A 72,089-nucleotide genomic window follows, 5' to 3' on the forward strand; every position below is an offset into this window, starting at 1 on the left:
GTTTTTCTTACTGTTTATAAAGTCATTGCTCAGTTAATATTTCATGGTAGAGTAACCCCCCTCCCGTGTATTATATATTCATTCACTCTGTATGTGTTTCTGTGAGTGCACGTATGTGTTTCTGTGAGTGCACGCCAAGGGTTCATGCCAGTTACCTCCCTCACCTCATTCACCCTCCATGTTGTTTTGTTTAGGTGGAATCTCTCACCCAGAGACCAGAGTTCACTGAAGTAACTAAGCCGTATGGTAAGTATGCTCCAATCACCTTCTGGTCTCTGCCTATACAGTTCTTGTGCTGCCTCATCCGCCTTTTACCGGAGCTCTAGGTATCCACACTCAAGTCCTTGTGTTTACATTGCAAATGCATTATTGACTGAGCTGTTGCCTTGGTGATCATTTTTAGACCAAAAACATTGATAAGAGCCAACTATTTCTTGGGCTTATTCTCAGAATAGTGGAAGATTATATATTACAAATACAACATTGCTCATTTCTTCCCTGTCCTCAGTGTTTTCTATATAATTTGTCTAGTTATAATGAAATTTCTATTAATAACTCCCCTGATACATAAAGAAAGAATGTTTAATCTTAGGAAACACACACACACACACACACACACACACACACACACACACACACAGAGAGAATTTCCTAATTGTAGAGTTTGTCTATATACCACACACTAGGATTTCCTATTCACTTTGATTAAACATTATTCTGTAAAATTGCCATTTAAAGTGGACCATGGTGCTTTCATCAACTTTTTCTTCACAGGGTAGCTAATGACAGCGGAGGAAGCTTTCATCTCTTTAGGCTGGAATTGAAACCTTGCCTCAGCCATTAATTCCTCTCATGAAAGGGTGAAGGCTTTTCCTGTAACAATGCTCCTCTTTCAACAGCTCTTCCCAATAAACCTGGAAGATCTCTACCCCAAACACCCAGGAGCTCATCTGCAGGTCTCAATAGGGAGCGGTTACCCCTGAATGTGCTTCCAAACTTCTTTAATTTGAAAAAAGTTTTGTATTTTCTGCTCATTGTGCTTTTCAAAGGTGAAAATACACTGCTCAAAATGGATGGTTGTATGTCAATGAATGCACCTTTCTACGGACGTGCTAGAGATTAAAAATCTGCTGATGATATAATTATGCATATAGGCTATAAAATGATAAAATGATAAGTGGAAACATAACCTGCCAGTTGAGATAATATATAGCAACCCTCTGAAATATAATGTGACTTTTCTAATAGGAAGGGTTATATGAACCATAATAAATGGTTTAGATATGCATTGCAGGTTTTCATTTAAAGAGGAGTTTATATTAATACATTTTAATTTAAATGAATGGCTTTGGGCAGTACTCCTTAACTGGAAAGCACTGTAGATCTGTTAACGTTAGTTGGCCTGGAGAAACTTCCCAGAGTTGTTACGGTGGCCTGTCCACTTCTAACATAAAAATCATAGGCACTTCCCTCCTCTTCTCTCCCACATACTTCAACCATAGACTTTTTCCCCAAGGAAATATCTTAGGTGACAGTCATCTCAAACACGATGATCCTGTTTACTTTGCAGATTCCAGTTTGTCTGCCATGCACATCCCGGAGCACATGTGCTGTTAGGCTCGACTGTGTTCGCACACTGGGTCCTTGGGTACCGTATTAGAGGCCGCGCAGTGTTTGGGATAAGGGACCTAGCTGACTCATGGAGGCCGCTGGAGTCAGACCTTGGAGTCATTGCCCGACTTCCCTTCTGGCCAGAGCTCTCTGCTTCCTCTCACCTCACTTCTATGACCAGTCACCCCGTGCTTAAACTGCTCTTCAGCAATACCAAAGACTGTATATACCCTGTACTGTAAACTCAAATAAATTCTTTCTCCCATGATTTGTGTCTGTCTGGTATTTTGTCAAAGCAACTGGAAAAGCAACTAACTAACATACTTTCCCAAGATCATGTTTTATATTTCACAAACTCCAGTTCATCTGTGTGTGTAATTGTAAGTGATAAGACACACGAATATACAACTTACTCTGCCAAGAACTTTCTTTTTTTTTTTTTTTTTTTTTTTTTTTGCATAGTTGGAAATTAGGGCAAGTATCTAAACAGCTATCAACTGAAAAAAAAAAGATAGTGAAGTGGCAGAAAGGATGGCTAAAATGTGGCATGGGGTGGTTTGGGTGTAGATCATCAGACTAAATGCTACAGATTTCATGCACAGACAAGGGTATTGAGAAGTGCAGAGAAGCGCATAGAAGTTACAGTGTTTCAAACATGCATAGGCTGGCACCACTGTGAGACATTTAAATGTGAACCACTGAAGGAAGCGAGTGAATAGCAGCCAGACTGCGAAGCAGTGACAACAATGTGTCTCCCTGGAGGCTCCTTTATTTCCTGGACATTGGTGCATGCTTCAAGGTGTTTCCAACTTGTGACAGGAATATGGGTCCCGAACAGTTACAGTCTTTACTAATCCAACTAAAGCATCATCTTATGCTTGGCCTTAGCCATGGCATCTGTTTCTGTATCTTAGTTTTGAAATTTGAACCTTATGCTGAGTGATCCATGACAGTTTCCCAGTGATGAGGACAGTACATGTTTCTCTTTCTAAAACTGCTTCCGTTGCAAACTGTCCCTTCTTCACACTATACCTCAAAAGCCGTTCCATGTGACGACTCTCTTAGAATAAGCACCCATCTGGGTCAATCACCTGTTATGAGTAAGGTATTTCCGCCAGCTGGTCTGGTCCCACCGCTGTGCCAGCCCCAAATAACACACAGAGAGGCTAGGCTGTATTAGATAGAAAGCTGTTGGCCAGTTACTTGTTTCTTTACGGCTAGCTCTGTCTTAAGTATTAACCCATTTCTATTACTCTAAGTACTTCCACGTGGTCTTATCTTACCGGACAGAGGGGCTGGCGTTCTTCTCTCTCCGTCCTCCATCTTCAATCTCCTCCCTACTACTTCTGGAATCCTCTTTGTCTCCTAGTCCCGCCTACCTTCCTTTCCTATTGGCCAACTGTGCTTTATTCACTAACCGATAAGAGAACATCTCTCATCAGTCACCTCCTGAGGTTGCTGTAAAACCAGAGACTGTGGACTTGGCAGGAATAAAGAGATGGGAGACCCAGTGCCGGCCAGGTACCACCAAGGTCCGCCACAGGAAAGTGGAAGTGCTATGAACCACCGTGGCTGTAAAACCCAAGTTCCACTTTGGCATGAGTTTTATGTAGACAAGATGCTTTCCTCTGTTTACAAACAGACTTTGCAACAATAAATAAAAACATGAACAGTATGCTTGCTGAGTATGCAGAAAAGCTTACATACTGAATTAGGAGTGAAAATTTTATTGAAAGGTTAATGTTTGATGTGGATAATATTTAAGCCATTCTTTTATGAAAATATGATAATTTCCTTACCATTTTTTTCCTTTTTAAAATTTATCTGAGAAACAAGCTTGTTTCACATGTCAATCCCAGTCCCCACACCCTCCCATCCTCCCATGCCCCCCCACCAATCCCCTATTCCACCCCCTTTCTGTTCTCCAGTGAGGGTGAGGCCTTCCATGGGGAGTCTTCAAAGTCTGTCACATCATTTGGAGCAGGGCCCAGGCCCTCCCCCATGTATCTAGGCTGAGAGAGTATCCCTCTATATGGAATGGGCTCCCAAAGTCCATTTGTATGCTAGGGATAAATACTGATCCGCTACCAGAGTCCCCATAGACTGCCCAGCCCTCCTAACTGAGACCCACGTTCAGAGAGTCTGGGTTGGTCCTATGCTGGTTTCCCAGCTATCAGACTGGGTGCATGAGCTCCCCCTTGTTCAGGTCAGCAGTTGCCTCAAAGTATAGAAGTCAGTTAGTGGTGATACACATCTTTAATCCCAGCAGCCAGAAGCTGGGTGGTGATGGCACACACTTTTAGTCCTAAAACTCAGGATTAAGAGATAGAGGGATCTCTCTGAGTTCATGGCTACCCAGGATACAGAAATCGGTAAAACAGTAACAAATCACATGCCTTTAATCCCAGCACTAGAGGAGTATGAAAGATAGGAGCAGGATCTTTAGTAGTGAGGAGAGGCACACTGAGGAGAGGTTAATCTGAGGCTTGGTGAGAGCTCTTGGAGACAGGATCAACTCATTCAGCCTGAGGTTGAGATAAGAAGCTAGCTGCTTTGCTTTTTTGACATTCCGCTTGAAGTCTGGACCCCAATATCACTGGGTCATTTATTGAATCCTAGAATTAAAGGTATATACTACTACCTCCTAGCTTTTGGGTGCTGGGATTAAAGGTATGTATCACCACTACCTAATCTCTATAGTTTGAGGCTGACTTTGCTTTTCTGAATCCTCAGGCAAGCTTTAATAAATCAAAAACAATATATCACTACAGCTTATATACTGAATTGGGAATGAAAAGTTTATTGAAAGGTTAATGTTTGATGTGGTGAATGTTTAAGCCATTCTTTCATTAAAACATGATAATTTCCTTACCAAGTTTCTTACCATTTTAATTTCCTTGATCCTGATTAAAGCAATTTTCAAATATATGCAACTACTTTTAATAGATTTAACTCAATTCTCTGTATGGTTTTCAATGATACATAAAGCATGTGGCTAGACGCCTTGTCCACCTTCAGTAATACCACCAAATGACGAACACACACCGTGAACTCGCCTATCATTTGCACATGCCAAAGTCAGTTTTCTGAATGCCAGGTGTGAGAGTCATGTATTATTTTAAATCTACAAATTTATACCCATTTGGTGTTTAAGAGGCTCAAGATGAAAACTGTGAGTCTCTTTGTAAGAAAGTTCTCCGTGGCCCACAACTTAGTCCTGATAGGTCTATTTCCTCTTCTTCTCTCTGCCAGGCAGAGGGACTCAAGGATTACAGAATAAGGGTTGGGGCGGTATGAAAATCCACTCCACAAGGCTTTTGCTTGGTCTTGTGCCTTACTCCAGATACAAAGGCAAAGAACATCGAGATGAGGACCCACCAAGGAGCAGATGCGAGGAACAATTACATAAACCACTTCAAAACGAAAATGTGCATGGACAACGGTGCACTCAGTAGGGCGACACGACGCATTATGAGTTTACAATCAGTAAATTCCTACTTTGGGTTGCAACATGAGCAAGCGGGGAACTCAACTTTTCTGTCTTTCCTGCTACTGAGACTTCAACTCCTGTTGATCAGTCAAAGATAAATTAGTTTAAGGACCCTTCTTGTTTTCACAAACGCCAAGTGCTGTGATCTCTTTTTGAGGAGTCAATGTCCGCCTCAGGTCTCCTGAAACCCCTTCTCCATCTGGTTCTCATTAAGCATTAGAAGCCAAAGAATGACTTCTCCCTTCTAGAAACTAGTGCCTAGAGACCTACCTCCTGTCCCTAGCAGAGAAAATGAAAAAGACATCTCTCCCTTTATCCTGGCCCCACCCACCATCCCCTTTTGTCTGGACAAGACTGGAGGCTGTGAGCACACCTCCATGCCCACCCACCTTAGGTTCTGGCGCCAGCTCCATTGTAGCCAAGGAATCCTAGCGCCTCATCACAGAGGATGTAGGGGGAGGGTGCCAGAAAGCAGAAGAGCAGAGACAGGCAGGAGAAGTTAGGGGCTCTCCTCCCCCAGGGTCCAGACCATCTCCGCCCCTGTCTCAGAGGCCCGGAGCACGCCCACGAAAGCTCCTGCGTCGCTGCTAGTCGACTCTCATGGGCCTCAGGCCAGGACTGGGTGGGGGTGAGGGTGGGGGTGGGCAAGGAGGGCTCCAGCGTCACGTGCCTGCACAGGGACCTCAATAAATGCCCGCGAGCGCTGGGGAGCGGCGGAAGCGCCTGGCGCCTGGGCTCTGCACCCTGAGACTGCACCGGGCTGGAGCTCGAGGTCGCCACGGAGCCTTCCCCTTGCCCCACCCCTCCTCCAGCACCGCGGGCTCAGGGACACAGCGGGGCCCTCTGTGCGAGCTGCTTTCCGCGGCCACTCTGCTGTCTAACTTTGGAGACTGCGCCCGCTGCTCCTCCCAGGTTTGCGAGGAGTCACCGAGGTAGGGACCCCAGCCGGCTCCTTGCTGGACTCGGAGTCCTCGGGTGGCGCTGTCCTTCCCCATCGCCGCATCTGTGTGGAGTCCGGGGACAGCTGCGGGGACCCGCTGTCCTGCTGGGCTCAGTTCGCCCGGGAACATCACACTGGAGAGGTAAGGGCAAGTCACAAGCTGCATCCCGTGTGGTTCAGCCGCCAGGTTTTCCCAGCTCCCCTTTTGGAAACGCGATCTAGGAAAAACACCGACTTGTAGAGAAAGGTCTGGCCCAAACCGGGTAGGTGGGTTGCAGGGCAGGAATGGCTCCCTGGCTACAAAGGGTGAGCCTGGATTAGTTCCTGCAAGTGACTGCCCTCCCGGTTCAGTGGACCGCGGGCTCCTGCTGTGTGGGAGGGGTGTGCTCTGCTGTTCTCCCTGGGCACTCTTGGTAGGGCATGGTTCGCAAGTTGGGCACAGACTTTGCAGGGAACATAACTGATGTCTTCATCTGCACGGGGGCAAAGAAAAGTTGCTCAAGGGACCGGAGCCATTCATTCCCGGTGATTCACAGGCCCTCTCCAAGTACCCATGGGCACAGGAATGGATTAGTGCAAAACCTCACTCGCAATTTCAGAACATTATAGACATTATGAATAGCTATGAACCACAAATGAGATGCTAGGATATTGTACCTTAAATTAAAAACAAAACAAAAACGTCTTGAAAGTTTCTACAGAAAATATGGGCCCCTAGACAAAAATAAAACACTGTACTGATGGTAGGTACTCTTTGAAGGCTAAATGTAATCTATGTCATTTAAAACCTTGTAATTCAGCAATTATTCCCAAGCTTTGAGCTTCCTGGCTGCTTTCGCCCTTGACTTTTGGCTTCACGGGAAGCTTGGAAAAAACATATTTTGTGCAAACAGTGGGTTGTAAAAATTCTCTGTGGGGAAGTAGGGACCATGGAGAAAAGGTGCTTTGAAAACCTGAGTGCTTCCTTGTTGAAGTAAATTCATGTTAATCACGTGGCATGTCTTGTAGCCAAAAGGAGTGGAAGTGCCTATCTTGGAGATTTTCCCGGGGGAACCCCGAGGCCGTTCATTATGATGTGTTCTGCACGGGAGTGGTTCAGAGTGACCGCGCTGCTCTTCATGGCTAGAGCCATTCCAGCCATGCTGGTTCCTAACGCCACTTTGTTGGAGAAGCTTTTGGAAAAGTACATGGACGAGGACGGCGAATGGTGGACAGCCAAACAAAGAGGGAAAAGAGCCATCACGGACAACGACATGCAGAGCATCCTGGATCTCCATAACAAACTGAGAAGTCAGGTGTACCCAACAGCTTCTAATATGGAGTATATGGTAAGACATTTTTCACGTGGTGTATACCAAAGAAATGTTTATTGGTGACATCAGCACCTCAGGTAAATTACTTCGTTCCGTCCTTTAAATCGTTTCACAACTCGTCCTGCTTTAGTTTTTTTAAAGTTTTCTTCTAGTATATCCTTTTCGAACACTTTATTTTATTATTATTTCTTTTTTTTTTTTTTCATGGTCCTGTTGTTAAAGGCTCTTTCAATTTCAGCATAAAATTAAGTACCTCAGATCCAGTGTTCTTACTAAGTATTCTAAAACCTCTGCTCTGACCTGCAGGAAGGCCGCTGCCCTCCGGAATGGCCTCCGTATTGGCTTTACATTTCTTTTATTACATGTATTTGTTTTTGTGTAGGGGGGCCCACATGCCATGATGAAGGGGTGGCTGTCAGAGGCCATCTTTCAGAAGTCAGGTTCTTTTTATTCTGAGTGTGAACCCAGGTCTATCAAGCTCAAACCATCAGGCTTGGTGTTCATTGGCTGAGCCATCTGGCCAGCCCCCATATTGGCTTTCAGTTTACTTAGTAGAAAGATTATGTCCTAATGCCTGATGGAACCTTTCTGTAAATGGCAGAGCTAAACAGCTAAGACTCAGACTTTGTCAAGAGTTCTGTGTTGCTGAGCATAGGCATGTCCCATTTTTTTCTCTTGCAAATATGAAAATCTCTTTATAGTTTTGTGTCAGACCGCTTTAGCCATGGCTTACCTCCATGTATTTATTGTCTGTAAACTTCAAAGTACGAATAGAACTCTAGGCAGAGAATTGATTTTTTAAAGAGTCATTTTGTCCTTAATCACCTCATATAAATTAATTGGTCTGGGAAACAAAATCAGCTCTTTAAAATTATTAGCGTACCTTACATATTTACACAGGCATTCAAACATATAGAACTCCCATGAACACAGAATGCACTGTGCTAGCGGTCTGATAGCACATCCTTTGAATGACAGCCAGGCATATTTAGGGACCATTCAAAAGCACAATTCTCCTTTACACACATTGTAGGGTACAATAGTTTCAATGCATTCCAGCTGTTCCTCCCCCCCCCCCCAGCCTGTATTTACATTAGTCCTGATGGATACTCATTAGATACATTTCTGGAAACACGTCAGTTCTAACTTTCTGTGACCCATCCCGAAATAGTGCACTGCATTATTTTAACTTTCACTTGGAAACTGTTTTACTCTAAAGAAACCAGGCAGAATTCAAGACACCTCATCAGAAACTGGGAATTAGGACCCATGTAGAAAACAGAAATTCTGGCGTCATCACTGACTGGCTTTGCGAATGGTCACTCACTATTATGGCTCTGCTCACGTTCCTTAAGGCCATGCCAGGAGGGGACTGATGATTCCTTGAGATTGCCTGCAGTTTAGTTCTACAAAGTAACAGTGTGTCACTGAAGAAATAAGTAATGGAGTTTTAGACCCCCTCACTGTCTATTATACTTGGCATCTAAAGAGATTGCTCATTCTCAAACTTCTATGCAGGATGTGACAGATCATGTTCCTTTTAGAATGTTCTAGACGAAAAAATTCTCTAACTTCCTTCATTAGTGAGCAATGTTCTAGACGAAAAAATTCTCTAACTTCCTTCATTAGTGAGCCTTCAACGAGAGCAAATTACAGAGCCTCTCTGCATTGACCATTGTACATTTATTCCATGATGGCTGGCCTTGGGTGACTTTATGTGCATGTGTTTGTGTGTATGTGTGGCATATGTGTGAAAACATATTCATGTGTGTGTGTACATGTGTGTTTGTGGGTGCACAAGTACTTGTGTGTGCATGCATGAGGGGGGTCCCCCTCCCCACATTACTTTTTAAGATAGGGTCTCTCACTGAACCTGGAACTCACCGAGTCAGCAAGGGTAGGTGGCCGATGAGATCCATGGGTCTGCCTGTCTGTGTTTCTCCAATGTTCCCATCACAGATTTAGACCACCTTACCTGGCTGAGGACAGTACCTCACTCAGGAGCGCCGACGACCTAACTCTGGGTGCTTGCGTCTGAGTGGTAAGCACTTTGTGGACCGTACCATCTCTCTGGTTCCCTCCCCTGACCTTATTTAAAATAAGGAAAAACTTAGGAGTTCAGTCTCACAAAAAGGAATGTGATGGTGTCTCTGTGTAAGATTTAATATGCAAATTGTGAAAAATATTCAGTGGTATTTTTTTTCTCATGTCTACTTATAAATTAAAACAAACCCCAATAATAACTACGCAGAGAACTTATGGTGTCTAGTCTGGGATGTTTATATGGGTTCAATTTTGTTTCATTAGTTTCTTTCTATCCTTGAAATGTAAATTGAGAAAGCAGCCAGGGTTTATGTTGTGTTGCCCTTTGATTCTATTAACATTGGAACTGTGCTCTGGCTTAACGAGTCTGCAGAGCTCTGTGCTCCACTGTAAAGTAATCCTGGGAGTTATTCATTTTAGGATATACATTGAAGGGGTATTAAAATGTGATCATTGGGAATATTGACTTTATAAATTTCAAAGAAATGAATGTACAGATACTGACCAATCTTTTAGAAGGCAGTTAACTCAATGATTTAAAATTATTTTAATAAAGCTGAAATCTAAAAGTTGACCATTTTCTATGTTAAATTTAAATGTCCACTTACACTTTACATGTCTTTTCAGATTAACTGTTGAAACATTCAATCTCCTTATTTCTAATTGGTTCCTATTTTAGTCCTATAATATCCAAGGCATGCACTGACTTATTAATGTCATGTAGAGTTAAAAACTTAGCGTTGGAAACTATGCCTGCCTTTTCTTGAAGAGCTTACAGTTTGATAGAAAAGAGTAGAGAGGGCTTGAAATCCTCACATACATGGGGATACAAAATTCTTTGATCATGCCTATGAACAATGTCAAGGGAACTGTGAGCTTTTCCAGAGTAACTGTGAGGGGTGTGCTGTAGGGTGTACTGTTTTTCCGCCCGCTGCTGCTGGTCTTGTCCCGCCGCCGCCGCCACGCCACCAGCCCCAAATAATACACAGAGACTCTGTATTTGATACAATACTGTTGGCCTGGTTACTTGTTTCTTATCGGCTAGCTCTGCCTTAATTATTAACCCATTTCTGCTGATCTATGTATTTCTCTTACCGGGGAGCCGGCGGCATACTGCTTTCTCCAGACTCTCCATCTTGGCTCCTCCCTCCTACTTTCTATTTCCTCCTTGTCTCCTAGTCCCTCCTATCTTCCTTTCCTATTGGCCAACAGTGCTTTATTATTAACCAGTATGAGAAACATATACAGAATGACATCTCCCATCATCTCCTCTTTTCTGTCTAAAATAACATGAAGGGTTTTAACCTTAACATAGCAAAATATATCACATAACAGTTATCAAATAATCACAGTTAACACTATTTAGTCCATTAACATTTAGCAAGATTTGAAGAAAATATTCCATCATCTATCCTATCTTTGTGTGTCTAAAGTAACTTATCTTTAATACTAAGGAAAACTATAACTATAACTATCTGTCTTCAACTCCTTCAAAGACCACAGAAGGATAATATATAAGCTCTAGAAATGACAGAGACATCTTGCCTTTTCAGTCACCCGAAGTTCTTCTGTAATCTTCCATCTTCAGCCCATAGGCCATAGTATGTCTGACAGACTCTCCAGTAAAGCAGAAAACTTTAAACTGTCTTCTTTATTGGCAGTTTGTCAGTCACTTTTCTCTGTGTCCTGCATACTGTCTCGAAGACTCTTCCATGAAGCAGGATCTCTGTAGCAATGTCCATCTTGAATCAGGAGTCACTTTCCTGTGGGTCCTGCATGTCCAGTTTATACATCACAAAGTCAAACAGTCCAGACAAGAGCAGTATCTTGTCCAAATGGCTAGTCTTGCCATATTGGAAGCAAACGTCATAATGCATTTCTTCGATGTCCATCTTCCTTTCTGGTGCAGGTGGTATTGCCAGGAGCAATTATGTCTCATTGTCAAGTAAAACCCTAAATCATTTTAAATGCCATATTCTGTAGGTCTTTGAAAGGTTTGAAGAATGCCTGTCCATCTCAAATATATGTCTGTATATCTAGAAATACTAACTAACTTAACTATAAGTTCTAACTATCATAGGTAACTATCTATAATCTGTACTACATTATACATTACATTTCTAACTGAGCTCAATAAACACAATACCTAAACAAGAGGAGAAATATACATATCACCTTATTGACCTTAAATTGTATCAATAAATGAAAATCCATTCCAAAACAAAGTATTCATATCTATACCATAATTCCCTTTTTACCTTTAAAAAGAATTGGCTGTGATCATTAACCATTTATAAGCAAATCCATTTAAATGAAAACAAACATTTATAAACGATATTTGGGAATTTGGGCGTCGTTCTTTCCAAACTACTTCCTGCTGATAGGGGGCGCTGTCATGGGGATCCTAAGAAGATGCAGAAATCCTGGCTGTAAGTCTGCGAGGCTGCTTTGTCCAGCTGTTTTGAATGTAGGATCACCAGCAACTGTTTCAGGGGGCCTGGCTTGATCAAACCACATTAGTCTGGAAGGAATCCACAGCTTTTTATTTCCTGTTGAAACAAAAATAGAAATCCTTTTCCCCAGTAACTTGTCCTTGAACTTAAATGTTTGAGTCAAAGCATTTTTAAAATATATAAATTGAATTAATTCAGCAGCATTTCCTTTATCAGTTGTTCTTATTTTCTCAGCAGTCAAACAATGCAGAGACAACACTATAGCATACAGTAACCAGATTCTCTCTGAGCTTTTCATCTTTACCTGGCTTTATTATTACTCTGTTTATTTTACTTTTATTTTATTTCTTGACATAGGGTTTCACTGTGTAACTCTTATCTGTCCTGGAATTTGCTCTGCATACCAGGTTTACTTTGCAAATCACAGAGATCTGCTTGCCTCTGTCTCCTGAGTGCTGGGATTAAAGGCGTGTGCTACAACACCCAGTTCCTCTTTGTCTATTTAAAACCATTTTATTTTTCTCTCCCAAGCCTATGTTATTTTTTTTTTTAAAACACACTGTAAACTTTTAGCACCTTTTCTTAATGTGAATCTGTCTCTACTGTAAATCTTTATCTTTTTCTGGCCATGAGTCTTTATCTGTTAAACAACAACATTGTTAAGATGAAAGTCTTTGTTTCTGCCGCGGTTTACCAAAGATGGTGGCGGGTACTTTTATAGCCAGCAATGAAAGCTGCGCTCACTGCCTTGGTCTGCGCTGCCACCCAGAAAGCATGCTGCCGGCTTGGAGATGTGGTCACTGCCATTGCCATCTCTCATACACACCAATAAATTGTTAGCAGAGTTATTTAAAAGTTGTGCGGTTTTTTGCCGATTATGCTGAGTCAGGAATCTTCCCTTAAAGGAGCCGTGCAAATATCTGCTTGTCTCTCGCAAAACAGAGTCCAACCGAGAAAAATGCTGTTACCAAGAAACCTTGCTTATTTCTGTTCTTTTATTTCTAAAACCCTTTTTTAAGCTTTTGTTAAATTTTAAGTGGAAGTTCTTACTAGCCACGTGGGCGCCATCTGTAAGGAGTATGGTTTTTCTGCCTGCTGCTGCTGGTCTTGTCCCGCCGCCGCCGCCACGCCACCAGCCCCAAATAATACACAGAGACTCTGTATTTGATACAATACTGTTGGCCTGGTTACTTGTTTCTTATCGGCTAGCTCTGCCTTAATTATTAACCCATTTCTGCTGATCTATGTATTTCTCTTACCGGGGAGCCGGCGGCATACTGCTTTCTCCAGACTCTCCATCTTGGCTCCTCCCTCCTACTTTCTATTTCCTCCTTGTCTCCTAGTCCCTCCTATCTTCCTTTCCTATTGGCCAACAGTGCTTTATTATTAACCAGTATGAGAAACATATACAGAATGACATCTCCCATCAGTGTGCTGCTTCTTAATGGTGACCAACACCACTAATTGGAGGCAGGGGCAGACAGCCAGTGTCAATTTCTATCAGCCTGCCTGGGGAGAATCAGACTAGGTATGTGCAAGCACAGAGCTAAGGCCAAATCTAGAACCACAGACATGATGCTAGAAACCAGAAACAATAGGGAGAGCGATTTCCTACGTTTGGTTTATAGTGAGTTGAGAATTGAGCCTTAGGGCATCAAATGGATGGACAGAGGATTACCAAGTACAAACACTGGCTTTGGATGTATACAGCGGCAGGCTCACGTCTTGTCCCTGTTGCTTACTGGAATGTGAACTCTGCCACCCTTCTGGGCCCTGGCTGCTTTAGTGGGTAAGCTGGTGGAAAAACACAAAGCCCAGAGGTTGCATTGAAGTGAGATGTTTGACTCTGTGGAATGCACATGTTTTCTTCTAGCCGGTCATCACATGGGTCCACGACTTGTGGTGTAGTTTGGCCATCTGCGATCTTTTTGTCAACATTTAAAATGCCTCATGGTTTGGTCATTCTCTTTTTTCAACAGTGAAAGTGTCTTCTCTGGGGTTTCCTTTATCAGTTAAATTTAAACACCACCAGGCTTGCATGGATCTGTGCTCCATACTTCCATCTGGCAACCCTATCTGCACTTCCTTCATGTGTTTTCTGCTATGCATGGGGTAGTCTCCATGTGGAGTCATTCCATAGTAACATCAAAAGGAAGCCAAGGGCCTTAAGACATCTGTTCAATTCTCTCCTAGAATTGTATTCATCTTCAAGTCCACAAATCTGGTTTCCATACCCACACCCCTAAATACAAACCTCTAATCCACTCATAACATTTGTCTCATGGGGCTCTGTCTGCCCATCTCCTCTACTTCATCCTCACCTTTGCTCCTCAACTCAAAGGTCCTTGGCACAGTGCCTTCCCCTTCAGCAGGCTGCACAGAGTCATTCCTGTATTATAGCTCCCTTTACCTCCTCATGACTTGGTAGAGGTGAAATTCAGGTTTTCTGTGTTGGTCACTCAGGTGAATAAAAACTCTTTGGACCCCTCCATGGTTCAGAAGCATCTAGAATTAACTCAGCAAGCCAACACCAGTAGTCTGCATCAAGGACCTCAGCACCCTGTGTTCACAGTGATACACTTGCTACGCTTGATGAAGAACAGGCTTTTCCGCACCTTCTTTCCCTATTTGGTATCGTCTACGCTTTGGATGCCTGTGTCCAGCCTCTTCCTATGTGTCCCTCACAGCTGAACTCACATGTCCTGCTTCCTCTAAAGCATTTCCCAGTTCATCCATTCCTGCCCATTCTAAAGTACCCTACTTATATTAAGGGTTCGGTGAAATGTATGCACGTCTTATTTCCTTTCTAAGACTTCCTAGAAGGGCGAGGATTACGCCAGATTTATCTGGATAACTTAGTGCCCACTGCAGTAAAAGAATTGTCTTTCCAGCAAATGTTTGTGCTTGAATATTATGACATTCTAAAATGCACGTGTTAAACGACGGCATAGGAGGAAGAGTGAGTAAAATATTGGAGACAACTGTGAGGAACATAAATAAGGAATTAAATTAAATGGTCTATCTTGAATGGAAGCTGCTTATTTAGGCCTTTAGAGTGAATAGAGGGCTGGGGATTGTATTGCTATCAGTAAATTGCCCCGTGGCGCCCGGGAAGTGGTATAGAATATGAAGACAGAGATTTTTTTTTTTTTTTTGGAGGATGTTATGGGTCACTTTTAGTCAGTATAAAATGTTATTTGAGTATTTGAATAGAAGAGGGACTGATTTTAGGATTTCTCCAGGCTTCCCTGGAAACGGGCTGTAGACGCTTGAAACTCGACAGTGTATAACGATATGATGATGAGGAAGGCAGCAGTTGTCAAGGAGATAGCGAGCAGGAGTGGATTGTAGTGCAAAGTGTCAGGAATATGAATATTACCTCCTTGTAAGTCATTTATCCTGAAAATTCAAAAATGCCTCATTCCAAAACACATAGAGTTGATTGGGCTAGCGGGCAGCTAGCCGACGGAAGTCTTCTTCTACCAGAGGGAAGTCTTCTTCTACCAGATGGAAGTCTTGGTGATGACCTGGGCTGGCAGGCAGTAGAGGGAATTCTTTCTCCTGCTGAAAGACCTGTCTATTCAAGCCATGATGTAGAATTTTGAAAATTAGTGGCAGTTTTCACTGTGGTTTACATATGAAGGGAAAACAATATGCATCCTAGAAATTTGAAAGGACTTTCACAATATTGTGAAAATTCTAGATATAGCTGATTACATTCTATATAATACAACCCCAAGAGATTAAAGGAGGCAGAACCCAAACTCTATGTTTTCTGTTTTAAGAACAGAGTAGCTAGTTGGCTTTCTACCTGCTCCGACCTCCTCTCTCCAAATCCAAAGTTGTCTCTTACTCCCTCTGTAATAGAAGATGAAGACTTTACTCTGAGACACAGAATAGCACAGAGGCCAATATCTGTTCAGATTGTCATTGCAGTATCATGTGTGTATCATTTGAGCTCATTTGTAAAAAGTAGTATTGGTATGCTTTGTACATAGCTAATGGCTATGCGTGCTTAAGGAACTTCCATCATTGAAGATGTTGTCTTCTAAAACGGGGAATAGTTTGTATAGAACAGCTTTTGTTAGAGGAGCTAACACTTCATAGTTATCCAAGTGAATTTATTAGAATGTGCTTAAGACTTGCAGCAGTAGGATTAATGATGCCCATTTTGTGGCATTAAGGTATCGTTCATGAACATTCAGACAGTAAAGTCAGAAGGAGAGCCAAGATCTCCATAGATAGAGCTCTTCAAGATATGAGCTCTTGACATATTCTGAAGACTACAGCTGTGCGAAGGAACTGTAAAGGAAATGGAGATGGGGGATGTGGATGGGTTGTACCTAACACTAAATGAAGAAAAACAGAAAGACTAACTTGTAAATGATGTTTTAAAAACTCAAAGGCAATGAGAACAAGGAGGCTTTGCGATGTATTTGATTATGTGGAAACCACTAGCTATTTGAGCTAGTGGTTCAAAAAAGAAGTAGATTGAAGCCTCTCTCTCTCTCTCTCTCTCTCTTTTTAAATCAGCAGCATTTTATATGGGCTGGTAGTATTCACAGTGCTGAATCTTTTCAAGCTGAAAGTTTTGAATTTTGATTAGATATCACATCTTGAACTTAGTGACCATTTATAAGAAAACAACTTTTTTTTTGCATATGCAGCTGTCTTTATTGTGTACCTTGAAAATATTCATTCATATAAATACAATCACAGTCAAGAATGGTGCTAACTCAGGACCGATCTCTCTTTGTTGTTGCTCACATGGTTCTGTTAAGAGTTTATATAATCAAAACTTTGCACAGTATTTTGTTGGTAGAGATCTTATACCAGTCTGTTCAAGGCAGTGAGTGGTTCTAAACTATCCTAATTATGAGACTCTTTAATACAGTTACTCATATTGTGGTGATTCCCCAGCCACAAAATTATTTCATTGCTATTTTATAACTAGTGTTACAACACAGGAAAACCTTTCACTTGCAACTGGATTACAATGCTTCAACTAAACACGGGTTCAGAGGCCATCATATTAGACAGAAGAGACAACATACAGAAAATCTGTTACTCCAGAGTAAGATGGAGTATGATTGGAGTTTTACAAATCAGTTCAAGGTGATGGAATGTTCTTCAACAAGTAGGGGAGTAAAAGTGATGTAGACATGTAAGCATGGACTATAAATATTTTGTGTTTCAAGGTAAAAGAAAAAAAGAAAATTGGATTATTGTATTCTTTCTAAAATGCAAAACCACTGGGCAACTTCTTCTAAGGGAATGGTGTATTCTTATTTGGCCTGTTGTGAAATGTCATAAAATTGCCCTGATTATGTGGTAAGAATGGTCGGATAGAAGGCAGAGACTTAAGTTAGGAAGACTTAATTGTACCCTAGTTGGGATGGTTTGGAGCAGAATGAGACTGATAAATATGGGTGGCACAGCTAGTTTCATTGATACTAATGACTCGCTTTACATTGAAGGGCAAAGGATAAGGAAGAATTTGAGATGATGTTTGGAAATTACAGACCCTTGATGACTAATTGAAGCATTTCCTGTGGCAGAAGGAAAAAAAAACGGGACAAGGGGAAGACGAAAGAAATCATACGGTTTTTGGAAAGACTGAGTTTGAAGTGCCATGCCATCCTTAGTTCCATTTAGTGTTCAGTGAAGAGGTGGAGTTCGAGATAAAAAGTAAGGGGATGGTTGTAGATACTGTCAGAAGTTATCTCAGTATGGACCAGCTTGAATCAAAGAGGAGATGTTACGGACACCTTTGTCCATTGAATGCTTTGGGTTGAGCTTGAAGCACAGTGTGTGGGGTTTAAACCAAAAGGAAGGGGCAGCAAAGGAGCTGAGTGCAAGGACTTAGCCATGGTGGAGGAGCAGATGGCATACACAGCTGTCCCTTAAGGCGGGAGCAGAGGGTGAAGAAGCCAACAGTATTTCAGTGTTGTTGAAAAGCAAGTAAGATGAAGAAGGCAAATGAACAATGGTTTCATCAGTGTGGAACCTACTGGTAACCTTCTTTAATGTTAGTGGTGAGGGTTGCCCAGAAGCCTGATTGGAGAGACGAGAAAAGGGAGGTGAGCAAGTTGTGAAGTCACCTTAGCTCCTTGAGATGTTGCTGTGAAGATCAGAAAAAAAAATGAGAGGGTAACCGTGGGAAAGCTCTTGCTCTTCACTTGAAGAGAACTTGTGTTCATGTAAAGGGAAGGACATTGCGTAGGAGGGAGGAAGCATCACCACCCCATCAGTTTATTAATTGTAGCAGCAAATCAGAGGCCACAAGCGTGGGAACTGTTGGATTCTTTCGATAAAGGAAACAGATTCTTTTTTTTTTTTTTTAGTCTGTGAATGTGATTGGTTTTCCTAGTGAGCTCTAGAGAAAAATCCATCAGTTGAGTCTGAGCAGGTAAGAATGAAGAGGGTGTGATGAGGGTGCATTGTGAATAGCATCTTGGCTCACTCTCCTATGCAGGGGTCTTGGTGGAGTCTCCAATGCAGGGGTCTTGGTGGAGCCTCCTATGCAGGGGTCTTGGTGGAGTCTTCTATGCAGGGGTCTTGGTGAAATGTAAGTGGGATCTGAGTTACTGCAAGCTCAATTGTTTCACACTGGTCAGAGTTCAGAAGGGGACCACACCCTGGTGTGGCCTAGGTTGGGAATATAGAGCTGTGTTGGAATTGGCTTGGGAGAGAGGATATATATATTCTCTTCCTACATGCTGTCTTCCACTATTAGATATGCCCACAATCCAAGGGACAAGTGAGCTCAGATCACAGCTAAGTGTGAGTTGAGCCTTTAAGGCACAGAACACAGCAGGGTCTGAGATGGCTGTGCAGATATAAATGAAGACTGCTTATCACAATTGTTCTTGAATAAAAATACTTGAAAGCCTATATATCTATCCACAATATATAAATATAAATTCATATTTATACCTACAAAATATCATAATCCTTGTTTATTATTATCATTTATTATTTAACTATTCAGGGAAAATTGTTCCTCAGTGGTCCCTAGAAGTTTCATAGAAAATTCTTTGCTTATCTGCCTTTAATCGCAGCATCCAGGAGGGAGAAGCAAGCAGATCTCTCTGAGTTCAAGGCTAGCTTGGTCTACAAAGCTACACAGAGAAACCCTGTCTAAAAAAAGTAAAAAAAAAAAAAAAATGTTCTGCTCATCAAACTGGCTTTAATTTTTCTAGCAGTCAAGAAAAATAAGGAATATAAGATTTATGTAGCTCTCACTAGCTGGAAAGATACCAGTTTATTATTTTTATGGAAGAATTAATTAATATAGGTAACATAGAATGTGAAGACAGCAGTTTCGTTGAATGTATGTAAACTTGCATTTGAAAAGTAGTCTTTTTTCTAAGTGGATGATTTTTGGGTACATTGTGATTTCAGTTTCTTTATTTGCAAAAGCTTTCTTTTACTTATCCAGGAAGGAGTTTTTCATTTTTAGCCTTTAAAAAAAATATGTGAGACACTTCCATGTACAGCAAGTAGAAACAACTAGCTTTTCATTCACCTTCAAACCCTTAGGTATTTATATTTATTTCAGTTCAATTATGAAATACCATCCCCAGGATCAAGTGTTTGAACACTTAGCCATCAGCTGATGTTCTGGGAGGTTATAAAGCTTTGTCACATGGAGGCCAGCTGGTACAGAGAGGACATTAGCGATGGGACTTGAAGGCCATGCCAACTTCAGGTTCCTATCTGGCTCATTGCATCCTAGCTGCAGCCATGTGACAAGCTACTGCTTCCTGGGCACCCTGTCACAGACCAAGTTGTCCCACCGTTACCTCCCTGTTATAGCCGACTACAATCCTTAGAAACTTGCCCCCAAACAAAGCTGTCCTTGACATTATTCTCTGACAGAATCTTTGGTCCCAATGATGAACAAAGCAACTAGCGCAATATGTAAATATAACAACTTAGTATGTAAGTAGGTACTGTAATTTATTTTGAGAATTTCTCCAGTCCTGTATTTTTCTAGGTTTGCCTTTCTAAAATTTATTGGGCTCTAAATAAACCCAGCAAAGAAATTCATCCTAATAAATTAATCCTATACCCACAGATCAAGATGTAAAGGGCTAGTCAGTTAGACTGGTGTTTTTGTTTGTTTTAGGTGTGTACTACTTGTGCTTAAACACACATGTGTGTCCAAGAGCATGTGGAGGCTAGAGGTCAACATTGGGTCCTATCTGTCCATAAGCATATTGTTTATGAGACAAAGTCTTAATGCCCCTTGACCTCACTGATTCACCTAGAACGGCTGGCCAGCAAGAGGAGGGGGTCTTCTGTTCCCAACTTGCCAGCTCTGGGATTACATGTCCCTGCACTACCAGGTTGTCATGTGGGTTGTGGGACTCTGAGTGAAGGTCCCCACGCTTAAGTAGTAAGTACCCTAATGCATGCTTTACCCCAGACTGTACTTTAGCAATTACTCAAGGATTGTCCTAGTTACTGTGGTCTCCTAAAATATCTAGAAAGCGTTTTTTAAACATTAAACCACTGTTTTCTTTTTAGGAAAGACTTTTGAAGAAATTTCCTGTGTGTGGCTGTTTTGCCTATATGTGTGCACCTGTGTGCAGTGCTTCCAGAGACCAGAGAGGGCGTTCAGTCCCCTGGAACTGGAGTTATAAAGAGTTGTTCACTGCCATGAGGTAGTAAGAGTAGAACCCAGGTGGAGAGGGAGCTAGGAGAAAGAGAAGGGGAGGAGAGGAAAGCACGTGGGACTAGGAAGATTGAGCGAGGGGAGGAATAGATGAGAGGAAAAAAGAGAGAGAGATACCATAAAAGAGGGAGCCATTATAGGTTTGAAGAGAAAACTGACTCTAGAGAAATATCCAGAGACCTACAAGGATGACCCCAACTAACAATCTGAGCAACAGTGGAAAGGCTACCTTAAATGCCCTTCCCTGATAATGAGATTGATAACTAACTTATCCTCCATCATAGAGCCCTCATCTAGTAGCTGATATAAACAGAAGCAAACACCCACAGCTAAACACTGAGCAGAACTGGAATCCAGATGCAGAGAGGGAGGACAAGACCAGGCTGCAGAAACCCACAAAGACAGCTGACCTGAACAAGGAGGAGCCAACGGGCCCCCAGACTGATAGCTGGGGATCCAGCTTTGGACCAACCCAGACCCTCTGAACATAGGTCTCAGAAGGCCTGGGCAGTCTAAGGGACCTTTGACAGTGGAACCAGGATGTATCCCTGTTGCACAAAAGGACTTTGGGAGCACATTCCCCATGGAGGGATACTTCCTTAACCTAGAGGCAGGAGGGAGGGCCTAGTCCCTATTCCAAATGACTTGACAGATTTAGATGACCCTTCCTGGAAGGCACCACCCTCCCTGTGGAGTGGAGGGGGATGAGATGGGAGGGTGGTTGGGGGGCATGGAAGGGAGGGAGAGAGGGATGGAGGGAGAAACTGGGATTGATATGTTAAAAAAAAAAATAGAACCCAGGTCCTGTGGAAGAATAGTCAATGCTTTTAACCACCAGGCTCTATCTCCCATCCAAAATCTTTTCCTCTTAATTAAATGACAATAAAAATAATGAAGGCACAGTAGTCTTTGGTTTACCAGGAAGTCTATAAAACAAATGTCAATAGCATTCACAGAAATATTCAGATCTGCAGGCTTTACTTTTGTGCAGCGTAGTTGCACTATGGTTACTCTACAACTGCACTTTATCCCAAGAACGTTCGGGGCAGGAAGTCTGAGCTGTCTGTCTCTGAACCCGGTAGCTGCCCACCCCGGTCATCTGGTGAGATGAGAAGCAGCTAGCACACTTGGGCAGCCATGTCTCCCCTGTGTCGTTATATATTAGCTGACACAGAAAACTCATAAGATATACACAACAAAGAGCTGATTTTAAAATCCTCATCTGGACGTTAAGATTCAGAGCAATGGAGACAGAGAAAGAAGGAATGCTGACAATTGGTAAATTGTGTGTTTAGACATACCGAGGGGGTGGAACGGTAAAGGGAGTGTACGTTCTTTTGGGGGAAATTTTGAGTAATTACGGAGAAGAAAAAAGGGTGATCATCATTCAGTCCTGTTGGAGAAACACTGATGAATTCACCATCTGAAAAGATGAACGGACAGGTGTGTACCCTGCTGATTTGCCTTCTTATTGGTCCTGTCTCCAGGTGTTGGGCATGCGGTAACTTCTCTCCTGTACAACTGAGTCATCATTGGCATTTTGACCAGAAGCCCTTTAAACATGTAACAGTTTGATAGTGTAAGCTGTAGAAGTCCAGCAAGGAGGAAAGTTGGGGTATAAAGGCCTTGACAGTGACATGAGATTAATAAGTACAAATCCTGTAGAACAATGTAGGAATGGTGTCAGATTAATGTCTGTTCTACCCCACGAGGAAAGTCTGTCCCATCCCGTGCATCTCTTTGATGCTGGACATGGTATTTGTGTAATATCAGATCACTAAAATTGTCTGTTGAGTTTTTCAGCATACTAAGCTTTCAGGCCAGAAGTTAAAACACAAAGATGTTGTTCTAAATGGTTGGGTTGCTGCTTTCTATAATGTCATAAAGGCTTTGTTTTGAAAGAAGATTTTGAGAGAAGTCACATCTCTGTGGGCTCCAGGAAGCCCTTTGCCTCAGAGTAATGCTGTTTTCTCAGTCTCTACAGCTATGAGCCTACTATGTGCTCCTTCTCACTCCAGAGTCCTTCAGAACAAATGAATCAAACTCCTTAAAACCTGATGTCATCACTGGAAGGAATGTTCTGGAACCCTTTCCCATAGGGTGTGTGTGTTATATATGTAGGTGGGAAATAACCATGTTTGCATTTTGACATACCTCATGTACTCATTTTATGAAGAAATGGTAATTTTGGTGTAGGTTGACTTCAAATTACTGCTGGGTGAATAGTTCAGAGGAAGGACAAAAAAAGCCTCTTAAGCCATCTTGATTTGATTTACAACCAGAATTTAAATAGACATGTGTAGAGTCCAACTTGCATTTAAATAGTATGGGTATGAATTATTGGCAAACTTAAAGCCTGAAATATCATGTTGTGGAATGAAAATACACATGTGCCAAAAGCGCACATATATGTACTGTGCTATCATTAGGCCTTTGTAATAATTCAATTAGGGGAGCTATATTTTCAGTACTTTATTCTGGAACATTTTAAAAATTTACATGGTTGGTCTTGACCTATACTCTTAGGCATGATGAAATTTGACAAATAATCACTTTAAGTGATTATGAATTACTATTTATTGGATATTGATTTAAAATTAAGTGTAGGTACATGATTCTGTGCTATAGTCCTTATATTCAAATATGATCTTATGAACATATTTAAATGTGCATGATTATAAATGAATTCTGTTGACTTTCTTCTCTTATTTTCAATGGGTTAAAAGAATACTTGATGCTTTTAGAATAAGTCATTTCTTCTTTTTGAGATTATAATATAATCACAGCATCATCCCTTCACTTGCCAGTCTCCAGACTCTCCATATACCCCCTCCTTGCTACTTTTCAAATCTATGGCTTCTTTATTCGCTAATTGTTGTTACATACGTACATACATATACATAAATACACATATATGTGTATGTATATATATGTAGAGCTGTCCTTGACATGTATTACACGAATACATTTTAGACCTTAATGCCATCTTTCTGAGTTATTTTGTATTTCACCCAACAGATTTTACAGCTAAGGAAGGTTAGCCTAACATGTTTGAGCACGTTTTAAAATGTATTTCACTTTCTGTGTATTGGAAAACACAGGTCGAGGAGTTTAAAAGCAGCTGTGTATCCTCTCTCAAACATTCCCGTCTCTATTCAAAACCTCGCAGCAGCCCAGAGTGTGCAGTCAAGTGTAAAGCAAGGCTTGCAGTAGTCTCCAGGACTTTGCTGTGGGTTCCTCTGGGTGGTCCTTAGGAGAGGGTGGTGGGTGCGAAGCTCTCACTTATTTACTGGACCTGGGCCACCATCACCTGAGGGTTTGTGCTCTCTGCTGTCTCAAGCCTGGGCCAGGAAATCTCATAGCTCCCGCTCTTTCTGTGTGGTCCTCTCCACAGTGTCCTTCCTGCCAGTTTTCCTCTGTGGTTGGCTGCCGAATGTGTTGGCTCAAGTTAGTAAGATGTGTCTGAAAAGAGAACCGAACAGAAGCTCTGTTTCATAACCTAGCCTCAGAATTCTCAGGGCCTTATTCCATTTGTTTAAGAGTGAGTCACTGCACCTCTGAATGAAAGGGGGGGGGATACAGGAATTATCCAATATTCTGTGTATAGTGAGTATTTAAAAACCAACACAACCAACACAATGCTCTTTAGATACTTTATTTTTAGCCATTTAAGTTCTAAGTGTGCTTTTACGCTTGGATCTTGTACTCTTGGTCAGCCTACTGGGAAACCTATGGATTGGTGTGGATTTAAAACACTGTGGGAAACCCAAGTTTTCAGATTGGAGATAAAACTTTTTATTTTCTCTCTTAAGAACATACTACTTTCCAGGTGACTCTGCCTGAAAACCCGATTGCTTTGGAAAGTGATTATTTTTCAAATTTTCTGGATACAAAGGGAAGACAACATTTTGGCCATCCTCTAGGACTTCATATAAATTCATATTTCTTGTGTAAATTTTTGTTGAATAGGCAACACAGTGACTTGAATATTTTGTATGTTAACAATGAAATTAATTAATAGCTTTCTTACATCTGCAAACAAAGTATTTACCTGACAAATAATTATTGGTGACATATTTCTCATGCCTATGATAATTTGGAACATTTGATATTCCTCCAAAGTAAAAATAAATTTTGTAGTGAAAACCAAGCTATTGTCTATCTCTCTTTAGTTTGCAGTTGAATGTATAGATGTTTTTGTATTGTTTGGTATCTACCTAATGTAAAATTTTACTTTGTGAGTGCAAAAGCATTTTCCTAATTTTAAATCTACAATTGAAAGGGATGAAATACTCATTAATGAAAAATTATATGAATGAGGAAGAAAGATTTCCATCCCTGTATGTTATGTACGTGTGTATGGATGTGTATAGATGAGCGTGTATGCATGTCTATGCTCATGCATATCCATCTATGCCTTTGTGTGTGTGTGTGTGTGCATGTATGTGTGTGTATGAATGTGTGTTTATGAGTGTATGTGCATGAGTGTGCAAGTCTGTGCTCATGTGTGTACATCCATGCCTTTGTGTGTGAATGTGCACACATACATGAGTGTGTGTGTGTGTGTGTGTGTGTGTGTGTGTGTGTGTGCGCGCATGAATGCGTGTGAGTAGGAGGGTAGAGGGTCTCTTCTGAGACCTTTCAGCCTGTACTTACATTAGGGTTTAGCTTCCAAAATCATAGAAAGCAAACAAGTCTCCTCAGACTCTGATTCTAACCTTTGTTAGCTCCTTCGTTACCTCTCTTCTAAAGCTGGGAAAGTCAACATTTGCTTTCCATTCACCTTCTAACCTCTGTGGCCAGATTTCCCCATCACTGATCAGGAATTGCTCTTCTGCACACACTGCTCCTTAGCCAGCCTCCTGTCTTGTTTTCTTTGTGGCATCATTGCCCATCTACCCCTGACATCTCTTTGGTCTCACTGAGGTTGAAGTCACCATTAGTTTCCCCTTAGCCTTTATGATTTATTGGCTTGAAACAATACCATCTCATTGTTTTTTCTCCCAGTTTTAAAAATTCTAGAATTCTTTTGATCACTCTCACTGTTCCAAATCATTTTTCTGAAGTTATTATTCTCTACATACTTTTTTTTAGAACTAACTGACTTTGTCTGTCCTTACACTCCAGTTGGTGTAGAATTCACTCTCCTATTGGGGGTACTTATCGCAACCCTGTGAAATCCCATTAGAGGAATACACAGACACATGGCTGTTATTTTCCTTTATGCCTTTGTGGTAGCTGTATTGCTCCACCACTTTTTCCCTGACAGCTCACGCCACTTACCCATTGGCTTTGAGGTGTCTAAATATCTATAATTTTTTTCGTTGTGCCCTTCTTCAACCTGTCCCTTAAATTGTTCAAATGTTCCATTCCCGGGACTGTTTTCCTGACCTTTATTATGTGGAGTTCTGTTCTGAATGTGTCAGTGGACACAGTTCTACATGGTTTTGTGAGTGTAATATTATGTCTTGTACAGCTGCCTATGTTTTGAACTAATAAGAACTTGAAGAGTAAATCCAGAACTTGGAAAACTTACTTAGTTCTTGACTTACATTATTTTAAATGAGCCAGTCACCTTCATTGATGTTTGTAAGTGAGAACAGTGTATACGTTATTGTGGTCAGTTCCATTAATTTTTCCACATATCCAACACGCACTTATTCGCCACTGTGTATATATAGTAGACACAGAAAATAGGCCAAAGGTACCATTGGAGTTGAATGACTACCTCCAGGCAATTTACACTCTCTTGGGAGAGGTAGACATGTAAGTAAACATTACCATACAGGGTATTAGTGCCAAACAAAGGAATGTAAAAAGCTCTGAGAGCACCAGGGAGGGCAGAGTTTACTTCTGGGATTGTTGGAGAGGCAACACAGAGACTATGTTAGGTAATGATGGGTAGGAAGCCAAGAATAGAGTTCTGCCTGGCAGAAAACCAAAGGATGCTTAGACCAGGTTTAGGCCCTGAAGGTATAACATGCTTTAGATATGGAGACCCTGCATTAGATACCCGTGGGCACTAGATACCTTTGTTGGCCGCATTTTAAGGAGAAGAGTCAGGTGAATGCCTTTGTGATCACTCTGGCAATTCTAAAAAAAAAAAAAAAAATGTGTAGGCTCATTAGAAGAAGGAAAGATTCGTCAAGGAAGTTGAGTAGGAACGAAAAACTCAGGGCGGCAGATGAGGAAAAACCCAGAGCAATGTGTTCACTTAATGAAAGAGGAAGAAAACAAGAACCCGTGCTTCGCACTTGGAGCAATGGCTGGTGTGCACATTGAATGTCTGTGTTTTGTTCTGTTTGCCCTGTAGACGTGGGATGTGGAGCTGGAAAGATCTGCAGAATCCTGGGCTGAAACGTGTTTGTGGGAGCATGGACCAGCAAGCCTGCTGCCCTCCATTGGACAGAATTTGGGAGCACACTGGGGAAGGTAGTGGAAAGCACAGCTTTTTGTTTCTGGAAACACAGACGTCATGAATGAAATGTTTATTAATCTACACTTGCAAATTTTCTTTTTTTTAATTCCTTATACAATCTCACTTCTTTTTTTAATTTTTTTATTTAATTTATTATTTTACGTGTCGATCCCAGTTCCTTCTCCCTGTCTTCCTTCCTCCCTCCCTCCTTCCCTCCCTCCCTCCCTCCCTTTTACCCTATCTGCCCTCTCACATGCCCCCTAACCACCCTCCCCTCCCATCCCCCACCCCAATTCCATATGTAGGGGAATGCCATCCAGTTGGGGTCATGTAGCTCTGACAGGTCATGTGAAGATTAAGACAGTTATCCCTCCATGGGGGGATGTGTCAGCAAGGTCCTTTCGTGCACCAGGGATGCATCCTGGCTCCACTGTCTGAGGTCCCTTAGACTGCTCAGTCCTTCGGACCCATATTCAGGGGGGCCTGAGTCAGTCCAATGCTGGTTTCCCAGCTATTAGTCTGGGGGCCCGTTAGCTCCTCCTTGTTCAGGTCGGCTGTCTCTGTGTGTTTCTGCCGCCTGGTCTTGTCCTCTCTGTCTGCATCTGGGTTCTAGTTCGACTCAGTGTTTACGTATGGGTAAACACTGTTTCCAACAGGTATTAGATGAGGGCTCCATGGATAAGTTAGTTGTTGATCTTGCTATCCGGGAATGGCATTTATGATAGCCTTTCTACAGAAGCTCAAATTGTTAGTTTGTTGTAGTCTTGTAGTTCTCTGGGCCTTTCTTTGGGTTCAATTTTCTCTTCAAACCAATATTGGCTCTCTCTTTTATGTTCTCTCTCTCTTCTGTCTTCTATTCCTACCCGGACTCAATCTTCCTAGTCGCACATGTTTTCTTCTCCTCCCCCTAGCTTTCTCCTACTCTCTCCATTCACTGCCCCCCCTTCCCCTGTGCTCTGGGGGACTTGTCCCTTCCTGCTTCTGTGAGGGACTTTATATGAATCTCTTAGATAACAAATTTTCTAATGTTTGGTACTTCAGAGTAAAAAGAGGTAACTGAGAAACAACGAATACCCATATATCCTACCAGAACAGCCACCAGTTTCCTAGCTTATCTTAGCATTATTTGTATATTTAAGATCTGTAGCTTACACAGAAGGAGCTTTCTGCCAAGCCTTGTCAATTTAAGTTTTATGTTTTCTTCAACGTTTTTGTTCCCTGTGATTTTTTTTTTTCCTTCTGACAGATACCGACCCCCAACGTTTCATGTACAAGCGTGGTATGATGAAGTGAAGGACTTCAGCTACCCATATGAGCATGAGTGCAACCCGTATTGTCCGTTTCGATGCTCTGGCCCTGTTTGCACACACTACACTCAGGTATGCTTTGCGGGAGCTGCAGTTGGCTCCTCCAAATCAGTAACTGTAGCTGCAGTTACAAACAAGCTCGCACCTTGTATTATCTCATGTGAATATGTAGGAAAACCTGTACCGTTGTTAATCTCATGGCATAGACATGACCATTTCTATAAGCAGTATATTCTCACAGATACCAAAATACTTCCTTTAAAAGGCTATACATGTAAAATATTTTACCATGGCTCCAATAGGTACAGTCGAGGAGTAGTTAGCCATCTTCTAAATCAATTTGATGCCAAAAAAAATATACTATCATCTACAGTTACTATTTACATATGTGAAGAATTTATATTATGTGTGTGTATACCTTATATGTGTCTTTCACAATTTGCATTGGGTGTATTCCTAATTTCCGAATCAAACAAAGAAAGGCAGGCTTAAGTAGACAAAGGTCCCTCCTGCACTGGGGTCTAGGACAGAAGGCCTCTGAGCATAGGACTTTTACTTCTTACTTGAGATATAGACTTCTGTTACTCTAGTTAAGCAAGCTTCTTCATGGAAGTGTTCACAGCGTAAGGTGTAGGTGCAGCTTTGAATCATTTAGTAAGTTTGCACTTTGAAAATGCTGACACTGTATAATAGCATAGAAAGCTAATGGCCTGCAAATTTCTTTTATTAGCGGAGTAACAAGCCCAGACTCCAATGTCAAGTGAAATGCATTTGACATTTCTCACTCCAGTGTGCATGATTACTGTTGGCTTCTACGGTTTCACTTTTCTCCATTGCTCTTTGATGCACTACTGTCTCATTTTATGTCGGCCCTGCCTGAGCCTCTCTTCTCTCTAACACAGGTGGTATGGGCAACCAGCAGCAGGATAGGCTGTGCCATCAATCTGTGCCACAACATGAACATCTGGGGGCAGATATGGCCCAAGGCCGTCTACTTGGTGTGCAATTACTCTCCCAAGTGAGTGGACAAGGCACGGGGCCGAGGGTGTCTTGTGGAAAGTTTTCCTAGTGTGAAAATAGTTATCTAATCCTGTTTTTTCCCAATTTCAAGGTATATTCATAGAGGGTATTGCTTAGTTGGGTTTATGTCTGATGGCAGTGATTATAGTTGGTTAATTCATTAGTTAGTGATTAAAGGGAATGGGAGAATTAAAACCAAGATGTTCCCTAAAGACATAGAATATTTTTATGTTTTTCAGCTTCACACATTATGCTAGTCTAGTCCATAAATAGCAATTTTGATGAGAGATTTTCACCTACACATTAATATATATATGTATGTATGTATGTATGTATGTATGTATGTATATCCTGTGTAAAGAAGACTTGAATGACCATGTTAAAATTTTGCAAAGCCATTCTGATGATCAGATTTAAATTATTAGTATACACGAGATAGGTGAATATTCTGAATTCAGTTGTCTTCAAACGTTTGATTTTTGAAATTTCTAGTAGTTTTCACACCAAGTTACTTTGGCAGTTTTCAAAATAATGAGACACTTAACTGCATATAACCCTGGTCCCAAAGGAATTCATATTAAAATATATGTCTTTATCCTAAGAGGCCTGCATCATTACTCCCAAAATGTTTAAGTAGGGATGTCTGCGATGCCCTAATCCTGCTACAGGATGTCTTAATGGAGTGGATGCTCTCTTTAGGGGGAACTGGTGGGGCCATGCCCCTTACAAACATGGACGGCCTTGCTCTGCTTGCCCACCCAGTTTTGGAGGAGGCTGTAGAGAGAACCTGTGCTACAAAGGTCAGTGTTATGTAGTTTTCGCTTGGAAACCTCCGTTCATCCAGCTTTGCATCATTGCGCATGTTCCTGGGGGTGTGGCCAAAGGCTGAGGGTGTGGCCGAAGGCCAGCTCTCGCCCTAGGCGGAATCCCCAGTACTGAGAAACTAAAGAGAAGTCTAAACTACACTAGTTATCTATCACCCGGATGCATTTCAGAGTGCTAGTTCAAAAATTTTGAGGAAGTAATTTTAAATATGAATAATTATTCTCAACTTATTTTTAAAATACTATTATCGTGAGCTAAATACAAGTGGGTCATGTGCCTACAAGACAGGAGCAAGGGTTTTAGAAAACTCTTCTAGTTCCCCATCACTACCGCAGAGAATGGATATCTTAAGAGCCATCTTAATGTGTCCTTGAGAGTTACCTCCATGAGGATCTGGAAATTTAACTTAATTCATTTTTAGTGCTTTGAGAGTTTGGACAAAAGTATATCTCTATGTATTGTACTGACCCATGAACAATGGGTAGGATGCCTCCTCACTTCCCACCATAGGCTCTATTTCTTATGCCAAAACAATTTTAAAAGTGTAACCACACTTATATAGAACTTATAAAATTGGTGCCCTCAAACACCAAAAAAAAAAAAAAAAAAAAATCTTTTTTTTTGTTTGTTTGCTTGCTTGCTTGTTTTGGATTTTAGAGACAGGGTTTCTCTGTATTGCTTTGGAGCCTGTCCTGGAACTCGATCTGTAGACCAGGCTGGCCTCAAACTCATAAAGATCTGCCTGCCTCTGCCTCCCGGGTGCTGGGATGAAAGATGTGTGGCACCAACGCCCGGATTCACATTTGAAATCTTAATGTGTAAATGTAAGGCTCAGGTTCTAGAATGCTTGCTTAGTGTGCAAGAAGTTGAATCCTTACTACCTCATTAACCCGGAGTAATAGTAATCTCAGCACTGGGAAGGCGGAGTTCAAAGTCATCCTCAACAATCCCGCAAGTTCAAGGCCAGCCTGGAATAGCTGAAACCCTGTCTTAAAACATATAAATATAATTAGAATGTGGTATTAATAATGCTTGTGGATATAACACAGATGACAAAGGTTTGTGAAAAGTCATGAACTTGGGCATCCCTGCGGTCACATTTTACCTTCTATGTTATTATTATTTTTCATTTATTGACAATGAAGATGGGTGTGAGAAACACATGAACCATACTCAGTCCTAATGGAGAGGCCTGTCTTTGGTTATCTTAGCGACTGAATGCTCCTTAGTGGTGATGGGCAGGCAGGAAACACCCATTCTGCCTCTTCTGCCTCTATATTGAATGTCCCTGTTTGAATTCCTAACCATTTCCCAGCATGCCCTCCTTCCACGACAGTCTTGATACACACTATATTCCCAAAGCTGAATCCTCTCCGCCCTTCACCAGTACCTGGTGTGTTCCTCTTAAAACTCCTCTGTATTCACACCTTCTTCTGGGTCCTGAGTTTATGGGCGCAAATGAAAACAGGTTCCCGTTGTCTACAGTGTGACAAGGACAAGCTCTTGATATATATCAAACTAGGGGTGTGTGTGTGTGGGGGGTGCGGGGAGCCTAAAATTCCAAGCTTGAAACTATTCTCTATTTATACCTAAAATCTCTGCATTTTGAAGTTTATTCTAAAAGAAAAAACACCATGGAAATTGACGCTGTAACAGATAACGAGGGCATGCCCAGCCTTTAAGGGGAAAAGGTACATCCCTTAAGCCCTAATGTTACTGGAGAACAAGGTCAGTTTCATGGTGTCTCTATGAAATAAAACATTGATCATTGATACCATATTGAAACTCTACTGAATGCTAACTAAGTACTAACACCAAAAACAAAACAAAACCAAGGGCATGAAAACTGTAGTGTGTATTTCATAGCCGTGAACTTATGTCAGAACCTGTGGCAAAATAATACTGCATGTTTAGTTTTAAATTACTCAACAGGCGTAGAAAGGCATTTGCTAATAACTTATACTCACATAAATAAAATTCATATCATTTCTGAATCTTTTCCTTCTGACAGAAGGGTCTGACGGGTATTACACCCCCCGTGAAGAAGAAACCAATGAAATTGAACGGCAACAGGCTCAGGTCCGGGACACGCACGTTCGGACAAGATCGGATGATAGTAACAGAAATGAAGTCGTCAGCACTCAGCAGATGTGTAAGACCTGGATCTCTTATCAGACACTTGTGGTTTGTTTCAGCCCGGAGCTGGTGGTGGCTCGCACCTGTAATCCCAGCAGAGGCAGAGGCAGGAAGGTCTCTGCGATTTCCAGGCCAACCTGGTCTACAGATCAAGTTCCTTGATAGCCAAGGATACACAGAGAAACCCTGTCTTGATAAACCAAAAGCAAGCAAGCAAGCAAACAAACCTAAGACACAAACCAAACATGTTAGAATAATACATAAAACCCATTTTAGAAGCTTTAGAATTATTGAAGCTATTTTGGTATTTTTGTTTTCCTTTCAGCTCAGATTGTTTCCTGCGAAGTCAGATTGCGAGACCAGTGCAAAGGGACCACTTGCAACAGGTAGGCATCAGCTGACAAGATAAAAGAACCGTTTGCAGTCTGCGTGCGGAGAAGCTGACCTTTCCTCCCCATGACTGTCTCTTAGGTATGAATGTCCTGCAGGCTGCTTGGACAGCAAAGCTAAAGTCATTGGGAGTGTACACTATGAAATGGTAAGTAGAAATGAAAATTACTTGGGAATACAATCTTTTCGAATAGTATTTATTTTCAGTTTGGGACATGCAGCTTATATTAAGTGTAGCTTTTGTTTTTCCCTTCTCAGAAATGCTTATTTAGGTTAAAGTCCTATACACAGTGCTTTACTTCTTCATGCAGAGCTAGAGTTTTGTAACACCCTGTGTCTTTTCCTTCCCTGCAAGCAATCCAGTATCTGTCGAGCCGCCATCCACTATGGGATAATAGACAATGAAGGTGGGTGGGTAGACATCACGAGACAAGGACGAAAGCAGTACTTCATCAAATCCAACAGAAACGGTGTTCAAACAATTGGGTAAGGACCTGAATGGCCTTTTCTGTGAGACGGAATGAAGTTCTGATAATGAGCTAACGTATCCTTTGACCCAGCCACAGGAGAATTTATGGGAGAGTGGTTGCTAATTTCCAGAGTTCACTTTGTGTCTCAGACGATCTGCATATAAAGCCTCCAGATTGAAAGCTAAATCTTTTCGCTTAAGGGCATGGTAAAATTCCAGAGTGCCACGAGATTCCATAAGTACGTGTAAATGTATAGTCTGCTCACTCGCAGGACTGGACAGATGGCGCAGTGGTTCAAAGCACTGGCTACTCCATCAGCACACCAGGATTTGGTTCCCGGCACCCACATGGGAGCTCACAACTGCTTGTAACTCCAGTTCATCTTGTGGAATTGGCAGGAAGCAGGCGTGCACACTATGAGCATGTGTACACGTAGCCAAAACTCCTACACAGAAAATAAAAGGAGTTTTCTTTTTTAATATAAATTATAGCCAGTTTTTAAGGTTAAGCAATAAGCTTTTCAGCTAGGTCAGAAGTATCCCCCAAGAAGGTTAATTTATTGCACGTTCTTTCATGCCAGTGTAATTTTGTAGAGTGTTGGTTCACTTCTTAAGCATTTCTTCAAATTTAGTAAAATGTGTCCCATTCTAAGCCATGGAACATTTTCATATGTACTTTAGAGAAGAGCAGTGCAGGCCTTTGCAACATCTTTGTGCTGTGTCTTTTCCTTCCAAGTAAAAGAACATTGACTTCCACACAGAAAGCTTTCTGTAGGAATTCTAGCTTAGATTCTTTCCTCTAAGTGTGCAATTGCATGCACAGGTTAAATTGGAATTCATTGCTGGGTGGTATAGTGGTGCATGCCTTTAGTCCCAGCATTTAGGAGGCGGAAGCAATGAGGTTTCTGTGAGTTCAAGGCCAACCAGGTCTGCATGGTGAGAGTTCCAGAACATCCAGAGCCACAGAGTGATACCCAATCAAAAAACAAAACAAAAAACAAAAAAGAAATAAAAATCAGAATTCATAATTATAAAAAATAATCTGATTAGAGTGTTCCTTGCAAATCAATGTCCTGACATGTTATATGTGCAGTTGTGTGGTTTTAGTCATTGGCAATGTCTCTTTTTGGTATAATGTTATTAGTTTATTCACTTAGCAAAATACATATATCATCATCAGTAAATAATCGGCATTAGTAAAACAGTCACCGGTTGATGATACATTAAGGAACAGTTTTTCTGGATGATTCATACAATAAGAAGAGGTTCATTCATTGACTGTAGACCCTTTAACAATACTGAATAATTGAATAACCACTTCCTCTTTAGATGGCTGTCATTTTTTTTTTTTCTATCGTTTTTGTCTTATACTGATCGTTGTAAAGGCTTAAATTGGTTCTGGAGAGAAAGATCATTAGTGTTAGTTTTGTTTTGTTTGTTTGTTTGTTTGTTTTGTTTTGTTTTTTGTGTGTATGTGTGTATGAAATAGATGCTGTGTGTGCTCATACTATTTGCTTAGACGTTTTAGTAAGGATGTTTAAAAGACAAAGACCTGAGCGTGTCAGGAATTACATTGTTGCCAATTTCCATAAGCAAATGATTGACATTTCTTTTTTGCCTGCAGCAAGTATCATTCTGCTAATTCCTTCACAGTCTCCAAAGTAACAGGTTAGCGATCTTTTCCTATTTGTTTTCTTATCATGTTTGGGATGTCTTGCTTCAAGTGGATTCATTTGTCTCGTGCTTTGCTTGTTCAGTTCAAGCTGTGACGTGTGAAACTACAGTGGAACAGCTCTGTCCCTTTCATAAACCTGCCTCACATTGTCCAAGGTAATGCTTTCCACATTTCCCCATCCATGTAATTAAAATAGATATGTGCATATTCATGTATGCAAATATGCAGTCACTTAATGTGTATGACATTGGTCTTGTGATATCTGTTTTTATCTGAAATTCTGGTTCTTTTAGTGTTTAGTATTATTTATGCTCTAGAATTGCTTCCCAGAGCGAGTGACATGACATCACCACATACTACATGTAACCAAGTACCCCTACTGTACCTTCTCCAAGTGTTAGCCAAGTGTTAGCCATTCCCTGGTATCAGATCTTACACATGTGATCATGTGGTCATGTGTGCTACAAAGAGTTTGTATTAATTCACATGTACTAATATAATATCACACTGGGTGGTATAGAAATTTATTTCTCACATTGCTGAAGATTGGAAGTCTAAGACCAAGGTGTTGCTGACTTGGCCACTAATGTGGCTCTCTTTCTAGCTTATAGATGACCACCTACTCTGTGGCTTTACATGGTGGGAAGAACTCTTTCCTTTCCACCCTTTTTACAAGGCCACTAATCCAACTGGACAAGGGCTCTTCTCCTAGGACCTCACTTAGCCAAATTACCTCCACAATGGCCCCATCTGTCTGCAAAGAGTAATGTGGGTTAGGTCTTCAATAGATACATGTGAGGCTGACAATAACATTCACTCCATGACAAATTCTTCCAACATCTTAATATCACTATTTAGCTTCTACCTAGTTCCTAATCTGAAGAGTAGCATTGCAGTTGCCAATAAGATTAGAATAGGATTCTTATTTTTCTGGCTGTAGGAAGCCTCTTACTTTGAGATGTGGTGTGGACAGTTGATATTGCATGTAGACATAGCCATCCTGTATCCTTTAACAGAAATTATCCCAAAAGAATAAGAATAAATATGTCCTCAGGGATTCCATAACTGGCAGGAAAACCCAAAGTAAATTATGAAATGAATAGCTACTAAATATATAATAAATAATAATTATTAAATATTACTGGAAACCTTATATACCTTATATGTAAATAATTAGAACTGTAAATATCTGAAATGAATCATTAGCATTTTTATTATGAATATACAGGCAAATGTGAGTCAAGGACTGGTAATTATATCACCCCTTTGTCAGTAATATATGGAATGATATTAAAACAGCCAAACAAGCTGCCCTCTTTTTCTTTTACATGGATTTTTCCAAGTAGGTAGGAGATCAAGTTGGAGCTGTTGCCACTCACCTTCTATAGGCACAGAGTACGGTGCAATTTATATACACAGCCTGAGCCTAGGGCGGGGGAGATAGTTTGACAGCCATAGGGGGGTGAATGAATTACCCCGCAGTTTTCGCATTCAATGAGATCACTTCTAGTCAGTGGGGACATATTTCAGTTGTTGGAAACTTCAGATAGATCCTTTTATAATAATGGCTCTGACTTACATATACTGTGAAGTGTACACAGTATTGAGGATTTTATGGTATTATGCAAACTAACCAAATCTATTTCTTGAGGAAGGTCTATCTAAATCGATGAGTGAAGATTCAATTCAGTTTGTTTTTTCTTTTCATTCACACTGTTAGAAAATTTATGGATGCAATCACGTACAAGGGATTTTCACATAGGTTTTTTTTGTTGAAAATCTCATATACTATGTAAAATGATGTTTTTTTTCAGTTTGAGTTTATATTTCCTCAAGTCCCTACTTGGGGTGCAAGACACACACACACACACAAACACACACACACACACACACACACACACACACACACACACACACACGGAGGGAGGGAGAGGAGAAGAGAGAAGAAGAGGAGGAGACAAAGGAGAGAGAGAGAGAGAGAGAGAGAGAGAGAAAGAGAGAGAGAGAGAATATCAATTAAAGGAAGCAACTGGCTACTTTTTAAATTCATTTCTTGAACTCTAGGGATGATTTAATCATTACGGACTGGATGTTTCAACTTAAAAAATAGAAAGCTTGTGGAATCTTCTTAAAAATGAGCCTAGCCAATCAGATATCTACATGGCAAAACAGGCTATCTGAAAGAAGAACATGCCATGCAAAGTGAGTTCTGTAAAGGCCCTGAGACATGAGTCCCTGGCATATTCCATATGGTTCAGGAACAGCTGCCCTTACCTGGAACACGGAGAGCAGGTAGAAGAGGGCCGGCATAGAAATTTATCAAATACACAGAACATATTGTAAGGACTGGTTCATTTGTTTTCAGTGAGGGTGAAAGCCTTTGGGATAACTAGAGGAGATGAGTGGCATATTTGGGCTTGCATCTTTTAGTTTAAATATGTGTAAATTGATTGGAGTCTGGCAAGGTCATGGGGGGGGGGTTGTTGCTGTAAGTGGCTGATCATGTCTGTACTCATCCTGGTTTAAGTTCCTTTAGGGAAACGCTGATCTTATTTGCTTTCATTATGAATGGTCAGAGTTTCTTCCCAGTTGAATAGAAGACATAAGTTGAAGAGGGGACAGAGGTTCAGCAGAGGCTTCTGCAGAAGTCCCTGTAATAATCGAGTCGCATTGTGTCTTGATGAGGAGCCCACTGAAGAACAGGTCTTGTTGAGAGACGTGTTTTATTCCCCCCCCAATCAGTTGGAGATATTCATTAGATGTAAGATAGAAGTGTGCTGAGAGCCGTAGGGATTCGGAGGAGAACTGAGACAAATCCCAGGTGGAGATGGGAATTTGGAAATTAAATGTTTGTCGATGGAACTAAGACCTTGAGCCTGAAGAAGACACCGAGGATGTGAATGCAGAAAGAGGAGTCTGTTAGGAAGCAAACTCTGTCATAAGGCAGTCACTGTGATCTCCCACGCCATCTGCTTACTAAATTCCACTGACACTGAGTTCCAAACTCAGGTGCACGGGGTTTTGTTCAAGCTTCTTTCTCCTTTGAGCTCCCAAGTCAGAGGGCTTCTGTGTAAATTAAAACACACACACACCCCACACAAAAAAGATAACTTTTTTTAAACCCTGAAAACAAGTGAAAGAAGCTGCTGTGCCGACTCCTGGATTACAGTTGGTCTGTTTCAAGAGAGATTAGGGAAAGCAGGGCCTACAGTGTTGACTTTATTTCTACATAGGACTTTTGTTTTATTATTGAGAAGCACTGAACTTACCAGCCTACATTATGTGTTTAATTTTATTCAGAGTGTACTGTCCTCGCAACTGCATGCAGGCAAATCCACATTATGCTCGAGTAATCGGATCCAGAGTTTATTCTGATGTAAGTATGCCACCTTGTGCAGCTTCCGATATCTCCAACTATATGAATGTATACTCACTTAGATGTGCATATGTTCTCTACGTATGGTCAGGGGCCCGTTTCTGAGCTGGTACACATATTTTCAGAACAGTTAATCATCAGGGTCATCAAAAATGAGTTTTTACATAAACTATGCTTGTGTAGTTATTTTATTAATGCCTTGCCCATATCTAAGACACTTAAGAGAATCAGGAGGCATTCTTGGGAAGGAGGTGCAGTTTGCCTCTCTTCAATTTTTCTTTTGGTTCTTCTGTGTCCGAGATGCAGACTGGATACTTAATAAATTTATCAAATATATGCATCGTATTCTCACTGCCAAAGCGGCAATTGACAAGAGATAAAGGGTCAAAACCAGATAATGTATTAAAATACACAGAGAAGGGAACTATCTGCCCGTAGGTTGTAACGTGTGACTTTAGGGTGGTTAGAAAAGGGACTCCAGCAGGGATGGCTTCAGAATGGATGCACACATCCCACGTGGCTTTTGCAGCACTGGTCGCTAGAGGGTCGCAAAGAAACTCTTCTGGTGGTGGGAATGGAATCTAGGAAGGTGTGCAGCAGCCACAAGAGGCAGCATTAGCAAGCTCTGGGCAGAGGAGAACTGAAGATTAAAGGAGAATGGGGAGAGGGAGAGGGATGGAGGAAGACGGGAGGGAGGCAGAGATGGAGATTCTGCATTTGTACCCTGATGAATTCACGTTTCGGATATTTGGAAGGCACTGAAAAATTTCAAAGGCAGAGTTACTGATGCAGGACGTCTCTCCTTGATGTACGCATCCAGTGGAACATTCTGGAGCACTGGTTGTGTACGGCGACTAGGGTTATGAGCTTCACCTCACTTTTCTTATCACATTTAGTTAAGTCCGAGCCTTGCCCACGCAGCTCTGCTTTCTGAAATGTCCTGTGGCCGCCAGGAATTTGCTCATCCTCACAGTCTTTCCTGAACATTTCCTGTCCTGAGAGTGTTCTCTATTTCTCAGTTGCCATCCCTTTCTTTGTGAGATACATAGTGAGTGCCCCCGCTCCAGAAAGATGCCATCACCAGGCATTGTGACCTGTGTTATGCTTCGCCTGCAACTTCCCTGAAGGCAGCTGCTGGGCAATTAACTCAATCTTTGCTTTTGTCTGCCAAAGCATCCTCAGTTAGGTTGTTGACCATGCAAAAGGAGCTATTCCCGTTCCTTGAAGGTTTTCTCTTTAATTTCCAAAATTTCTCATTTTAGTCTTGTCTGATAAAAGTCTTTCAAAACGTCCTCCCCGCAACTCTGCCTTTACGGCCTCTCTTGCTAGTGAGGGTATTGCTAGAACTTCTACCTGGAGGATATTAATGTCATGTGTAGACAATATGTATTGTTAGCTAGAGTGAGTTGGAAGTATAAAGATCCTATCACATAATAACAGCAGAGCTGTAGACTACACCTGCCAATCTTCTCTTCTCCCACAAAATGTGTTTTCTCTAGTTAAAGTTGGCGTGGAAAGGTACGGAGGAATCAGCCAGCTACCTCCTGTGGTTTGCCTTCCCTCTCTGTTCTTCTCTTCCTGCCTACAAAGCTAGAAGTGTGTTGTATATTCTGCTACTATACACATCTTTTGTAAATTATTACAAACCACATTAATCCTGCATGTGTTCAAAATTGTACTATATTCACAGATGAAATGTATCATTGAAATAATATATTCATCTAAAGTATGAGTAGGGAAAGATATTACCTTTAAGCTCAGTAGGAATGCCTGCTGACTGCACGCTCACAAGCAATCGGTACTCTTAAAAATATCTACAGGGCTTGGTGAATGTCACATGTAAGTATTTTGCTGTCTTGAGGAGGAAGTGCTGATTATACAATTTTAATACAACAAGAGGAATACTGAAATGAAATGTGCAGAGAATTACTGTTAATTTAATCTACTATGAGCAGCATCTGTCCTGGATACAGTGACCAATGCAGTCTGGGTTTTAACCTGCTGTGTGAAATGCCTCTTCCACAGAGTGTTTGACAGACAGCATTTGTAGTAGAGCAAGAGCAGAAGGATTAGACACCAGGGCCTTCAGACGCTTGGAGCTAATAAGTCCTGACTGATGCCATGCAGTACGGCTCACCAGACACATGTGCTTGTGTGAACTTTAAAACCCATACAGAATATCAAGTGAAGGCAGGACCCCACCCCACCCCCAACTAAGGCTGAGCAAGCTATTCCTTCATAGGGAATGGGCTCCAGAAAGCCAGTTCAAACACCCTTGATAAGTCCTGGTCCCATTGCCAGAGATGCCCCACAACAGATCAAGCCACATAACTGTCACCCACATTCAGGGAGGTCTTACCTCTTCTGAGGAGTGGATGGGGGTCGGGGTGGGGAGTTGGAGAGGGAGAATGGGAGGGACGAGGAACTAGGGTTGGTATGTAAAATGAAAAAAAAATTAAGTAAGAAAAGTCAGGAAAAAAGCATATGGAACCACCCACATGCAAACTGAGACAACCCAGCCACAGGCTGGGGAAAATCTAAAGACCAGGGAAGTGAGGTGGATTGTGGGATGCCTAAACGCTTCATGGACTTCCTGTGCAGCATTGCCTCATTTCCCAGCTATCGATGTGTTTCCATAGAACATTTTGATTGAAGCCAATACTGGGTCCAGGGAAGGCTTCTGTGGGATAAAAGGATTTTGCTTTTGGAAGACAGTGCTTTTAAACTTAAATTAAGCACCTGGACCCATAACGTTAAAAAGGCTTTGTAGAATTTCTGTTTGGTTTGGATTTTGTGTATGTGTGAATGGCACAATAAAATAGCTGTGCATAGATTACCTTCGTTAGAGTAAAGGCATCTGCATTCCGTGCATGCCTGCATTCTGGCAAATGGGTCATAGATATGGGCAGAGCCATGGTTGGGTTGTGTGTAAGTAAAATCTGAATGTAAGTAAGGCCATCTCCTCCATATCATAACTGTTTCATCCCGTGTCCCAATACCCATTGGCTAAGCCTGAGACTCACAAATGGCAAATAATGCTTGAAGGATTAAAAGGAATCAATTTGTTTGGTCCTGCTTTGGTTATAAAACAGTTACCAGGGCAGGACAGGTGTTTCCCATATTGGAAACGTGGAGGTGATGAGGCTTCACTATGACCGCTACTCTTAGCTTCTGCATTCAGACTTGAGAATTGGTTTATATGTGAAACATTATGCCACAGCTACTCAACTGGCTTCACAAATAGATGCCAGAGACCTCATACTACAGAAGCATGAGATAGGCAAGTCCAGCAGGGAATTTATTTCTAATGGTATTGTCTTTGCTTCTGCAGCTATCTAGTATCTGCAGAGCAGCAGTGCATGCTGGGGTCATACGAAACAACGGTGGTTATGTGGATGTCATGCCTGTGGACAAGAGGAAGATGTACACTGCTTCTTTTCAAAATGGAATCTTCTCAGAAAGGTAAAGTCAGATGAGATGCACATGATTTTACATTTCAGTCTGTGGTCTGTCTTATTTGTTGCTAGTTTCCAGTTCTTTAGAATGGTGTCTGAGTGGCTGAATGGCGTGTTTCCTATGAATCCTTGCATGGCTGCTGGCCCTTCTGGGATGAGAGGAGTTGTAGTACCAGACGTGAATGTCTCCTGCAAGCTTAGGAAAAAGCAACGTGAAAATCGGATTACCCAGAGAACCACTCTTTTGTTAATTGATCTTATAAAAAAAGAAATTGCCTTCATCCTCTTTCAGATTTCCTAGATTAGTTTTCATATTTAAATCTTTCTAGGTGTGCAAGGCACTGAGTATTTCTCTAATCCAGTTATCTGACAAAGTATTTGGCCAAAACAATGAATCTTATTTTTCCCTAGAAATAAATTCTCTTTCTGATTGAAACATGGATGCTTAGTGTGATATAAATGAACTCTTTCAGGCCATCGTTTGCTGGTCAGCTCATTAGTGTGACACATGTCTCATGACTTGGGAAAATTTGTCTATTACATTTGTAAACTATTAATAAACATTAGAAGAAATGAACTTTCAGTGAGTTTTTGAATCATCAGTATTTATGGAACAAATGTGAAGTTCCACTTACTTGTGCAGATGTCTACATTTTAGCTATTTCCTGAATAATATTTCAAAATTATAGTAGAGGATCTAGGTCTCTAGTCATTTCTCTAAGAACATGAAGACAGTCCCATGGACAGACCGCATTGCCTTTCCCGATTAAGAGGCTCATATTGTACATCTGCCTCTGGATGGGAGTATATCAGGAGGCCATGGTTGAGAAGGCAGCTTGGGTCATGACCTTCCTAAGCAAGCACAAGATATAAAAAATAGGTTCCCGAGTTATGAAATCCAACACATCTTTTATAATCTAAGTGGGTTTCATTTTGCTCTCACGCTTAAAGCTTGTTTTAAGAATAATTGACATCCTACCAGAACTGAGGATAGCGTTTTGGTTTTAATTAGCATGAATATTCCAGCATTTTCACTGGCTCTGGTGGATTCTTCAGCTGAATAATGTTGTGTCTGAACCCTGATTTATATATGTGTTAGCTGAGGTTCAAAGTGGGTTAAGTAATTGACGTGCCCAAGGTTATGTAGCAATCAGTTAACAGTCATGTAACAAACTCTAGGTTTAACACTGGTTCCATGAATTCAGAGGTGCAGCTTTGTCCAGGGCATCACTATGTCCAAAGAAACACTCCAGACACACATCCTTCCCAGGGCTTGTAGCCTGTGCCCTGCAGAAAAAGGATGATTTTAGATTGCTTTTCTACTTTCGTGAACACCCAGCATTGTGTGTGCTTATCTACACACACACTGTCACTTTCTCCCTTCTTACTGTATGAGAGTAAATATAGAAAGGAGTTTCACTGTGTCCTCAGAAATAGTCAATGTGTCTATTTTTAAGTTTTTAAAAGTTACTGCAAAACAATGTTTGTGTAATTACAACAAAGGTTTGTGTAAAATGCAAATAATATATGTGTTTAGAATAAAAATAGTTTTGTATTATTCTTGCTGTCTGCTTTAAAATGAAAACAGCTCCAAAATGTCCTTGGGTGCAGAGAGGTAGAGGTAGAGAGAGAGAGAGAGAGAGAGAGAGAGAGAGAGAGAGAGAGAATGACAAAGTTGATTCCCATTGTAGAGAGGAAATTTTTAGGTCTTTACAAATTTGACCATTAAATTTCACTGACATTTCTTTCAGAATTCTCAATGTTAAGACTCAGACTATGTGATGGTATTATAATGTGTATTTTATTAGAGTTAGGAAATGATAATAAACTAGTACTCCTTAGCATTGCTTTAGGTCGTAAATAACTATTAATGGTATAAACCTACTGCAGATTCAAGTCCCAATATCCCCAAGCCAGCCAGAGTGAAATAGCAGTCTCGCTCTGCTGTATTAGGATCTAAGGAGGCAATGCATGAATGCATGCCCCAGATGCCATGGACCAGTATAGTGGCTGCTCTCCTTCCTTGTAAGCGTCTCAAGATTCTTTAGGAAACTTTCAGTCCAGTCAGCAACCAAGATCTAGAGGGTTACATCATCCTCCCCAGAGCTTCCCAGTAAGTGTAAATTACAGCAGTCTGACACAATTGGGCCATCTGGACTCATGGAGCTACTTGCCTGCCTGTGCTCAGAGAGAATGATTTATTGGGAGGATTATATGTACACATGACCTCAATGTATCTTTTGTGCTCTTGCAGTTTACAGAACCCTCCAGGAGGAAAGGCATTCCGGGTATTTGCTGTTGTGTGATGGGGATCCCTTGGAAAGGGATTGGGAAGACTGCTCCATGTACCCCAGTTCTGAAATATGTATAGAACTGTAACTCTACAGAAGAAAACAAGTATTGCCAGCCCACCCCCAGAGTGCAAAAATGCATGCCATTCTTGAGAGACAAAGTCTATAGAACAAAACATGGGACATTAGCTTTGGGGAAAGTAATGAACATTTAATGGTTTTAGAAATCCTGTGTTAAATATTGCTATATTTTCTTAGCAGTTATTTCTATTTCTACAGTTTATTACATAGTCATAATGTTCTACATTCCATATGTTATATTATATTAAATGGTGCTTTGTATATGCCACTAATAAATGAATATAAGCAGTGAATGTGAATGGCCCTTAGAGAATTATCTGGTGCATTGAGAAGTAAAAAACCTTAAAATGTAAAGAAACTCTTAAGTCGCTCTTTTTACCAGTCCAGTGCTATGTTCTTACCTTCTCAACATCTCTAACTGCCTTACCCTTAGGACTGGGCAATTGTTCTCTTCTGTTAATTGTGCTGTGCAGAGTATTAAGTCCTGATGTTGCACTCGTTACTTTGTATAAAATAAACCTTTAATTTCCAAGGGAAAATATTTGGTGCCTTGGTGGAATGGCCTCAGTTGTATGTGGGGTAAAGTCCAAATAGTGTTGTGAGAACCGACCTGGTGATCATTAGTAGCTAGAGGATGAAGTAGCACCTAGAGCTTGCTAGTGTTGATGCTTGCTAGTGTTGATGGAAGTGAGTTCACATGGTTTTCGTTTGTATCCTGGCAAGTACTCCTGCAGGCCAGGAAGTATATTTTTAAAAGTCTGTTGAGAATGAATGGATGTGTTACATTGTTATTACCACTGGTTTTCATACTGGCCAATGGCTTTGTGTATAAACCTTCCATTAGTGTGATCCAATGGTGGTGATATATTTGTTTCTGTGAAAATGTATTGTGCTTTGTTACTTAAATTCTGTAAAATGTCACTGTTAGTATTTTTTTTCCTTGCTGGTAAACTTATTTGTTTCCCATAAATGTATTAAAATTAATGTTTCAAAAGATTATTTTTACTTTTGTGCACACACACTTTGACTTGGAATACTTCCAAATAAATTAGCACAGTTGATTTTAGTTTTCGACATCTGACTTACTGACATCACACTAAGTGAGCATTTGCTATCAGAAGCCCACAATGCCTACCTAATTGTGTGGCTAGGAAAATAGTCCTTTATTCACTAACATTATAACACAAGAACATTTGAATAAGAGGTGAGCTATGAAATTCATAAAGGAGGAGGGTGTCAGAGAGCAAGGTAATGATTATAATTATGAAAGAGCTGAATAGGCAGTAAGTACTTCAATTATTTTTAAATGAGTAGCTGTTTAGAAGCAGATAAAGTGGAGATAATAATATACATGCAGGGATCAGGGCAAGAAAAATAAAATAAAAAAAGAACAGAGACAAATAGTTTCAGGAAGTAGTTTATGAATAAGCCAAATTGTATGATTATTTGTTGAGGACAGGAAGACAGTTAAATTGTTCAAAATGTAATCAAGAGTTAGAAAGGGAAAGTTTCTGGAAACTGTCCCCTCAAAATACACAAATATACATCTCTCTCTCTCTCTCAAACTGGGATGTGTTTACTGTACACAGAGCTAGATTTTATAAGGACACTGCCTAATTTTAACTTTCCTGTGTGTGTATCGCTTTCTTCGCATTTGTGTTCGGCTCACTGCTCCTCCTGCGGAAGGCCCATCATTTTTGACAGGCATAAGGTTCTCCAGACTTGTGCCCAGTGTACAGCTCCACTGCAAATCTCCCGTGCTACTGCTGTATCTTCAGCCTCTTCCCTTCATACTACTCCAGAGCAGTGCATCTCCCATGCCCCGATAGAATGGCCCCCTTCTTTAAATTTCTGTTGCCTAGGAAAACCAAACCCTGTTGTAAAACCATCTGCTTCTTCATACGCTGTGTAAGGTGTGTCTTTGGGTAGCCTACTTAGCTCTTCGTCCCTCTCTCACATGGTGTCTTGGGGAGATGGTGCTGAGAATTAATTGAGATATTATACATGATATTGTAAAAGAGAACCCTGAACATGCAATACAGCTCAGCCTATGTTAGTTTTCATTATACTCATTTTTATTTTCCTTGGGAAAACTGTTCACCTATCATATTACACTACTTTTTCCTACTGGTACACTTATTAATTTGCCATAAACACTGAAGTCAATCACCTTCAGAAGATTACTTTGACTACCCTTTAATCACTGTCCTTACTTCACTGACCCTTTAACAGACACCTCACTAATAATGAAATATTGCATCAATTCCCTTGCAATACTTGTGATAGGAATGAAATTCTGTCTACTATAACATCCTTTAATTTGCTTAAAGATCCACCCCACTCTATGCATAATTCTTTAACCTTTTTTTTTTTTTTTTTTTTTTTTTTTTTGCCTGCTCAAGATGCAGAAAATAAGGAAGAGATGTGGAGCCAGTCCTATACACGTCACTTATTCTTGTAAGGCTCAGGAAAGGCACTGGCTGAGGAAGCAGAAAGTACTGAAGAGCTGGAAAACAGATAGGATGCACAGCTCGGAAACACTATTCTTTAGACTCATCCAAATATTGCAACCATCAGCTCGAGAATCCTGTAGTCACCTGCACTAGGCCCACACAAGAATGTCCTATCAAAAATCAGTCAAGGAAGGAGGCATGCTCATGAATCCATGCCTTTTACCTCTTGTATTAGGTTTCCTTTCCTGAGATGCAAGGCAACATTGGGAAGAAAGGAGTTATTAATCTTACATTTTGTTGCGGAAAGCCAATGCAAGAACCTGAATTGCCCTCATGGTTTGTGCAGTTTGCTTTCTTATACGATCCTGGACCACCTACCAAAGATTTGAACCATTGTATCCTTTTACAGCCCAGACAAGCTCACTGTAGAATGCATGTTGCCTTGAACTTACGGGCAGTTCTCAGCCTCAGAATGCTGGTGTTTCAGATAGGAGCCTCAGATAGGAGGTAGGTTGACATGCTTGGGACCCAAGGAGGCTGACAGTTAGCATAACTAGCATTTTATATGCATGGCTTACAGACAAATGAGGGAGAAAGGATGGCGTACACTGGGGGGTTGAAATGCCATTGTAATCTTACACACCATTCGGTTCTAGTAAGAAATCAGAGGTGTACGTGATTATATTTCCATCCTCAGTTACTAGTACACAGACTGGAAATGTTTGGGGACATTGTCTAGGGATCTGAGGTTGCATATAATTCTCATCTCATTTCTCTACACTTAAAGTCCATCCCTGCTAGTTGATGATCTCTGCTGGATGATGCCGTTCGTTCTCCATATCTAGATTATGACTTCACTGACAGACAGACATTTTATAATCATGAAAAAAATGCCACAGATTTGCTAGATGTAGGAAGACTGTAGATTTAGTGTTCGCTAAACTTTGTCCATAAACTATATTAGCAAGAAAATGACTCGGATAACACCAGAAAAAGAGGATAGTTGTCTTAGTTACTTTGGTATTGTTGCAATTAAAACACTGTGACTAATGACATTTATAAGAATGTATAACTGAGCTTAAAGCTCCAGAGGTTTGGAGTCATGATGTCAGACTGAAGGCATGGCAGCAGGAATCACTAAGAACACATGTCTTGAACCACAAGCAGGAGGCAGAAGGCATATTGAGAATAACATGAGTCTCTTGAAACCTCAAAGCTCACACCACTGAATCACCTCCTGATCCTTCCCAGAGAATTACATCAACTGGGGATGAAGTATTCAAAAGTGAGTATATGGGGGTCAGACACACCATACATTTTGAATGAGTCAACCACTTTTTCCACAGAATAGAATGAATTAGTTTTCTTCCCTCAATTTGTAAGAGAAAGGAATATAAAGTGAAATACACATGCCATGCCCATAAAGGCATAGAGACCCTGCAAACAGGGCAGCTAGGTGGTTGGATATTACACTTTCTACTTCTAGTCAAGAGTCTGTCTTCTTAGACATCATTCTTTGTTCTTCAGATCCTTGTTGCTTAAAGACTCTCAAGTAAGCTCAAGACATGACTTTGAAGATCCCCCATGGAAGGCCTCATCCTCCCTGGGGAGCAGAAAGGGGATGGGATGGGATTTGGGAGGGACAGGGAAGGAGGGGAGGGAGAGGGAACTGGAATTGCATGTAAAACAAGCTTGTTTCAAATTTAAATACAAAAATATTATCATAAAAATATCACTCCTCATTTTAACAACCTATTAAGTGTAAGTATAATATATAAGCTGTGAATGATGTTTAAGAAATGTTTAAAATTTGAGGAGTACACTTAAAATTTACCTTGTAGAATTTGATTATCTTGGTATGAAGTAGAGGTTTCTTCCTGGTTAGGAAGAAAGACAGTGACTAACTCAAAATGATGGCAGGGCTGCTTAAATGACTCAGTAAGTAAAGTTCTCAGTGGGAAAACACAAAACCTGAGTTCAGATCTCCAAACCAACATAAGAGCAAGGTATGGCAGACAGGGCATGCATGTCACCCCAGTGCTGAAGGATGGAGCAGCACAATGCTGAGGGTTTTGTGGTGTTCCAATCCACCAGAACCAGTGAGCTCTACATTCAGTGACTGGCTTGTCTCAAGAGTAAATTGGAGAAATAATTGAGGAAGACATCAAAGCATTGATCTTTGGCTTTGCATTGAAGAATGTACACACACACACACACACACACACACGCACGCACACACACACACACGCACGCACACACGCACACACGCACACACACAAACCACAGGACTGCATGACTACATACAGGAACAAATATGGAACAAATAATTTGTTGAAATGTGAATCTTCATTTGCAGTCAGCAAGTAATGAAAGTTTTAGTCCATAATGATTACACAGAAATCTTAAAGTAATTGATACAAATTATCATACATAAAAGGAACAAAGGAATTTAAAGCTGTCATAACTTCTCAATAATAGAACTTTTGCTACCAATTTTCTTCTTGTTCTGGAGAGATGATCAATAGAAGGAAATAATTATGGTAATATTATCCAGAATATATGGGCTGGAAATTGTCTCCTAGCTTTTTATATGTTTTTAATTGAACAAAACACCAATTTTATAACACTGTCATACATACACTACACCAGGGGGAAAAAAGATGAGTTTGTATGTCTTTGCACAGTGCAAGAATTCACTGAACAAGAAATTTGCAAACTGTGTCATCTCTTGGCTGCAATTTGCCAAGTAGTCCTCATTTCCGTGGCCAATAGCAGATGCAAACTCAGGTTCTTTTATTACAGTATTAATTACTTACAATACAACTCAACATTACACAGCACACAATAATTGCATCTCTATATATGTAGCTAGGTCCTGACGGAAAGGCTAGAAGAACATTAAAGAGGCCTCATCACGAGTTCACGGAGGCCCTTACTGCAGCAGAGGCTAAGAACTTGGGCAGAGTTGATTGCAAAAAAGGCACAGCTGCATAGCTGGGCAGCTGCTAGGCACACTCACAGAAACAAGCCTATGAGCTCACAGGGGTAAGGCAGGCTGTACCATGGAAGTCATCTGTGGAGATTCAGTGTAGAGTCATGGAGAACACCAGTTCAAGGCACAGAGCCTGTCCAGACAATGGACAAAGCAATGATGGATGAGACCATCTGAGTGGGCTTTATCATTTGTGTGGCCAAACTGAGGTGAAGTCCCTGAGCATTCAGGAGTTATATGATTGTTGGTCCCTTGATGAACACACAGGGCCAGACGACAGCTCTGTGGAAGGGATATCACCATCAGTGTTCAGTGATCTCTTTATGGTCCCATGTGAGAATGTTGTATCATTTCCCTGTCTGAGGTGCTGGCTAAAGTTCTTGGACTTGGATTCTCTGATCTGTTTTTAGTACGTCCATCTGCTCACGTGTTGCTAATCTAGTTTGATAAGTTTATAAGTAGGAACCTTTTCACTCCTGGGCATACAATCTTGTGAGTTTGTGTCTCAGGGGTGATGCTGATTTGAGTGTACATGCTCAATAGGGCCTTTACTACATTTTCACTCAAGCCAGAGCCAAATGCTGCCTACAAAACAGTCATCCAGAGGATGGCACATGTGTTTCATGCCATATGGACTGACTACAAGCAGAGCACAGGCTAACCTCAACAAAGATATTAAGGAGTATAGTTGAACTTCTTTTTTGATGTGTGACTGGTAGTCTATCAATGTCGTAGTGACCCTATACTGTTATACATCCACCCAGTTGCAAAATACAAAACAAGTTGAAGATGTACCTACTTTGCCAAACTCATGTAGAAATGAGACTAATTACAAATAATACCCTGAAACTCTGAATGCTATTTAAAGAATTATCAGAGGTAAATGCAGGAATATTAACCAACATTGAATTATATTATAGATGTGTACATATTTCTGATACATCTTCATAATCTTAGAAAGTATCATGTCAGTATTTAGATCACTGACATCGTAAATAGAATGGTGAGAATCAGAAAAACAACAAATAACTGACACTCTGTCTAAAACATGCAAGTCCTTGTCAAATACTATATGGCCTGATAATCCACTGCTCTGCACCCCATCTGGAAAGTAGTCCTGTCTCCCTTATCCTCTAAAGAGCATCATGCTATGAGGATTTCAAGTCTGGAAAACTTCTGTAAAGTACAGTGTGTGTCTGTGTAAAGAATATTCACTAATATTTACCTGTCCAACATTTGTCCCTAAAGTTCTGTATTTCCATAAGATGCCATATTTATCTTTTACTAAGAACTGTCACAGCTCTTGTAGTCTATAATTATTGTCCTTCAGTTTGCTCAGTTTTCATTTATATTAAGCATTCATATTTTTATTTCAATCAAATTACTTATTTGTTTTGTGATATTTTAACCCACTTAATCAAATTAGTGTTGACACTATCTATACCCATGTGGATACATCTACTTGGACATGGGTAGCATAACAGTCATGACCACTGTAGAGGAACATGACTCTTTCCTGGTGGTCATCAGCTGCCAACACCTCCTCAATTACATGTGGAGCCTCAGTACACACACATGCACACACACACACACACACACACACACACACACACCATTCCATACTGTAATTTTAGTTGGTTTGATCTTGTATAGGTATTGTATAAATGAACACAGGTGTTGTAGAGACCATCTTTTTTATTTCAAACAAAATAAAATTCTTAATCTATTCCTTTGACATTTTAGTACCTTAATAAAAATACTAAGAAATATAAAAAGACATTTACAATGTCTATCCTTATGATTCTTACTGTGGTGAATATATTGTTAGACATTTGAATATGCTGATAGCAAAAAAACGTTAAGGAAGGAATGTTATGATGCTGAATTTTCTTGTGGGACTCTACAGCAACTGTGAGTGGGTAGGTAGAAGTGTGCTGGTCCAACATCTCAAGTATGTGCAGTGGGCTGGTTAACACTCACATGGGGAAGGCCACTCACTCATTTTACTTTTATACAGTTGAGTTTTCCATGATAAAAGTTTGAGAAGAATTTCAAGTGCAGTTTACCTTTTTCATGTGTCTTCGTAGGTACTCTGTCAGATGATGCTATTGTGTTGACTTCGTAGTTCTGCATCAGTTTAGAATACTGCAAGATTTTAGGAACTAAATGCTCAAGGTAAACAAGATCATTCTAGATCCCAAGGCAAACTGAGTCGGGGCATATTTTCACTCAATTATAGGGGTGAGGGGTGATCTGGTTATGAAAAAGATAGTCAAAAGGACATCTGCTTGAGGGAAGAATGGTTGATAAGAATTTAGAACCGGAATTAAAGGATGCATAGCAAGACATATACATTGTACTTGTGAAAAGAAATGTATGTGGATGAAACAAATTGGACTTGCAATTTTCATTCTGCTCAATGAAAGTGTTGAGAAGTAATTGCAATAAAATTAATTAGCTCAGAATTATAAAACTGAAGAAGCTAAGGCTCTGAATTCTTAGTAATTTTAGAGTGATGACATGAGACCTAAAACTTCCTATACTCATAGATTTCAGAGATTTTATTTCCTAAGTTACAATTACTCATCCACTGATACCTGTAGGAAAAGCCATCTCAGCTAACTTACAAACATTCCTGGGGGGGTTGGGGTTAATAACTAATTTGGAATAGGGTTTTCCTCCCTTCCTCCCTCCCTCCCTCTCCTTGTCCCTTACTTTCTTTTTTTGTTGTTGTTGTTTTGCTTTTGTTTTCAAAAAGTCTAAGTTTTCTAGATCCAGACACTAGCTGATTTAAAAATAGCTAGGTCCTGTCAACAATTTTTCCCATTCATCACATTTTTCTGCCCATACAGAGAAATTGAAAGAAAACTGAGTATTGGACAAATCTGGGCTCTTTCTGATCTGGAACTGCTGAGCCTTCTGGTTTTTATTTCTCTTATTATTAAAACATGATTTTTAGAAACATCATTTTTATAGGAAATTTTAAAGTTGAATCTTAGCTGAGTCTGGGTTCTGCCACATCTGTTATACTATTTGCTCATAATTCCCTTTTCTCAGCTTACCAGAGACCAAAGGATCTTTCAAACATATTGTACCACATTCTTTTCCTATTTCATTTTCTGGCCTTTGCTATTGTCAACCAATAACAATATTGTTCTACAATAAAAATCCCCTTCATAAAATGTAGAAAATCCAAGCACACATTAATTCAAATAATTGTGTATATAGTGTCAGATGCTACAACATGAGGGATCTTGGGGAGAGAACTTTGGCAAGAAAGCCCTATGCAAAGCAATTCTTACTTCCTGAAAAATGGAATATTAGCAATTTCTGATATTTTCACTAGTTAAAGGAAAATACCAAAGTCATCCTTGTGTGGTTTTGTCTTTTTAACTTGAGTTCAAGTTTCCATTTTTATAGGCACCAGTTTCTAGGCCCTTGGTACTTTAGACTGGCAAGAATGTGGTGCTTCCACAGAAACTTCTGAATGAAACTGCTAGCGCCAGAGAGCTAGGAGCGTGTGAACCCTATTACTGAGATGATTGACTGTCTCTCACGCCCACACTGCTGTCCATAGTGTCACGTGGTTTTAGTACATTTGAACCCTGGTTTCTTCTCTAAAGAAACATCTACGGCTCTGCTCCCATTGTATAGTGGGCAAAGCTCCTTTTCAAACCATGAAAAGCTGTACATGTTAACGGCATGCCTTCTTTTCTCCTGTCGGACTTGCCTCATGCTCAACTCTACCAACAAGTTGCCCACTTCAGCACTCTGTAGTGTGTTTCTCTTTGTTGCTTGGATGTGGTTTGACTAAGAATGATCCCCATAGGCTCATTGACTTGAGGGTTTAGTCATCAGGGAGTAGCATTATTTGAGAAGATTATGAGGTGTGGCCTTGTGGGAGGTGGGCTTTGAGGTTTCAAAATCCCACCCAAGCCAACATTTTTCTCTCTGCCTGTGGATCAGTATGCATTTCCCAGACACTGTTATGGCAGGGTAGTCCCTGGCATAATGATAATGGACAAGCCTCTGAAGCTGTAAGCTCCAAATAAAATGCATTCTTTTCTAAGAGTTGCCTTGGTTGTGGCCTCTCTTTATAGCAATTGGGTAAGGATGTCCCTCCATTGGAATACACTATTAAGCAAATATATTAATCTAAGTCATCCACATGGTTCTAAACAAATGTTTACTCATTCTTACAGTCCAATCTATTTTGTCCACATATTTTTTTCTTCATGTGTCAGTTGGGAAGTTGTGGTCACCATTTGTAATTAATGTGCATTCCTGGGGTCTGATTTTATATGTAGACTTTGATCTCAACTTCTGGTTCTGCTGATAGTTAATGCCACTTTCTTAAGATGGTGTTCCTGCCATCATTCCACACCAAGAAAGATACATAATAGAATCCGTTTAGTGAAATTTCCTTGTGCTCAATATTCTATATGCAAATAGGTTTTATTGTCTTGAGATGTTTCTAAGTTGTCAGGTAAAGCAGAGAATTATCAACAGATTTTTTTTTTTAAATAACGCCACACATAATACAGAGATACTGTTTCTGATTAATTATGTAAACATTAAATTTTATGAAATTAATTTTAAATTTTGAGTTGAAGCTCATATAAATGCAACCATCTCAGAGTACACAGTTAGGTGACATGTGATGCATCCATGGTGTAGTATTAAAGCCACAATGTAAGGAGTATGGTTTTTCCGCCCGCCGCCGGTCTTGTCCCACTGCCACACCATCCCCAGTTAACACACCGAGACTCTGTATTAGATATAATGCTGTTGGCCAGTTACTAGTTTCTTATCAGCTAGCTCTGTCTTAAGTATTAACCCATTTCGTTAATCTATGTATTTCCACGTGGTCTTACTGGAGAGCCGTTTGGCATCCTGCTTTCTCCAGAATCTCCATCTTGACTCCTCCCTACTATCTTCTTTCTTCCTTGTCTCCTAGTCACTCCTATCTTCCTTTCCTATTGGCCAATAGTGCTTTATTCATTAACCAGTATGGGAAACATATTTACAGAATGACATCTCCCATCACCACAACTTCTATCAAGTCCCAAAACAATTTTATCATTCAAGAATTAAACCTGTGGTTTCTCCATGTTCACCTTTGCTCACAGTCCTGGCAATTTCTCACCTTCTCTCTGACTCTATGAAAGGATTTATTCTGGTTGGTTCAAGTAACAGAATCTTGGGACATGGAAAATGTATGTTTAGATCCTTAGATCCTTTCAATTTAGTATAATATTCTCAGGATTCATTCACATGAGAGCATTTGCCAGTAATACATTTTTTTTTCTTGTGACTCAATAATATTCTGTATGTGTGTGTATGTGTGTGTGTGTTTCTATATGTATAGTTTGTAGGCTTCTTCAAATATTTAAGGACATTAAACTTTCCTCTTAGTTATTTTGGTGATGCTTCTGTTAGCATGTATGCACTTGTATTTGCTTAAATGCCTGTTTTCAAATGGGTAATACCTTAAGTCTGAGTGTCAGTGTCTGAGGAGATAATGACATATTTTCCATAGCAGCTACATAACTTTATATGTCCATCAGTGATGCACTGATGCTTCTAACTTTTTGCATCCTTACTGACTCTGTGCTGGATTTACTGTTTGTATCTCTGACTTTAGCTATCCTGTGGTTTTGATTTATATTTCTCGAATGATGCTAAGCATCATTAGATGGCCTCATTGCTTCTTTCTAATCTGCTTTTGGAAAGTACCTGTTTAAATTTTTGCCTGCATTTCAGATGTTTCATGCTTTGGTCATTGAACTGTCAAAAAAAAAAAAAAAAAAAAAAAAAAAAGGTACATTGTGAGTTTTCTATTCTTATCAGACAGACGCTTTTCTAACTTATTTGTTTCCTTCTGAGAATTGTCTTCTCACTTACCTGATAATGGTTTGATGGATTAAAGCTCTTCATTTTCATTATTCATTTTAACTCACTTACTCTTTTGCTTTTTACGAGTTCATAATCTGTAGTTTGTGTTCAAAACTAGTCTGCAGCAAAGATGCTACATTGTGAAAATACAAGCTTGTGCCCTGGAAGAGCTTATTTGTATTTAAATGGACAGTGGATTCCACATGGTAAAGGCAACAGTAAACAAGTATTTTCTTTGCAGAGGCCCATGCTTCTTTCTTATGTGTTACTATTTATTTATTAATTCATTTTGAGGTTTTTTTTTTTTAACTCACTCAATAAACTAGGCTGGTCATGAGCTCAAGAGATCTGCTTACCTGTCCCTCCTGAGTGTTGAGATTTAAGGCATGTGCCACCATGACCTGCCTGCATAGCCTCATTTTTCTTAAGGCGACTTTTGTATAGTCCTTTTAAAGGACAACTAAATTACTTCACTGAATTGAACAAACTTCTATTTATTTGACTACTTATATGACAGGGTATTTCCACATAGCCCAGGTTAGCATGGGACTCACTATGAAGTACAGGCTGATCTCAAACTCGTAATACTCCTGCCTCATCTTTTCTTTTCTTCCTTCCTTCCTTCCTTCCTTCCTTTTGCTCTTTTTTCAAACAGGGTTTCTCTGTATTGCTTTGGAGCCTGTCCTGGAACTTACTCTGTAGACCAGGCTAGCCTTGAACTCACAGAGATTCACCGATTCTACCTACCGAGTGCTGGGATTAAAGGTGTGTGCCACCAACGTCTGGCTTCTGCCTCATCTTTCCAAGTACTGGAATTATAGATCTGTGTCTTTAGTTAGTGTTTTATTTTATCATCTAGGTCCATGAAAATCACAGGGACCTGTCAATTTCATTGTGTCCCAGCATCACAGAAATAGAAAGGAGAAGCTTAAATACCCACAAATGATTAGCTGTCTCCTAAGACTGGTTTTCTTTGGAACAAACAAAATGTTTAGTGTTGCCTTCAATTGGTCTAGAAGCTTTAAGATCTAGGAGGTCACATGAAATCATGTACAAGTTGCCACTTTTGAGAAGAAAACCTCATTTACAGTTAATCGCTTCCTGTGTGGGAGATAGTAGCAAATATCTACAACAACATGTTGGCAGTGGGTAGAAGGGAATTCGGAGAAAACTGTCACTAAAAGTCAGGCCTGAGTTTGAACAGTTGTATGTGGGCTGGTTTTCCATTTTGTGGGAATATTTATGGCATAACTTCTTTGTGTTAGCACTATATTATAACTGTATGTATGCTCATACTCTCTGTGTTCTCATCCCAAATGCAGAAGGCAAATAATACATAAAGAAAAAAAAAAGTCAGGAAGGGAATGCTCTGTAAGAGTTTTAAAAAGAAGTTTCCAAAAAGAAAACTGAAGCAAGTGAATTTTGAGAGGAAACTGCCTTACCTCTCTACAATCCCTCTACAATCCAAGCCACCGTTTTGAAAACTTGATGATTAATGGTATTTCAGCAAATGACAGATTTTGGGAGAATCAACCTGCTGATGCTGAATTTATGCTCAGTAACAAATTGAGTTGGATGCATTGTTCCCAACACAAGGGAGACAGACATTAGTGTGTGCTATCCCTGGGCCCTGGAACTTCTGGAGTAGGCAGTGACGGGGCCACTTAGAACTGTGTCCTCTTGTGTTGACTGGGAGGGGAACACTGGGCTGGCCCGGAGTTCCTTCGAGCAGACGTCATTCGGGCTCTCTAATTTAATAGGGTGCAAATAGATCCTAAAATTAAAAGCTCAGTCCTCTGTTTATTTCTTCTGTTTGGGAAGCAGTCAATAAGCTTCACAAAACATGAGCTCTGTGCTGTGTTTCCAATGTCAGCTGCTCCTGTGGCCAACTCTCACTTGCTATGAAAGGACGCCATTGACTTCCACCAACTGAAAACACAGCAGGCTGACTATCCAGGAACCCCACTTTATTTTCAGTTATGGCTTCTTCTGTTTCCATATTTAAAAACAAAAAGGCTCTCTTAGTTCTGGGTTTCCCGTTGACCTAGGCCTACAGTCATAACTGTTTATCTATATAGAGTTTCAGCCCAAAGGATGCTCAGCCCCTTCCATGAACATGTATAGAATGGCTTGCCCTATTCTTACCTTCCCATCCCCCAACTCTATGTCCATAAATTATATCATCCCTGAAATAAGACCTCTGTAGAGTGAGGTATGCTTGAGGCTGATAGAATTCTGGGTGATATCATTGCCTTCATATGGAGTTTTTGGGAGAGCATAGGATTCCAGGAAGCAAGTAATAACAACAAAAAATAATACACTTTCATGCACACACACACACACACACACACACACACAGGGTTGGGAGCGATCACATCATTAATTGGCATAAATGACCTAAAAATATTACTTTAGTAATTAAAGTTAATAATATTGGTTGAAAAACACATTTTATCACAAACCATGTCCTAGAAGCTTAGAGTAAGCAGACAGATAAGGATCCTGAGAGCCTGGTGTTGTGGAATTTGATTTTAATTAGAACTATACAAATATAAGGTGAGCAGTTGGGAAGACAGATCATGAAAATCCAGGAGAACATAGTTTAAGGGTAACATAGAATCATACCAGGCTTCTAATTACAGCACTGCTTCTAGCTTCCTATAATGAGGAAGAAAATAAGCACAGCCCGGACCACCAGTGTTGAAAATAGAAGTTCTTAGTGAGGGCCCAACGGAGAGCTAGACACGCACACAAATGTGCCTGCACCTGTAGACTTAAGCCCAACAACGAAAAAACAGGAAAAATGCCCTACAAAAGGGACAGAGAGCAAAGGAAATGTGAGTTTATCTTTCTTAGATGAAACTCCAGTCACTCCTGTGTCCTCTATGAGATAAGGCCACTGACTGGATTAATGGCTATAAGTTGAAGAAAGCCATTGAATGTAGGTAGCATTTAAAATCCTTCATTGTGCACCGTGATTTGGTTTTCTCTTACTGTTTCCTGTTCTTCTTGATGCCTTTTGAGACATCAAAACACGTAGAAAAATGTTCTTCATCTTTCTTTCGGGTTAAGTAATTTGCTTTGCTAAGCTGTTCCTTCATTTTTTTTTTCTATTTTTGTTTAGTATCTCCTTTGCCCTAGGTAATATTTTAATGACTTTAGCATGTAACCTGAAGTCATAGACTACTGGTACTTTTATTCTTTGCATATTTACAGTGGACTGCATAACAAAACACTACGGTGCCAAGATGACACAGAACATTGCCAAGTTTACAACAGAAATGGTGAAGAACCATGATTCTTCCTCTTTCTGTTTTAATTCTTCAGCCTGGTTGTTTTATATGCATGATAATTTTATCTCTTGTTAGATATCTGATAAATATTAAAACAATAAGACTCCAATAATTCCACTAGTAGATACCTTCATGGTTTATTCAGGCCAATGTTTTGTGCATGTGTGAATGTATTTATCTCACATTTTCCATTATCTGAATTTAATCATGAATAAATTTTTATGTTTAGGTAATTCTAGGAGGACTTTTGTTTATACTCTTCTGTAATAATTTTGATTATATACAATAGACTATTACTACCTTTTTATTTGCATAAAATAAAACATATAAAGTCATTTTGTCTTTTTAATATAATGTGTAATAGTTAATAGAAGCATCAAATATTATTTGAGGATTAAAGTAATTAATTTTTGACATAATATTTGGTGTGAATATTTTCAGAATTTTTGTTTTCTTGGCTTGTGGTTTACAAGTCTTTACCAGCAAGTCAACAAAATTAAGAGAATTTGTGTTTTTCCCTAATATGGGAAAAAACCTCAGACGCTGTAGAATTATTAACTCCCATCAAAGTGGCAAAAAGTCAAACTCAAGGCACGCACAAGGGTGTGGCAGATTCCCCTTTGAACAGGGCTGACCTGGGGTGTCTGTTATTGGTCTCTATTTTGTATAGAACAAGGAGAATTCAGAGCCATGGAGATGTGGATGAACCCATGGTTAACAGGATCTTGATGGCCTTCTGGGCTAAAGCAGGACCAGAAGAGAGACTTGAAGAGGAGAGGGGTGGTAAGTAGATCTTAGGGAGAGAAAAGTGGAAGGATGTGTTTATAGAAGATGTAGGCTTGTTGACACCATGACACTGCTCTGCCAATACCCAGTTCTTCTAATCCTTCAAATCATAAATTAATTCCTAGTTCATTCCCCCCCCCCCAGAAGCAGAGAAATTCAATGAATAAGACACATTGTGAAATATGGGAGAAGCATGAGAGGAACATAGGGTTTCGAGAACTGTGAAAATCTGAAAAACAAAAACAACAACAACAACAAAAATCAAGTCAAGGAGCTACATACGCCACCGATGCCAGGTGGTTGAATGCAGTTCCAGACCGCACCCGCTCAAGAGCACCCAGTGTCTCTTGTAAGATGGGTTATTTTGGTTCATGTCCTGAGAAAAGCCTTGCTTGAACATGGAAAATTTTAGTTCTAGTAATCTGCCCAAAAACCAGGAGGTAGATTTATAGCTACGGTGGGTTTATTTCCTGAAATACAAACATAGATTAGCCAATCAATGAAGAGGTATCTTTCACTGTATATGGACACCAAGCTAGCAATGGTAACACATGCCTATAACCTCAGCATTTGAGAGCACAGGGCAGGAAAATCATGAGTTTGAGGCCAGTTTTGACATAGTGACTTCCAGACCGGCCAGGATTATACAGTGAGGCGCTCCCTCAAAAAAAAAAAAAAAAAAAAAAAAAAAAAAAAAAGGGAAATGGGTAGAATATCTAAGATGAGAGATTTCTTAAACTAGACTTTTATTCATGTCATGCTGTATAGAAGTATTTAAAATAGGATCTCCATATATTAGGCGAAGGGAACTTTATTCAAATGTTATCATGATGAAAACTTGCTTCTATTGCAACAAGTGAACAATTCCAGAACTGTTTTGAATCTGGGAGTGGTGCAGTAATTGGGAGCACATATGGCTCTAGAGGGCCTGGGTTTGGTAGCTCACAACTGCTTGCAACTCCAGTTCCAGTGTATCTGGGGCCACCTTCTGCTTTATGCACACAAATGAAAACAAAATAATTCTTTTTTAAAGCTGTATTTTAACCTAGAAAACAAATCCCTTGGAGGAGTTTTAGAAACAAAACCATAATGATTGTATAATGTTCTTGACTAAATAACATTTGTATGTCTTAATATTTATCATATATCTATTCATATTTACTTATTAATTATTAGGTATCCTGAGAGGAAATTCACATTATTATTGCCACACAAGCAAGGGAATTAGTTCATTGCTATCATAAAGCTATTTCACTTTGTTTTTGGAATTTCATCTAAGTTCTCTAGTAGAAAGACTCATCTCAAATATGTCTTCTTTAGCTAGAATATTTTCTATTCTAGATATATGTAGCCACTTTTTATAAAATCTGTAGGTGGAAGTATTTTGAAAAATTAGTATATTTGCATCTTTGCAGTTTCTAAAATGTGTCATTTGAGGATGGTGAATTAGACCTGTATGGGCTCAAATTTCACACAACTGTGTGTATCAAATAAGTATATACGCCAGACTATACATACAAACTTATTTTGTTCAATATCCCATCATTTCACCATGTCTAATAACGTATAAGAACCGTGTCCTAGGAGTCCCAGAAATGTGTTCATGAACAAAGTCCTATATAACTGACACTGTTCCTTAAGCACCAAAGCAATCCTGTGGTCTGCATGAAAGTAAAGACAGACAACATGTCAGGAGTCCTCATTATTTTCAGGTAGGCTCAGCCTGGATCACCCTGTTCAACTGTTTGTACTTTTATGCATCTGTGCTAGAGTGGGTTTTTTTTTGGGGGGGGAGGGGTGTTGGGTCAAGACATAGTGCAACAGCCTTGGCTGTCCTGGAACTCTCTGTGTAGACCAGGCTGGCCTGGAACCCACAGCCATTCACCTACTTCTGCCTCCCAAGTGCTGGAATTAAAGGCTTGCACCACTTGGCTGTGTTTACTCCACCTGATGACAGAAAAGTATCAGTTGCGAACATTAGGCAAGTTATGAGTTTTTGTCCCTTTTTTATTGAAACTAGAGTCTTTTCTCATATACTATATTTATAGTTTCCTCTTTTTGTACTGCCTCAGCTCCTGCCTTCCCTCCAATCCAGACGCATTCCCATTCTGTCTCTCATTAGAAAAAGAAAAAAAAAAAATAGGCTTCTAAGAGATAACAACAAGAGTCTGAAGAGAGTCGCAAGAATCAGAGACACATTGGTTCACACATTCAGGAGTCCTGCAAGAATATTAAATTTAAGGCTATGATGGATACGCAGAGAACCTGGTGCAGATCACCGTTGGCCTGCACTTGCTGCTTCCTTTCTCAATTCATATGGACTCCGCTCAGTTGACTTAGTGCTCTTCTGGTCTCCTCCATCTGGCTCTCACACCCTTGTTGGGGCATCTCCTCTTCTGTGGGATTTCCTGAGCTCTGAGGGGACGGATTTGTTGGAGGTGGGATTTGTTGGAGACATCCCGTTTAGAACTGTGTTTTCCAAGGTCTCACTCTGTTTAGTGTCTGGCTGTAGGTCCTTATATTCCTTCCCATTTGCTGCAGAAGGAAGTTTCTCTGACCAAGGTTGAGTAAGGTAGTAACCTATGAGTGTAGTAGAATGTTACTGGGAGTCATTTTAACATTACATTATTTTAGATCAGTAGTAATTATTTTTGTTTTTTTTTTAATGTTAAGGAATTTTATTAGGACCTTCAACAAGTTTCTTTAGTTAAGGCCCTTTGGGCTCTTCACTTAGGCATAATCTTGTACACCATCAGAGGTATGTGGATGTTTAACTTAAAGAGAGATAAAAATATAAATAAGGTAAAATAAAAATAAAAAAGCCAGGAGACAAGGAACCTCTAATGATGCTGTTGATTTTGTTTTCATTGGGCATCTATTGATGGGCATTCATGTTACCCTTAATAGTAGTTTGTTTCTCCATTGAGACTTCCTTGAAGAAACTAAATTTTCACTTGCAAGTGGTTATCCATCCACCCATGCATGGATTTTAGTGCTTCTCTAACAACAATGATGACATACAGCCATTCATGTACCATATCCCCAGAGCTATGCCTCTTTTAAGCCTTCTCGTCTAAAAAAGCAAATTTTAAAATTTACCAAGGGCTTTGGTTAAACTTTTGTGCATAAAGATATATTAATGTAGGAAAATAACATCATATAACTATGCTATGCCAGGAAAAATACCACTGTGTCCAACAAACACTCTCGTGGGTGGCTTGATTTGCCTACAACACCTAATTAAAATTTCTTCTCCCTTGCCCAATGGCATATTCATAACAACTGATTGGTTGCTCATTATTCATGCACCTAAAAGATGACTGATCTTCGGTTTAATTTATGTGCAATGCCTGATGCAAAAAACTCACGCTCTCTTTGATGGTACTAAGAGTCATTCTTTTGCTCTATGTTTGTTTATTAACCCCATATACTATTTATTTCTTGAGATACATACACATATAGACTGCAAAGAATATTTATTCTTAATATATTACATGCAAATACTAGTTTTGAATTTAAATATAGGTTGGTTGAACCTTGTAAGTGGTTGGAACACAGAGATTTTTTTTTCTGTGAGTCTGAGGTAATTCTCAGATTTCTGGCTTTTTTGACATGAGAAAGGAATGTGGCTCAGGGACGGACCCTCTGTGGAAATTATCTGGCAGTACCAGCATTGCCCAGGCCTGCTTTCCTATTCACTTCTAGTCCTGTGAAGTTTATTTTAGGTATTTACTTTTCATGCAATGAAATATGAACACCAGTATAGCCATCAAGTCCAACCAGGGTAGAATGCCTTTTAAAATCTTATTCAGTTCAATTTCTCTCAAGTAACTTAGGGAAATGTTAAGTGAGATTTTTCTGTTAAACTTCGGTGTTGCCCTTCTTTAGAACAACCTACCTAGAAGTTTGTGTTTGACTAGAGTGTGCCAATAGTGGTATTCTCCTGTTTGATACAAACAAACAGTGTTTTTTAACCTGACCTCAAGTCAAAGGACAATCAGAAGGTAAGCTCCAAGGCCACGGACAGCACAAGATCAGGGCAAAAATTCTGAAGTCCTAGGATTCTAATAAAGAGGCCCACGTCTTTATTGTAGGCCACTGGTTAGCACCTTTGAATTGGAAGCACATTACTAAAAACAATGTTACAGCGGAGAGATTATTGAATGAACTATGTGGATTTGGGTTTCCTTAGATTGAGGAGTGCTTTTAATTCACTTGACAAAAATTTCAAAGCAGGAGGCCAGTGGTGGCAGCTATTTTTCTAGATCAGGAAGTGCTCTAGGGATAGCCAGTATTACTACCACAGGTTTATTGTCAGAGTGCTTTCCTTCTCTAGGCAAGGCTACTGTCATTCAGAGGGGAGAATGGACTCACTGTAAACTACCAGCAAAAGAAAGAGTTGAAACACCCGACAGTCCCTAGAATGAGATGTCACCAATAAAAGGAACTGGGAGAATGGTTTCTATCACAGCAAAAAAGCTTGTGAGCCACCATTTACCTTAGCACTGTTCACGTGGTTCATATGGAAGTAAAAAGGGTCAGGGGGAACCTTCTACCTTGATGTCTTCCTATGGAACTTGTGACAGCAACACGCTTGTCATCTGGCATTTGCTACTGTCTCATGTTTTCAGGAAGTAATTCTGAGTGACCCCTACCTCCTTGAGTTGTTATTGGCTGCCGCTGTTCTAGGGCTCATGAGCGAGGACTAAGGGATGGAAACACTAGTATTATGCATGAGGACTGTTTTGATGGAGATGACAGATGTGGCCTGGATAGAAAGATGAGGGGTTTACTGTCATTTGTAACAAAAATGTGCTTTCAGCACAGTGGTAGAGTTCTATGTTTAGACCTACTTCTGCGGATTATGAGCAGTGGAAAGTGCACATGGATCGGGAACAAATGAGCTTCTTCCAAATCCAGGAGACTACTGAGTGGTTGGAGAAATTGACTATAGGACCAGTTAATGGTCCAGATAAAGACCATGCAAGCAGTCTTCTCAGAGGGGGCAGCTCCTGAGCCCCCACTTGCATCTGTGACTTGGCTTCCAGTTTGGAAAGGAAAAGTGCCTGTTTGGGGAGTATACAGGCACTAGGCTGTTCGGACCAATTTAATTGCAGTCTTCCTCACACAAACATACAACAGTTCCTGCCACACGGATATTTATTGGGTTCTATTAAAAATTAAATTGAAACCAAGACATTTTGCTGTAAACTCCATGCTTATTCCAGCACCGACTCTAGAGAACCAAGTGTTGCTTTAATATTTCTTTCCATCCATATCTCATATTTACTTGTCTATGAAAGCCTTTGTAAATTTCGGGTTTCTTCAAATTATCCTATAGCATTATGAAATGTTAATGAGGCTCATGCCTTGTGGCATATTTTCTTAAAGAGAAACAGACCATTTGTTGCTATATCTAACAGAAAAGTTCTCAGGGGATCACCATGTGTAAAAGCTCCGTTCCAAGGGTATTTCTGAGCTAGTAATAACTTGATTGGCTATTTCATTGCCAACATTATGCTCCCATGGTTTCTGGGAGGTGGAGGGCATGTTGTTGTGGCTGACAGCTCCATGTAAACCATATGAACTTTTTTTTTTTTAAATAAAAGAACCATTCACACTTCAGGTGGAACATTTCTTCTCTATTTATTTAATGATTCTGAAGTTCCTCTAATGAAAAGGGTTTTTATTCCCAGTGAAGCAGAATGACAGGATATCACACATAGATATGAAAATGCCATTATAATAATCTAATAGACATAGGTTATATTTTAAAATTGAAGCAGAATTATCTATATATGTGCACACACACACATAAAGTTACCAAAAATGTTATTTAAAATTCTATGCAAAGTAGATTTAGTTGTATATTTCAGCACAGTCATCATGGGCAATTAACAAAGTGTTTCTGGGACATTTGTAGTTGACTAGAAAGAAAGACAATAAAACACAGGATAAGGGAAAACGATGAGGTAGACAGAGCCGGAAATCAAACTCAAGTTTGATAGTCTGATCACATTAAAAAAAAGATCAGGAGGCAGGTACAAGGGGCGCAGTGTTGCTCTGAAATCAGGAGGAAACTCTCAACGACTCTGAGTTCAAAACTTCTCTAGGTTAAACTGTCATTGCCTTTCAACGTAATCATGAAATAGAGCCACAATTAGTCTCTTTCCTTCCAGTCCATTCCCTACCTTGTCTCCTCAAACACTATAATCTCTTGACGTGCTTAGAAGATGAAATGTTACCGACAGTTAGGAAATATCAAAGTGGCGTGAACTGGCTTGACTCTAATGGATGGAGGGATTATATAGAAACAGTAGAGTGTGGTGTTGAAAGCCTTCTTAGGGTAGGCAGGTGACATTACTCAGGGTCTCAAAGGTAGTAGGATGCTGAATAAAGATGCAATAGGACACCTACAGAAGATACAGGTTTCAGCACATGTCTGCGTTCATAGACACAGCAGGGGAGATGCTCCGATGCTTTTAACACAGCTTTACTTACGCGTGAAAAGAACGGTTTACCTATGGTGTTCTCATATGTGTATCTCTCTGTACTTTGATCATGTTTGCTTCCTACTTACATTCCCTATCACTCTCTCTGGTCCCTTTACTTCTATGTGTCCATGTGTCTGTGTGCTTAAATATATGTACATATGTATCTTGATTCCACAGGAAAGAAAGCATGTGATATTTGACTTGATCTTTTTGTTTATCCCATTACTCTCTCTTGTCCTAACATTTTCTTCCATTTAGGCTCCTACCTCCTCCCATTTATTCCGTCTTTGAGTTCATGTCACATATATACTTACATACATAATATATGTATATGGATCCTTTCATATAAGAGAAAATACGGTGGATTTCTGCATGTATTTTTATTTCATATAACACAGTGATCTACAATTTCATCTGCTTTCCTGCAAATGACATAATTTCTTTTCATATGAATAAAAGTATTAAATATTCCACACTTTTTATCCATTCACTTGTTGGTAGACATATAGGCTGGCTGTTTGTGATGAATAGTTCTGATAAAACATTTATTTGCAAGTATCCCTGTCATATGCTGATGAGGTACAGCTGGATCATATGATAGTACATTTTTTGGCTTTTAAGGATCTTCCAGTCATGTTTTGACTATGGAATGCCCCACTCAAGTTCATGTATCTGAACATTTGGTCTTGAATTGATGGTGCGATTTGGGAGGTTTTGACACCATTGAGGGATGGGCCCTGGCTGGAAAAAGTCGGTCACTGGGTCACTGGGGCATGTGTACTGAGCGTTTTAGCCTAGCTCTACTTCTCTCCAGAGTTCTCTGCTTCCTGGCTGTTCCTGTGATGTAACGGCTCTCCTGATACTCCTGGTGTCACAAATTCAAGCCCCGTTTGTTGACATGCCTTCCTCAGCATGATAGTCATAGCTCCCTGAACCATGAGTCAGCGTAATTCCATCCTTCCTTAGAGTGCTTCTGCTATGTACTTCATCAAAGTGATTAGTAAACTAACTAATCTAAAACCCTGGCAGAAAGAGATAAGAGTGTTGTGATGAGAAGCCTGACAATGTTTTGTGGGCCTTTGTGATTGGTTTGGGCAGCAGATATGAAAGGGCTTAGAGTTGTAAGCTAAAGAACCCTTACAATGCTATAAGTAGAGTTTAATGAACCATTCTGGAACACATACAGAGGACCCAATGCCTATAGAAATGTGTACAAGAAAGATCACTCACAAGAGATAATCAATAGTCTATTATGGCCCAAAATAAGAGATACTCACAACTATGTTTCAAAGAGGGTCAGGCTACATCTCCATCCAGCGGTAGAACCTATGATCATTTTTTGGAACTATAAAGGGCAAAATTTATTGGATCATGAGGGCTTTTTTCATGCTTCCAGAGGGCTGTTGGGATGGATTTGGTGGTTGGAGATTCTTAGTTGGCTATGTTTTAAGCTGTGAAGATAAAGCCTAAGTTGCATTGGAGATCCAGGAATGCTGTAGATGAAAACAGGTTGTTCATGATGTATGTTGGATTGGAATCGAGTAGAAGCAGCTCAAGCAGCAGACACAGAGGCATAGACTTACCCTCAGGAGCCCAGGTGATGCTATAGTTAGTCCCAGATGCTCACATGGTACAGAGTTTGTGTTTTCCTAGTTGTGTCCCACTTTAAAAAAAATTTTTTTAAATAGATTTTAGAAGATTTACTTCTTCCTTTTTCTCCCTTCAAACCCTGCTTAATGCCCCTCATTCTTTTTCAAAATTCATAGTCTTTAGAATGAGAATGTTTCATGTCTGCCACTGCATATTGGAAATATATAGCCTTTTCTTTTGTTTGTTTTAAAGATGCTCACAAGAGATGCCTTTGAGTTTCAGAAAATGTTTTAGAGTTTGGAAGACTGCATTAAAGACTTTTGAAGTTGGGTTGGAAACATTTTGGGTTACGAGATAGCGGTGAACCTATGTGGTCAAAGGTGAAAATATTGAGGTTTGTAGTGAAACACCCATGTGTTTGATCACTAACTGGTGGTACTGTTTGGAAAACTTTGGATTTTTTTTTTCTTTCCTGAAGTGAGGCATGCAGCTGAAGGAAATAGACTGCTGTGAGAGAAAAGACATACATTAAGGTTTATAGCTCAATTGAACCAAGCAAGCCTCCTGCTTCCTGACAATTGCCAAGACGTAACCAGCTGTCTCGTGCACCCAGCACCAAAGCTGCAAACTGCACTCACTGACATGGCAGGTTTATCCACTAGCCCGTGAGGCAGAATACGTTTTTCAGTCTTTAAAGTTGCTTCCATCAGGCTTTTTGTCGCGGTGATGAAAAAGTAATTAGTATGCTGGGGACTGATTTCCAGCCTGCTGAACTCACACTCTAAACAACAGAGTATGTGGATTTCTTTCCTACTGCATCCATATCAGTATTCTTCACAAATTCATTTTCTTTATGACTGCCATTCCAACTAGACTAGGAGACCTAATCTCAATATCGCTCAAATATTAACTTCTTAATGTCTGAAATGGGATACATAATCCACAGAGGTTGGTAGACATTAACTGTTGGAGACAATGAGCCAACATATTATGAAGAATTTGCTCCATACACAACCCATAGCTTTCACTACATTTTAAAACCAGAATTTAGTGTTTGATATAATCTTGTTGCCTTCAAATGCTCAGAGTGAAATTGTATTTCTTATACTACTTAGTTTTAATGCAAAGGATCTATCTGCTTTATTCATAGAATAGTCAGAAAAATTATAGATGTAACATTTATATTTTCTATCATTTTAAAAGAAGCATTTGAAGTTTTATATCCATGTGAGTGGCAATAATAGAACGATCTGTTTTTACTGTACATTTTAAGTTTATCCTCTACCTTTGGTTGTTCAGAAAAATAAATATTTTAATGAAAGCATAACTAGTAATTTCATTTGCAATATTTTGCTTTATTATTCTCTCTCTTCATACATCTTAAGCTGGAAATATTCTGAAATACATAGTTTTTCTTCACGCAGTCGGATAGTAAAAAGAAACTCGAGTTCTTACCCCTGGTCTTACTCAGAGACGCTGGATTCATCTTTGCCTTCTCACATGCCAGTGAGTAGCATCATGGTTGGCTTGTAGTGTGTCTGCTCAATAAATATTTGTTGAACGGAATTGAAATGAATCCCCTTGTAAATATTGTTCTAGTAACATGAGTGCAGTCAAGTAATATATAATTTAGGAGGCCCTGCTTTGGAGCTAAACTAACACTAATCATTAAATATTTGATTTGGAACCGGACTTTGAAGTTTGAACTTGGATCACTAACCACATAGAATTTTTCCACTCCAGAATGAAGATATACGAATTTCAACTCATCTCAACTCTTTTGTGGAAAGGAAGTGTACACATGAAGTAAGTATAAAGAAAACACTGAAATATTGGCAATTCTAAAATTTTCAGTATTTACTCACTGTATGTGGAAAACATTAAGTCTTGAATTTAAAATGACGTATACTACGGTGGATCAAAGTTTATTCTATAGATTTTACCTTAAAATGCGCCTCAGAAACACTCATGTCAAATTGTTTATTCCTTCATATTTTTAAAATTAGCTTTGAGTGTAACATCACCATTTGAATTTTTCATAAACATTTTCTTTTGGTTGGTTCTTCCCCATCTCACTACCTTGCCTCTGTTGTGCCCTTTGCCCCAGTATTCTGGCTTCTACTTCTTTTTTTTTTTAATATAATTTGTTTTTAATTTAAGTTTGAAGCAAACAAAGTTGTTAATCCCAGTTCCCTGTCCCTCCTCTCCTCCCCTGCTCCCCCCATCAGCCCCCATCCCATCCCCTTTCTGCTCCCCAGAGAGGGTGGGGCCTTCCATGGGGATCTTCAAAGTCTGTCATATCATTTGGAGCAGGGCCTAGGCCCTCCCCCATGTGTCTAGGCTGAGAGAGTATCCCTCTATGTGGAATGGGCTCCCGAAGTCCATTCATACACTAGGGATAAATACTGATCCACTACCAGAGACCCCATAGACTGCCCAGGCCTACTAACTAACACCCACATTCAGGGGGTCTGGATCAGTCCTATGCTGGTTTCCCAGCTATCAGTCTGGGGTCCATGAGCTCCCCCTTGTTCAGGTCAGCTGTCACTGTGGGTTTCTCCAGCCTGGTCTTGACCCCTGTGCTCATCACTCCTCCCTCTCTGCAACTGGATTCCAGGAGTTCAGCTCAGTGTTTAGCTCTGGGTGTCTGCTTCTGCTCCCATCAGCTATTAGTTGAAGGCTCTAGGATGGCATATAAAGTAGTCATCAATCTCATTATCAGGGAAGGGCATTTAAAGTAGCCTCTCCATTATTGCTTAGATTCCTAGTTGGGGTCATCCTTGTGGATCTCTGGACATTTCCCTAGGGCCAGATTTCTCTTTAAACATATAATGGCTCTATTTCTTTTAATTATCTTGCTCATTCCACTCCTTTAAAGGCTTTTTAGTTACTGGTTTCTTTTTTTTTTTTTTTTGCTCAGATTTACTCCTACCTGAATACTTTCATCTTTATCAGTTTGAGGGTAATAATACCTCATATGAGAAAAAAAAAACAGAGTATTTGTAACTCTGGGTTACCTTGTTTAATACAACAGTTTCAATTTCATGAATATTGCACAATTTCTTTTCCTTTATGGCCGAATAAAATTTTATTGTATACATACATCACAATCTCATTTTCCCCTCATCTGTTGATAGACATCTGGGATAATTCTATTCCTTTCTTATTGTGAAAAGCAGTAATAAATATGGATGTAGCTGTGTCTCTGGGTAGGGTGTAAAGTCCTTTGCGCACTTGTAGGAGGGATGTGCAGTCTTCTTTACTTGAATTTATATTCAATAAGAACCATCAAATTTATTTACTTGTTAATTTATTTTGAATGGTCTATTTTTCATTGTAGAAATAAATGTTCTGATCAATATCATCACACTGAAAGCGAGGAAATTAAAATTCTGTCACCTAATTAGCTCACTGCTATAATTGTGTGTGGGGTAGACAGGTAAGCAGATACACAGATAGATAGATACTAAAAATATGTGCGTGCGTGTGTGTGTGTGTGTGTGTGTGTGTGTGTGTGTGTGTGTGTGTAGCTAGTAAATGGAAACAGTATGAAATCCTTGAAGCTGAAGGCCAGCTCTTATCCTAATCTAATCATAATCCTGATAAGGTAAATTTACTAGCAGAATAGCAGAAACAAGATTTAAAGAAACTAATGTTTCTTTCTGTATTTCCTAGTTATAAAGTCTTTCTTACAGATGGTTTTCAAGAAAATCTGAAATTTCATAAGATCATTGGAATGAGGTATTACTTTGTGAGGCACGGAAAAGGTCAAATCTTAGCCTATATTCTTGCCAGTGAAATATGTTTTTAGGTCAGAAACTGAACCAGAATAATTTCAAAACAACACACAGGTCTTTAACTTGCCTATGTTCAAAACATAAACGTCATACAGCCCAAGCCAAGTGCTTATCCAGTCCAACCACTAAATGTAATATACCTCATGTGAAAATAAATCATTTGTTCACAAGGAGCAAACAAGCAAATCAGCCTAATGTGACGTTATAAAATGGAAACCTTGTAAGAGCCTCAGCTTCATACTCCTGCATCTTGGCATGAGGTCACTCCTGCTTATTATGATTGGCTCAGACCTTCGACTGGCAGGGCAGGCTGCTGAGACTGGAGTTAGTCTTGCTGTTTGCATCACTAACATTGAATGATGGCTTTTATTCTGTTTACTGTACTTTTGACAAATATCAGGATGGATAATTTGTTACCTGTGACAATCAGGAATTAATCCAGTGAAATTAACTCCATGTTATTTATTTTGCACCACAGGTTCAGGGTCCCCAAGTGGGACAGAGTTATGAGTGTGTCTTTAAAGCAGAAACCAAGTACAGTAGCTTTACGGTGAGCTCTGAAAGCAGGCCAAAGGCTGCCCATAGAAGTGCTCCCAATGGCTGCAACTCTGTTTCTTCAAAAGACTATTTAAATTGCCTTTTTTTTCCTTCCTAAATCATCCTAGGCTGAGGGAGGGTCAATTTCACACTTTAAAAAACATAATTAAAATATAAATGGCCCCTAGTGCTTCAGAGGTCCCTAGTTAAAGCACACAGTTCTTTAGCAAATGTGATAATTGTATGCAACTTAAATAGGCAAATAGATGCTTGAATCCG

General features: G+C 40.1%; 1 protein-coding gene across 1 annotated transcript; it reads left to right on the forward strand.

Annotated features, from left to right (window-relative positions):
- Positions 1–7,054: 7,054 nt before the first annotated feature.
- On the forward strand, positions 7,055–43,951 carry Crispld1 (cysteine rich secretory protein LCCL domain containing 1). The gene is made up of 14 exons (XM_051196545.1): positions 7,055–7,369; positions 26,844–26,962; positions 28,195–28,327; positions 29,158–29,273; positions 29,975–30,075; positions 32,112–32,252; positions 32,562–32,622; positions 32,708–32,774; positions 32,982–33,112; positions 34,720–34,763; positions 34,853–34,925; positions 38,071–38,146; positions 41,478–41,608; positions 43,856–43,951. Exons 1-14 carry the CDS (start codon positions 7,112–7,114, stop codon positions 43,905–43,907), a joined length of 1,503 nt encoding a protein of 500 aa, XP_051052502.1. The 5' UTR covers positions 7,055–7,111; the 3' UTR covers positions 43,908–43,951.
- The last annotated feature ends 28,138 nt before the right edge of the window (positions 43,952–72,089 follow it).

The sequence above is a fragment of the Phodopus roborovskii genome, unplaced genomic scaffold (genome assembly GCF_943737965.1).
Source record: "Phodopus roborovskii unplaced genomic scaffold, PHOROB, whole genome shotgun sequence".
Classification (NCBI taxonomy): domain Eukaryota; kingdom Metazoa; phylum Chordata; class Mammalia; order Rodentia; family Cricetidae; genus Phodopus; species Phodopus roborovskii.

Excerpts from the sequence above, each read along its gene's own strand:
- Crispld1 (XM_051196545.1), top strand. The coding sequence starts at position 7,112 with ATGATGTGTTCTGCACGGGAGTGGTTCAGAGTGACCGCGCTGCTCTTC. Across the intron at positions 26,963-28,194 it reads TTGGGAGCACACTGGGGAAG|ATACCGACCCCCAACGTTTC; the intron begins GTAGTGGAAAGC and ends TCCTTCTGACAG. Across the intron at positions 34,764-34,852 it reads CACAGTCTCCAAAGTAACAG|TTCAAGCTGTGACGTGTGAA; the intron begins GTTAGCGATCTT and ends TTGCTTGTTCAG.